At 53.4% G+C, this 69,997-nt stretch overlaps 2 protein-coding genes across 5 annotated transcripts in view; one reads left to right on the forward strand and one right to left on the reverse strand.

The window, feature by feature from the left end:
• LOC111156554 (glycosyltransferase 1 domain containing 1) overlaps positions 1-16,168 on the reverse strand; it is an 82,743-nt gene extending 66,575 nt beyond the window's left edge. The window contains exons 1-2 of one of the 3 annotated variants that reach the window (XM_022517533.1): positions 16,036-16,168; positions 3,387-3,535 (exon numbers count right to left, since the gene is read on the reverse strand). In XM_022517533.1, coding sequence (XP_022373241.1) covers positions 3,387-3,535; positions 16,036-16,103 — 217 coding nt within the window. In that variant the 5' untranslated portion in view covers positions 16,104-16,168. Of the gene's footprint in view, positions 1-3,386; positions 3,536-10,126; positions 10,205-16,035 lie in introns of those variants that run through there. The other 2 variants (XM_022517532.1, XM_022517531.1) reach the window with 2 other exon arrangements.
• Positions 16,169-27,348: 11,180 nt separating this feature from the next.
• LOC111156532 (solute carrier family 15 member 4) lies at positions 27,349-54,358 on the forward strand. 2 transcript variants are annotated; one of them, XM_022517488.1, is made up of 8 exons: positions 27,349-27,896; positions 33,145-33,440; positions 37,479-37,647; positions 38,043-38,120; positions 38,567-38,735; positions 46,652-46,807; positions 47,873-48,031; positions 53,360-54,358. In XM_022517488.1, the coding sequence occupies exons 1-8, from the start codon at positions 27,372-27,374 to the stop codon at positions 53,506-53,508; spliced, it is 1,701 nt and encodes a 566-aa protein (XP_022373196.1). In that variant the 5' UTR covers positions 27,349-27,371; the 3' UTR covers positions 53,509-54,358. The 2 variants fall into 2 exon arrangements, with proteins under 2 accessions (XP_022373196.1, XP_022373197.1); XM_022517489.1 differs by having other exon boundaries at positions 53,416-54,358.
• Positions 54,359-69,997: the final 15,639 nt, after the last annotated feature.

The following is a 69,997-nucleotide window of genomic DNA, read 5'->3' on the forward strand; positions in this document are numbered from 1 at the left end:
GGAAAAGAGCTCTTGGGAGTAATACTTTGAGGAAACCGTCCCCGTGGATGGAAAACATTTCGTGCAGATGGTTCAAGCAGGGATGAAAAAGTACGGAGGCACGGGTAGATCCTCCTGGGTTCCTAAGCAAGGATGTCCGCACAGAGATGTCCGCTGCCATGGTTGTGGGAGAAAAGCATGGAAGACCGCTTCAGTGTTCCAATGGAAGCTTGGTGACACGATGGCGCCCCCAAGCATGGAAGGTTCCGCAAGTCTTGGCAGAATGAGGTAGATTATACTTGCGCTGCTGCAGAAACATCTCCCAGAAGAACCGCCGGGTGGTACAAAGCGAGACCCTGACTACAGCGTGCTCCCACTCATGCTGATTTTCAGGGAGGAGACATGTACAAATATGTACCTGGCCTCACAGGGTGGCCAGCCCCGATGGTCCCACTCGATGAGGTCTCCTCCCACGCCCCCAAGGGCTGATCTGTATAAGCAGCACAAGCTCTGGAACCTAGGGCTACCAAGGATGGATCACGAAGACCCGTCAGCTTCCGATGTGCTCTCTCGGAGAAGCTGGCTGCCATGTCTCGAGGACACTCAGAAGCCTCAGCAGGGGCCCACTGGTGAGAAACCGGAGCCTCCCACCCACAGCAGGCGGCAGGTGAGGGACCAGTCAGGCCTCCAGATGACGCAGCCCCGGCCAGAGCACGTCCGGAGCGCACCGTACGGGGTCTTGACTACAGCCTCGCCGGACAGCCCGAGACCGAATCCCCGGCACGGCTGCTTCTGAAGTCCAGACCCACGGAATCTCCTACATGGAAATGCATTGCTGCAAGCTCCTCGCTCCGGGGGGTAATGTGTTACTAGGACACATACTAGCACAGTACCTGTAATACATTTCCAGGAGAATACACAAGCAAATGATCGCTAGTTGTCCCTGGCGATAAGGTACTAGACTGTTGGAACGAGAAGTGGGAGAAAGGTTTTCTTTTTGTCTTTGATCATTTAGTTACGTTCACTCTGCGCTAGGGGGAGGGTTTTTTTGTTTTTTCTTTTTTTAAAGTGTGCATGCAGCAGCTTAAATTTTAAAACCAGCACCTTGCCCAGTGTACCCAGACAGGAAGTGAGCATCCGGCGAGGACCCAGCTCCTCGTCGGGGGGCAGGAGGCGGGAGGGAGAGCAGGAAGGGAGGCCAAGCCAGACACGGTGTGGAGCGGCAGGAAGTCACCTTTAGCCACGAGACTGCGGAAAACTTCCAAAGTCCGGCCCCGCTGCTGGAGGAAGCTCCACCCTCGTGTGAAGACAGACCTGGGTCCTTCCGGCCCTCAACTGACAGATGCCTCCAGAAATGTGATGCCACTGCCGTGTCAGTCCACTGGCGCCTGGGGAAAGGTCCTCGCTCAGCTGTAACGTCGCGATGCTGTCGGCCGTCGCTCGGGGCCTCTGTGCTTGCCCCCATCACACCGGCCTCGGGAGGGACGAGAAGAAAGAGCCCCCAGTCGCAGCTGAAGTCAGAACGATAGCTGCGCCCATGTCCTTTCAGGGACTGAGGGAGCCGTGTTGTGTTTTAAGGCCCCCGTGGACTGATGAGACAAGTGTTTAAGAGAGGATACTGACGTTCAGCTTTGCTCTTTACCACTAATTAGGAGCTCACACCCTGTGAAGTTGCATCAAATACTTTGCAGTTTGGGGTGCCTGGCTGGCTCGGCCCGAGAGCACTGGACTCAGGGGTTTTGTTTTGCTTTTTAGTTTAAATTCAATTTAGTTAACATATAGTATGTCATTAATTCCGGGAGCAGAACTCGGTGATTCATCACTTGCATACAACATCATTACATCCTGTGTCCTCCTTCATGCCCGTCACCCAGGTACCCCGTCCCCTACCCACCTCCTCTCCAGCAACTGGCAGTTTGTTTCCTATGATTAAGTGCCTCTGTGGTTTGCCTCCCTCTCTGTTTTCATCTCGTTTTATTTCTCCTTTCCTTTCTCTACGTTCATCAGTTTTGTTTCTTAAATCCCACATATGAGTGAAATCGTATGTTTGCCTTCCTGATTGATTTATTTCACTGAGCATAATACCCTCCAGTTCCATCCACATCGTTATAAATGGCAAGATCTCAGGGCTCTGAGTGCAAGCACCATGTTGGACCCGCTTTGGGTCAAGTATCGATGGAAATCACTTCTGTGCGTTGGTGATGGTTAACGCTATGTCTGAGCTCAGGGACCGCCAAGACAGCTGGTAAAGCATTGTTTCGGGGTGTGTCTATGGGGGCGTTTCCAGCTGCGATGAGCACCTGAATCGGCAACTGAAGGAGGAAGATGGCGGCCGTCACTGAGGCTAGTGGGCGGCACCCGGTCGTCTGCTCAAGGCCCCAGAGGAGCAGAAAGGCCAGGGAGAGAAATTCACTCTCTGGGTTGAGCGGAGACATCGCTCTTCCCCTGTGCTCGGACATCCCAGGTCCCCGCTCTCTGGCTTTCCGATGCACAGCGACTGGCTCCAGCAGCCCCCGATGCTCAGACCTTTAGACCCAGATGAAAGGCGGTATCGGTTGCTGGCTCTCCGGCTTGCGGAGGGCAGGTCGGGAGACCTCTGGGCCTCTGTCATCACATCTAAGCCCACCTTCTCCTCTATGTGTCCGCACATGTCCTCCTGGGCTCGTCTCTTTGAGAGCTCTGACTAATGCACCCGGAGGGCAGACAGCCCCAAAGCTTCCCTCATTGCCTGCTGGACGTGAGCCTGCTCCGTAGCTAACCGAGCAACCTAATTTAATATTCTCCACTAAGTCACCTACTCAACTCCCAGCTCCTCATGCTCTCTAAGCCGGCTGCAGGATCTCAGGATTTCCCTCGTTAGTAAATCTGTGGCATCAAGTGTTTCACACGTGCCCATTCTATGTTCCTAAAAGATGTGCATGTTTGACTTCTGGAAATTCTACTAAGTGAGGAACTGCACATCGGAGACATCCAGGATAGCTCCCTGGATGTAGCACAGTAGTTTCAGCACACATCCACTCCCACTCGTTAGAATTACATCCTTCTGGAAACTGAGTCCCTAAGAAGGACCAAGCAAAAAAGACGAGTGTGCTCCCTCCAAGTCTGAACCGGGAAATAGCATGAACTGAGAGCTCAGCCCTGTTTTGTTTTGTTTTCTAATATTTTAATTATTTAAGGGAGAGAGAGCATGAGCAGAAAGAGGGAGAAGCAGACTCCCTTCCGAGCAGGGAGCCCAACGTGGGACTCGATCTTAGGACCCTGAGATCATGACCTTAGCCAAAGGCAGCGGCTTAACCCACTGAGCACCTCCCCCGCTGGCGGCCCTCAGCTCTGTTTTATTTGACCCTGTAAGTGCTTCTAGTTTCCACAATTTCCAGTGTTTCACCTTTGGAGAGAAAGAGGCTTACCTCGCAGGAGTCGGCCTCCTCTGTACAGATGAAGAGCCAGTGCTGCCTCCAAGTTCTCGGCCTTGATGAAGCGGGAGATTTCAGATGAGCTTTCCAGGTCACAGGCATCTTTCAGAAGACATACGTGGCCGGCAGCTTCTAGATGGTCCCTTTACCAAAAAATATAAACAGAGAAAGAAAAAGATGAGGGCGAAGGAAAAATATGGCACAAGTGGCTACGGGGGTTAACTTCTTAAATCGAAAGATTATTTAAATCAAAACGTTAAGAAAATAATATCTTCTAAATTGTCCTGGAGGGGCAAATCCTCCTAAAATACAGGTCAAGGCTCATCATCACTAGCAATAATGATTCACCCACCAGTGTCCATTCCCTGGGACCTTGACAGGGACCAAGGCCAGTGGGATGAAGGGCTAATTCAGTCCTGAGACAAAACACACGTGCATGCGGACACACACACACACACACACGCACACACACAGAGCATTCGGTCACATTTGCTGGAACAGAAAGCTCTTTTTTTTTTAATATTTCCTTAATTTTAAATTTCCTTAAATTCTAGTTTTTCCCTCCTGTCCCTTAGTTATGGATGGAACCTGAAGTTTGCTTTGTGGCATCTGAAATCCAGTTCTTACTAAAGCCCAGCGATGGGTATTAAGGAGGGCGTGGATTACACGGAGCACTGGGTGTTACATGGAAACAATGAATCATGGAACACTACATCAAAAACTAAAGATGTTCTGTATGATGACTAACATAACATTAAAAAAAAAAAAAGACAAAGTCACCCATTATTATAGCTTCCAAAGATGGCCTTTCCATTCTACCTCCAAAATTATGTATGAAACATATCTTTCTTCTCATCCTGGCTCAGTTCCTTATAACATAAATCTAAAATACAAATCTAATAAAAGAAAAATTCTGAATAATGACACAGAATGAGCAAAATCAAAAGGTAAGAAACTGAGAAAAACTACTAACAACTCTTACAAAAGCAAAGAAGCTAATTTACTTAATAAAGAGGTCTCATAAACCAATAAGAAGAAAAAAAAAAACAAGTAACAACTTAATAGTTAGGGATGGACCTAAAATTGTGGGCCATAGAAAAAGAAATTCAACAGGGCTTTTAGATACAGGAAATGGTGCTCAATTTTGTCGTCTTTTTACAGAGAACTTCTGCAAAGCTCAGAAGTCTGCCTGTGGCTCTGTGAAATAAACCGTCCCGTACACTCCTCTGAGCGGGCAAACGGGCACAAGCTCTCCGGTGGACGACAGAGCAGCAGCTAGAACCCTGGAGGTGTGCACACTGTCACCAAGCACCTCCACGTCCAGGAATCGGTTCCCAAACTGCCCTTGGACATGAGTGCAGACGCACACACCCGGCATGAGCCTGGGCAGCTGTGTCTCACTCCCCGAACAGACTGGACCCGACATCCGGGTCCTTCAGCAAGGAGCCCAACACACCACGCACCTGCGATACAGTCCAGCGCTGCCCCCGCCAGAGAAAGGAATGTGGCAGCTCGCAGCGACAGACAGCTGACTGTTGAACAGCTGGGGAGGGGGTTGCGGCACTGTCCCCAGACGAACATCCACGTATCACTCCGACTCCTCCAAAATGTCACCAACTGCCTACTTGTGGGAGCCTTCCCACTAACGCAGTTGATTAATACAGATGTTGTATTTTATACCTGTCATACACTGTATTCGTACAGTAAACTGAAGACAGGGAAAGGTTACCCGGGAAATCATACGGAAGGAAAATACATTTACAGCCCTGTACTGTATTTACAGAAACAAACTCCGCACCTGAGCAGACCCATGCAGTTCAAACGCCGAGTCGTTCAAGGATCAAGTATAACCCGGAATCATTTCCAGGATATGTTGTTAATGAAAGAGAGAGTGAAGACTACTTTGTGTCTATATACACTGTGCGCGCACGGAGTGTCTGTAGGACGCACAAGGAAGAGACAGCTATGACCATGTCTACACAGAACAAACACGGCCACGCCCTTTTGTGCTGCGGGGGTTTAAGCGCGGGCAGATATCACATTTTATCATCGTTGGAGGCCTGTGTGCGCTTGTAAGTATGATGAACCCGCCCGGTCTCCCGGGGTAGCCAGCTCAGCCGTCCACTCTGGGAGAACGGCCCCAAATCTGCCTTGCTTCTTGGGTGAATGGACGGCTGAATGCACCTCCGGGATCAAATCCAATGCCCTCGCCTAGCACGCAGCGGGCGCCCTTCCCAGCCCTCCTGCCGGCCGCCCCACGCCCCACCCACCCGAGCTCCAGACCCGCTCTTCCGGCTGCAGGACGCCCACTGGTGCGCGTTCAGAGTGCCCACGGCCAGGACTATCCATTTCCGAATGCCAGCCCCCCGCAGTGAGATCCGACCGCCCCGCTCCTGCCACACATCTGCCCCCCATCGCCGTCGCGCCGAGTCTCTCTCGCTCAGGACCCTTCACTCCCACTTAGGCTTCTACGACAAAGCCAGCGCAAAGGTGACAACCAAGTACCCTGGCATGGACCCCTGAGCATCTCCTAAATCATCCAGAAGTCACTAGACTACAAACTTCAAATCCAACATAGACCACCTTCTTCTTTTTTTACTCCGGCAATAAAACTGACCATTGTTTCCTCAGCTAAACACCGGGCAAGTTAGCTGGAGGGCTTGCATGTAGGGCCAACAGGGTACAAAACAAATAAGGATAAGAATAAAATAATGAAGGAACTAGAATCTTTAAGCAAAGGGGTCATAAAATGGCCAAGTTGTTTGCAACGTGGGAGCCACTGGCAAGCTCAGGAACGCTGAGGGAGTGTCAGAGCCAGCCAGCACCTCGCTCACACCAGCTCGGGGGAGGAAGGTCAGGGTCCGCACCTGCACGGGTCTGCGAACCAGCACTGGTCTCCGTGCACAATGCGGCCACTGTCCCCGGGCGAATAAGCAATGCTGAGATCTTGCTTAAACTACTGAAGTACAGGGAGTACCCTGATCTTATCCTGTCCACTGTTAATGCTGATCAATCATTATGGGCCTGGAACGCAGCCCCACCCCGCCCAGCCTCACCCCGCCCCACCTCAACTTCTCTGGAAGGGCTGAGCCACGACAAACAGAGCCTGCTCCCGGTGGCCTCAAAGTTAGTGTTTGACAAACGTGAAACTTCAGTGTGCTTCTGAGCACGGGTGAATGTTACTCCGTTTTCTTAAAATTCTAGGGAATGAGAAACCAAAAAACAAATGTCGATAAATGGAAAAGAAGCGGTTTGATTTCTACTTGGAGAACCCATTCCTGAGAGATTTCGGGCTCATGCAGAATGAAAAGATAGCACATATGGACTGGAGGGTTTAAGTACACACAAGGGGCTGTTCTTGATCTATTAAATATATTTTTAAATGGCATTTCAACACTAACATTATGATCTTATAAATATTCCAAAATAATTTTTTTAATCATAGTTCTCCATGACTAAGAGTTTACCCTCGTTTCTGGTTTTAATCAGAACTTAAAAACTTTTGAACTTTTTTAACTTTTAATTTTTAAAAACTTTTAATGTTTTTAAGCTGCTCTGTCTCTCTTCCTTCTATAAGTGATCATTTGATTCAAATAAACTCCATGAGCACCTAATATGTCCAAGGAGTTCTGGTTTACTTGACGGCTTTTTTTTAAATTTAAGATTTTATGTATTTGAGAGAGAAAGAACAAGAGTGGTGGGGAGGAGCGGAGGGGGAAGCAGACACCCCACTGAGCAGGGAGCAGCGGGTGCAGGGCTCAGTCCCAGGACTGAGCTGAAGGCAGACGCTTAACCGACTGAGCCACCCAGGTGCCCCAACCGAAGACTGTTTTGAGAAGGAAGGCCTCTCTGACAAATTTAAGAGATTTTTAAAAGCATTGTTTGGTGGTTCTAGGAGAGAGGAACCTTTTGCACATGCCTGACTCCAGATTCAATAGGACTTAGCTGCTGCTTCTACCTGGCTGAAAACCATCCTCTTTAACTGAGGGAATACAGAACCTTGATCATTTGTGTTTAACTTATGCATATCTGCATAAACGATGCTATCTGAATTACAAAAAAAATGCAGGAAGAACTTAAGAGGGCAGGCAACACCAACTGCATTCCATTCCATCTCCATGGGCCCCTGTGTGACCCTGAGATGGGAACAGGGCCCCTAGGACTCCTCAGGCCTGTCCCACCCGGTGGGCCTCTCACAGCATGAGCCCCTGGCCCACTCCAGTGACGCAGCACCTATGAGGGAGAAGCAGGGATGTGCCGTTTCTGGTTAGGGGAAAGGCGGCGGGGCTGGAATAAAATGGCGCTCTCTGGACAGTACTGCAAGAACTTGTGATGTGTGAAAGAACTGATGCTGGTCTGGGAAAGATGAGGGTGCTCATGAGGACGGAAGACCTCGTGTGGCGGCCTGCTCAAACTTGCAGGCTCTGGCCAGCACGGTGAACTAGACGGACGCTGCCCCGTGCAACCTTCTGTGGACTGAGTGAGACAGCAACACATTTGCAGGACAACATGTGACTTCGAATAATGCTGTCAATGTGTTTTGTAAACTGTAAAGTGTATCTACTTTTAAAATGGGATTTTAATGGGATTCTGCTGCTCAAGAGAATACTGTGGTGAAGCCAGTATTTTTTAAAAGAATAAAAAGGCCCGTAAGAAAACAGGCAAAATGTCCAGATCAGGAAATGTCCCAAGCCCCAGTGCCTGCTGAGATGGGACTAATGAAGTTTTAATGAATGGAGGGAGTGGGAGAGGCTAGTGAAAACCATGAAGCTTTGTGGGCTAGCCTATATAGAGATGTGCTAAAGGCCTGAATAGATATGCTAAGTGCCCGAATAGAGATGTGCTAGGTATAAATATGCACACAGCTAATTAATAATTTCTGTAGTGATGACATGATATTCGGGAATACTGAGTTCAAGAGAATATATTATTACAATTAATTTCATCCATTTCTTTGTGCTCTGTCTAAAGTGACCACCAGAATATGCAAACTGACAAGGACGATCACATTGCTTCCATCAGTGCTGGGCAGATGCTCTCACCATCGCCAGTTCTGCCATTTTTACCAAGAGAGAATTAGCATTTGAAATTCTATGGAAAACTCCCCTATTTTAAGACTCCCAAAGGTATTTCTTGCTCCTTCAGTGCCAACATTTCTTATTCCCTTAAATCTTCAAAGTTCACAGACCTCTGCTTTCCCCTTTCCTTGATGAGAATTAGTGAAGCTCTCACACCTGCCGTATATTGTGGCTTCCGGAGTGTACATTCCCACGTCCCTCTTCCCAAAACGTTGGAAGTCCCTGTTATCCATCTGACTGGGATGTGCTCCAGCCCCAGTCAGGGGTGCTCGGGCTTGCTCATGGCCATCACAGCGCCCCTGCTGGCTGTGCTCCCACCACGAGTGTTCCTGCTGCCTCACATCATCATAATTCCCAGCTGGCCACGCTCCTACCATGGAGTAATCCCGCTGCCTCGCAGTCATCACAGCCCCCAGATGACCGTGCTCCCACCACAGAGTGCTCCTGCAGCCTCGCGGCCATGACAGCCCCCAGCTGGCCGAGCTCCCATGACGGACGTGTGACTCTAGAACTTGGGAGCACGCACTTGCACCTGCAGAGACTCCGACCCTCCTTCCTTCGAGGCTGATGTGGGAGATGCGGGCCAGGACAACCTAGCAAGTATGGCGGGTGGACCCAAGAAGGGGTAAGATGCAGACTCTTGCCTTTAGCATCTCAGCTGCAAAATCAAGCCTGAAGCCTGCCTCACCTGCACACCTTTTACAGGATAAGCTGCTAAATTCCCTCTATTGTCCAGGCAGCTGGGGTTGGGCTTCCGCTTGCTAAAAGCTGAAAATCTCTGATAACGGCTGTAGACAAGCAGCTCAGAGCTTTTACTGGTGTCTGACATACAGCCCGTGTGCTGGAGCCAGCTCTCCGTAAAGTCATCCACGCTCTGACCACAATCTTCTCTCTTCGCCAGGCTCACAATCACTCCAGCCACGAAAGACCTCTCACCTCACCGACCTCCAGACCCTGGCCTCCAAGCCTGCCACCGGCAGCCCATCCCGCATCTCCTCCAATCCCACAAACTTTCCTTTCCCCGTCTTTCTAGTGAGTTTCTCGTCAATGCCCTAACCTCTCCTCCCCGCGGGCCTCTGCTGCGCCCTAAGTGCATGGCACATCTGGCAAGGCAAGCCCAGGACACTGCAGCCACCCACTTCCTGGTGGAAGTGACACAGGAGAGTGCGATAGGGAGGGAGGGCTGCGGCCAAGCCTGGATTGCAGGGACCCCTCCCAGCGCGGGCGTGGCTACCCGCCCTTGGCAGTTGAACGTGCCCCTCCCTCGACTCCCCCAGAGCCAGTGCCACCTGTTTCCCAGCCCCTGTGTCTGCCAGAGCAGCCCTGGCTCTGACACGGAGCTCCCCCACCCGTGGTCACGCTGCCCTGGGCGGGATGGGCACCTGGGCATGCTCACAGCGCACAGCCACCTGCGGGAGTCTGGCCGCACTCCAGGCACACGGGGCTGGGTGCTCACTGGGCCGCAGAACCAGCTCTTCTCTCCCAAGCCCGCGGTCCTCGGAGCGCTCTGTGTCCGGAACCTCACTGCGGCTCCAGCCGCCAGGCCTGCTGCTCTCTCTCGCCACACTCAGGCGCCTCCGCCTCTCCCACCTCTAGGCCTCCACACACGTGACTCCCATGGCCAGGAACGCCATTCCCGGCTCTCTGCGCCCTCACCTTACTCCCTGCAGGGCTCCGGCGTACGGGTTACTCAGCATCCAGCTCATACATCAACGTGTGAGCTACTGGCTCCACTTCCCAGAGGAAGCACCCCCAAGAGTCCTTCACCCCAGGGTCGAGGATAGGACAAACACAACATGGTGTCCACCCCTGGAATGACGCGGCAGTGACGTGTGTGCACAGTCTGTGGAAAGGACGACTCTGCATGTGATTCCATTTACAGGAGCGTGCACACGAGACAGAGTCGTGCAGACGGAGCGCGGACAAGCGGGACAGGGCAGTGGCGGCTGGTGGGGCCGGGGCATCCGCTGAGACAAACATTCTGGAATTAGAGAGAGGTGATAATTGTGCGACTTTACAAAAAGACAACCAACCACTGAACTGTGCACCCTGAAACTGTGAATTTTTTGTGAACTCCATCTCAATAAAGCAAACTGTAGGAGAAAGGAGCGCTATTTCTCAGGGGAGCGCCCCAGACTGTCCAGAACGCCTGCTCCTTTTATCACCCTGCTCTCCTCCCTGCACTGACCACAAGGCAACTGGGTCGTTTCTGCCAATGTGTGTCTGTCTGCCACGCGGGAATGCTAGAACCTTCTGTACAGTCACCTGCCGAGCCCTGAGCCGTTGTGTTAAGAGCTCTGTGGCCGAATGGCCGTGTGCTCGGGAGGCAGAAGGCACCCTCGGGCTCTGTGCCTACTAGAGATGTTCAATAATAAATATTTGCTTAATGAAAATATTAAGTGACTTTTCAAGAACTATTACTTCAAGAGGAACAAGGATAAAGCCTTTTCCTATTGACTTCACGCACGTCCGCAGCTTCCTTGGCATATGCTGAAACAAAGCTGGAAGACTAGAAAACTTTCCTTCAGGCTTTCCTTCTTCCCCTAAGGCTGGGCAATCACGGCTGAATCCCAAGCTACCGAGAGCAGGGAGCGGCAGATGGGAGTCAGCCCTGCCCTGGGTGCGGGCTGTGTCTGCACTCCCTCTTCCCCTGCTCCCTCTCTGACAGCGCCTTTCTGCGCAGTTTCTGTTGGCTTCTGTTATCTAACGCAGCTGCCAGTCTCCTGCACCTGCTCCACAGGAAGAGAAAGATCCTGCACCACCCACGGCTCGAAGGGCAGCTCCCCACATTCATACGGACGCCAACACAAGCATCTGTGGGCCGCACTGACCCCCAGGATGCCCTCCTCTGGACCGGAACAACCCGAACCCTCTGCCCTTCCCCGTGCCCTGAGGAGCTCTGCAGACCAAACCCCAGGGCTGGCTCCTGGGACTCTGGCCAGCATCCGACAGCTTGGTGTAGAACAGGGGTCAGAATCCCTTTCCTGGAGTGGCCAGAGACTGCGTATCTTTGGGTCCCTGTCCGACTGCCCAGCTCTTCCATTGCCGTGGGAAATGGGGAAGCACTGTCCAGTGCCCCAGGGCATCGCCCTGTCCTCCAGATTCTTCTCACGGCATAGGCACTGCCTCTGGCTGGCCCTCGGGCCCAGCTCAGCCCAGCCATGACGGATCACTTCCACGGTTCCGAGGACCAGCCTCGCACTTGGGTTCTGCACCCTTTCAAACTGTGGGTCCACCACTCTTTCACGAAAACAACTGTATAAATATTTGCTTTTCATATCCATTACTTGTGCAATTTACTTCTCCGTCACCCGTGAAATGAACTTTGTTCTCTGGAGAACTTTGTTCCCTACATTCCTGACCCCATTTTTAACTTCCAAGCAGCTTTCCCTTATGACCTTCTTTGTTAGGGACTGACCTGAGCCCATCTGCCTGATGGAGAGACCTTGTCAGGCTCATTGTCAGGTTCTTCTGGAAAATGGTTGCAGCTTCAGGGGGTCAGAGCGGGACAGGGAAGCCCTGGTGCCCTCGCTGGACTGCACTGAGAGCCAGGCCAGCCACCCGGGCCGTGGAGGTTGGCGCCACAATGGGGACACGGTGGGCCCCCTGACTTCGTGTTCACACAGGGACTCCCTTAACCCTGCCAGCAAACCAAAGACCCTCCACACCGGTAATTACTCCTGAATGCTCCATGCTAAAGAACGAATGCTCTAACACTCACAGGGCTTCGGAAACCACTCCAGAAGGAGGTACCCGATGAGGGCATCCAAAAACGCTAACTAATGCCCGCTGAATCGGACACGAAGTGAACGGACCTTCACATGTGGCACACGGGTCTACAGAAGGGTCAGGTGCCACCCAGACACTCAAACAGTCACTCTCTGCTTCCCGATCCCCGCACAGATCAATCTTCCCAGCTATCGTCTACACCAGCTAAAACACCTCATCTGGCAGGACCCACGAAATAAACAGAGGCTGCCCGGTGGCCTGGCCCACGTCCCATAACCTGGCGGTCGGCCAGGAAATGCATCCCTAACACACACTCCTGACACTCCATCCCTAACACACGGGTTAGCCAGCTCACTGGCCCCTCACAGGTGGGACCTGCTAGCTTAGAGGACCCCCGGCCTCCCAGCCAGCCAGGCCTGTCCCCGCCGTGGCACTTCGAAGGTTCCATGAAACTTGCTCTAGCCCCAGACCCCTCGGAAGCGCAAGCTGGCTGTGAGGCAGGGCAGCCCTGACCCATGGGCCAATCTCCCTTGAATAAAGGGCATCAAACTCTTTACTAAGTTGTTGTGGCTCCGTCACTTGGCGCTCTCCATTCAACAGCCAAGCCCTGCCTACCTTACTTCTGCACTATGTCAGACGCAAATGCTCACCCCTCCTCTGTCCCCCCAGTCCACCCTTCAAAACACAGCTCAAAAGACCCTCTTGAAAACTGGATCGCTTTTGGTGGCTTAATTCTGTTTGCGGCACCAAACCGTAGGTCCTGGATGACAGGGCTCCTGCCCACATCTCCAGCCACGTCTACGCACTGCACCCAGAGCGGGGTTTGTCTCAGCAGTACTGACATTTCGGGCTGCATCAGTCTTGTGGGGCCATCCTGGGCACTGTCAGGGGTCTACTGGCACCCCTGACCTCTACCCAAGAGACGCCAGGGGCCCCTCATGCCCAGTGTGACAACCAAAAATGTCTCCTGACACTGCCCAGTGTACCCCGGAGGCAAAATCATTCCTCCTGCCTCCACACATCCTTCCAGCCCCGGGCCCCACAGAGAGTCACTCATCCAGTGCACTGGACACTGCTAACACTGCGCAAGCCGGGCCTGGAAGGACCTGCTCCCCCCTTGACCCTACCTGCTGCCCCTTCGCCCAAGACACCAACCCGCGCCCGCCTGTCCAGTGAAAGGCCGTGGTAGCACGAATCGCTCACGTTTACCGAGTGCACACTAGGCACCCGGCCCTGCTGTAAAACACTGAAAACGTAGGGATGCATGTTTGATTTTCCGAACAAACCTGCGAGGCAGATCCGAGCAGCACCCCTCCTCCTGGATAGGACACTGAGCTGCAGAGTGCTTACGGGGCCCGGCTTCCCCTCAGTGGCTGCGAGCCCGCCTGTGAAGCCGGGAAGCCGTACTCCGGAGCTTGCGCTTTCCTCAGTTTGTGACGCCCAAAGGCCTCTGCCTGCCTCTTGCCTGGGATGGGCCTCCTGCCTACATGCTCCCAGAGCCCCTGGACCTCCCTGTCCGCGTACTCGTCACTATTCTGCAATGCTGCTTCTGGACCGGGTCTGAGTTTGCATCTATAAACAGATACCCAAGGATGGACCTGCTTCATCTATTTTTTTAATTTTATTTTAAAGATTTTATTTATGTATCTACAGGGAGGGCGAGCGAGCCAGAGAGCACAAGCAGGGGGAGTGGGAGAGGGAGAGGCAGATTCCCCGCTGAGCAGGGAGCCCAATTCGGGACTTGATCCCAGGACCCTGAGATCATGACCTGAGCCAATGGCAGACGCTTAACTGAAGGAGCCACCCAGGCGCCCCCATTTCTTCTTTTTGAAAATCCAGTATTATCTAACTCACACCCCCTCCTGTGCTACACGGAAGGGAAGCCCAATCTTCTTCACTTGGGGGGCTCCCTGCCCCACGGCCTGGGGTCACTTGAAGGTCAGAGGGGTCTTGGGCAGGGAGCGTGTGTATAGATGCTCTAGCTCCAGAAGAACGTCTGTCACCAAGGGAATCTCTGTTCCCCTCTCGTTCCAGGACACCTGGCATTCTTTCCTCAAAGCGCCTCGGTTCTCACAGGCCCCAAGACGTCTTTGGCAACCTTGGAGTCTTCCTTTTCTGCATTCCCTCCAGAGTGAAGGGGGGACAAGGCTGGCTCTGAAGCGACCAGAGCACAAAGAGCCCTTGTTGTCACGCTTCGGGCGCAGTCAGGAACACAAAGGACAAGTAGCACAAGGGGCCTGCACAGTCCCCACGGCCATGTTGCCTGCTCCTCCTAATGGCCCTCTGGTGGGGGCCGCCGGGGGACCTTTGGAATATTGGGGTTCGTGTGTACAGTTCACATCCCGAGCAAAACATTAAAGAGCTGCTTTCTCTAGTTCCCTAACAGGACCGAGCGTCTCTCTCTGACCCTCACCCTCCCAGCACTGGCCCCCGGACGCGCTAGACTCCAGCCTGGCCTTCTGGTTCTCAGGCTCGCCAGCCTCGGTCCGGCCTCAGAACCCGCGCTCTGCTCCGGAGCCGTCCTCCCAGACCAGCTTAACGGGCACTGATCACCACCTGAAACTGCCTCCTTTAATTCTGCGGATCCGGCAGGCACTCGCCCTGCTGAAATGTGCTTCCTTGGAGCAGAGGCCACAGGGCACCGCCTCCCTCCGTGAGCCTATGAGAGAAAGCAGGGGCACTGAAATTAAAGGAAGATAACCCTGTATGATGAAAATCCTCATTGTGAAATCCTCATTGTAAACCTCAGAAAACTAATTTATCCTCTAACAGTCATTGCCGCATATGATCTGGAGGAGAACTGTAACACCTTTTAGTGGGAAGGGACATTAAAGGCTTTGCCCCAATCACTCATTTTAATGATGGGGAAGCAGACCAAGAGAGGGGAAGTAAGTTGAGAAATTTCATGAAGCAAGTCAGTTGAAAACAAAACAAAACTCTCCATTAAGCTTCAGGCACTAATCTGCTCCAGGCCTGCCCTGAGGGGCTTCCGTAGCAGAGAGCAGACAAAAAGCACACAACTAAGCATTTGACCGGATTGCTGTGGCCAGGTGCTGAGAAGGTGAGCCGGCAGGAAGAGGAGGATGGAACAGGGAATGCTGGGAGCAGAGGAGGGAGGCCCCGGGGAGAGCAGGGCCCACCTGAAGGATGAGGGAGTGCTGGCGTGTTTGCTGCATGCTGGGCCTGGAAACCCTCCCCAGGCCCCCAGCTTCAAGGGACCCTCCTTTGCACTCAGGATTCCACGCAAATGTCACTTAAGCAGGGAGGCCTCCCCGGCGCTCTGGCCCGAAACAGCCCCTAACCCTGCTAGGTTACATACATCGCCTATGTCATGGCAGACATCCCTGCATTTTTGCTCTCTCCGCCCCACGGCAATATAAGCGTCACACAGACCTGACCGCGGTTCTCCTTGCTGAGTCCCCAAGCCTAGGGTGCTCCTAATACACAGAAAGCACCAGTGACCACAGGCGTGAAAGACCTGCGCACAGAGCAGCCCAGCAGTCCCTGGAGCGCTTTCTTTCCACCGTCCTGCCCCAGTGCCGGTTCCTAAGCAGGGTTCCCCACCCCCCAGACAACCCCAGGGGCTGGTGGGGGCGCATGAGGACAGCCGCATCCAGGCCGGCAGGGGCACCGGCCTGGGGCTGGGTCCTGCGCTCCCGCTGCCCCCACCTCCCCGCGCCCCCGCGGGGCGCGCGCCCTGCCACCGCCTTTCCGCGCCCACACAGGCCCCCTGCGCGCCAGCCCGTCCGTTTGGGCGCGCGGTCCGGGCTGCCGGGTGGCCCCCGGCCGATGCCCCGCGCTCACATCGCGGATGCTAGGCCGGCGCCTGCACCTACCGGACGCGCTCCGCCGTGACGGCATTGCCTGTGTGCCGCCGCAGCACAGCCAGGAACAGGAGCCGCATGCCGCCGCTGTCCCCGCCGCGGCCCAGCCATGGACCGCCCGCGGCCGCCGACCAGGCCCGGGGGCGGGGGCGCGGACCGAGGGGAGGGGGGCGGGGACACGGAGGAGCGTGAGAGGGCGGCGGGCGGTGGCGCTGGGTGGGTCCCGCCCGCCGCTCCCAAGGCCGCGCCCGCACTCGCTGGTTCTGGAACGGGGTTCAGGCGCGCGGGGACCTGGGGGCAGGAGGAGACGCGAGACAGCTCCCACAGGACCAGCACCGGGATTCCCCGGTTCCAGTCCATGGGAGCCAGAAGGGATCACAGGTGGACTCTCAAGGCTCCAAGGGAGAGGGTGGGTCCACTCCCATGGGGACCAGGCCGTAGCTCTGCTCCCGTGGGGACTAGCGCCAAAGGTATTTTGGGTCCCCTCCTACAGGGACCAGCAGCAGGCGTGACTGCAGATGCCCCCCCTCAGGAACCACCGATGGCATTCCATTCACACCACGGTGGTCAGAGTCTGCCCCTCAGGTATCAGGACCAGGGTCTCTAATATGGCTTGAAAAACCAGAGATGTTTCCAACTTAAGTCAGCATTTCCACAGTGCACAAGCCAGATCTGAGGAGGAGCTGTCCACTCTAGATGTGCGAAAAGATAAACGGGGGCACATGAAGATTCCTAAGTTTGTCTGAGCCGAAGTTGACTCCAATGGAGCAGTACTAAACTGGAAACGGTTGGGGGGGTAGAGGAGGGGCCTTCACACAGAAGACGCCAGAGCAAAGAAAGTATGTTATTAGGTGGCTCTCGCTGAAAGCCGGGTCGCTGTTTGTGACTGGTTGTGCTGACGTGTGCTGAGGTCAACTTCCTAACCGTCACCTTGAGGCACTGGCAGAGTTCTCTCTCCGCCTGAGTACAGCAGCACCCAGTGTTAGAGCCCCGTCAGTCCGGGGCCTCCCGTTCAGTCTAACAGCCAGGGCCTGGACTCTTCTGTGCACCACGGCGCTGACGGGTTCACCTCGACGCCTCCACCATCTCCATCTGAATGTGAAGGAGAAACTGACGTTTATGTCTGGCCGCACCGTCACCACGGACGCAGGCTTCTAAGTCCAGCATCCCAGTGTCTGTCCTGTTTTCAACACGGCCATAAGACACAGCATACCTGCTGCAGCCCCAGCCATCAAGTTCACATTCCAGGCAGGAGCGAGGCCCGGCACAAGGGTGCACTGAAGCGCTCTTTCTGGCGTGTCACACAGCCAAGCCTTTCTCTTAAGGTGTACATGGCGACACCTCGCATCCCCGCAGCCAGGCACTACAGTCCGTCAGCCGGGTGCACAGCTGCCCTGAGGCAAATGCCGGGCACTGAGAACACGGTTCTAGGGATTTGGACGTGGACATCTCTTCTTCGAGCCAACCACTCTACTCACTAACCGGCCCATTTCAAAAATGAGTTTGTGTATGAAGGCCCCACCTCCCACACAGGGGACTACTTATTCCCCACCTCTACAGCCAGGACTCTCTGACCCCCAGATGGTCCCATTCTGCGTAATAATCAGCAGCCAGCCCTTCCCTCTGCCTGGGTCTTCATGCGGGCTCCAACTTCCATGTGCTTGGGAAGAGGATGTGGGTAGAGAAGGCACTCAGTAGATGTTTGCTGAATGACATCCCCAAATAAGGCACTGCTGTGAAATTTTATTCCTATGCTAATGGGGTCCTGATGCTTTAATGGAAGTCAGCGTTGCGACAGGATCTGCTGCTGAAATTCACTTTTACTGGATTTTTCTGGAATACACCTGTTCTGTAAGGTAAGAGGTTCTGAAAGATCTTTGAGGGCCCATTACTTTATTCATTCATTGCTTCAGTTTACCCATTTATAAGACAAAAAAGACTGTATATAGTATCATAGCTAATTAGTTCATTTTGGTGAAGTCTTTTATGACTCTCCCAAGTAGGTAATAGAAAAGGGTACAAAGACAAATGTGTTACCGTGGGATAATACAGAAATAATTATGGGGGGGGGTGGCGACTAGAACAGAAAAGGTTTTAAGCATCTCAGTATTTCTCCAGATGCTTCTAACATAAGGGTCTTAAAATATATGTAAAATCTGCTTTTTCTTTCATCACAGTGTTTGCTCAGACTATTTCTCTAGTTCACGGCACCATGGAAAATGAAAGCTTATTATCTCCCCTGCATAAAAGTGATAGCATTTCAGGGGAGAGCACCCTGGGCATATTGACTTTAGAAATGGCTTATGATAAAAATCAGCACCTGACATCTTTTTTCCCTCATTTTTTTTTTTTGCCTTCATGACATTAACAAGTGGTGCACTCTCCTTCTCTTTTTCTAGCAGATTCCAATCTCCGTACCACTCTTCTTCCCCACCATAGTACTGAGAACTACAAATATTGTGGGAGGGGGGGTGTGAAAAGGAGAGAGAGAGAGACGGAGAGAGCGCTTTCTAAATACAGAAGTCAGAGGCAGAACTACTACGCTCTCTCTTCCGTCCTTCGCCGACAGCACGCGGATGTGACCACACACAAGAGCGAGCTGTTGGTCTAAGGTAACTAGTTTCTTCCAGCCTTGCCTAGGGAACATGGTCACTAGTCAACCAGAACTAAACAATTTTCCCTTTGAGCTTTCGGCCAAAAAGCAGGCCTTCCTTCCCACTGCTGGGCTGAACTTGGGGCATACGGGGTTCTTAACTCTACAGCACAAGGACTCACATCCCAGAGCTCTCATCACTGCCAAATGGGCCGGGACGCCTGACAGCTCTGGTGCAGCTCACTTCAATGCCTCCACCATCTCCATCTGAATGTGAAGAAGAAACTGAAGTTTATGTCTGGCCACACCGTCACCACGGACCCAGGCTTCTACGTCCAGCATCCCAGTGTCTGGCCTCTGTTCTCAACATGCCATAAGGCACATCACGGTTCTAATAATGCGGGAGGCAAAGGTCCCATCGTTGCGCATAAGAGGTTGGCTAGAAGGAAGATACAGTAACAACCTGTTGTACGTGCTGACCCATACTTATTCTTTTAAACTTCTCTTTTTTTTTTTTTTAAGATTTAACTCGAGAGAGCGAGCGAGTACATGACCAGGGGAAGGGGCAGAGGGAGGAGGAGGAAATCTCAAGGCAATTCCCCACTGAGCACAGAGCCTGACGCAGGGCTCGATCTCACCACCCTGAGATCATGACCTGAGCCCAAATCAAGAGTCAGACACTCAACCGACTGAGCCCCCCAGGTGCTACTTTTTCATTTATTTTTATTAAACACTCACATATGATTAATACACACAGATAAAACAGAATTTAAACACCACACAGAATCCCACTGCCCTCAATACTTTGGTCTTGAGTTTTTCCAGACTGGATGGATGAATGGAACCGCGGTGCCCATCACGCAGCTACGGTGTCCTGAGCACTCTCCGGCAACCCTCCACCAGTCCCTCCTCCAACCCTGGGGGGGCAGGTACTACTGCTGTCAGCACTTCACAGACAGAGAAACGGAGATTCGAGAAGGTGTACGTCTCCCACAGCGGCGCGGACAGTGCGGCCTCTGCGGTCCTCCAGCTCTGCTATACAGACCGGGGCACAGCACCTTGTCAGTGACAGCTTGCATTGCTTTGTGTCTCTCACTTTGTTACTAAAAGTAAAAATGCTTTCTATGGGTCTTTTGTTATTGTTATTATTTGCTCTTTTTTTCAGACTTCATCACGGTAGGCATTTTTTTCTCCTTTGGTGAGTAAAGCGACAGACGTTTATTTATAAGGACACAGACAAAGCTCTCAGGAGTGAGGGGTCCCGACAGGGCTGCCCGCGGCAGGCAACATTCTAACATGGCCCCAAGAGCGCCAGCCTCCTGGTGGGCGCCTTCTTCCAGGTACTCAATCAAATGCCTGTCCAGATGATGAGGTGAAGAGAATTTTAAATTACATTTCCAAATCAGTCGCTCTTAGAATAGGGAGGTCGTATAGGGTAAGTCTTACCCAGTCACTGAAAGGCGCTGGGCCTTCCTTGATGTCTCCTGGCCTCCGCCGTCAGGGAGCCTCTGCTGCCGGAACTGGGGCCAAAGGCGGCCACGTGCACGGAGCGCCGGGGGGCTTTCGGGGCTGAGAGCAGCCCCAGCTGCCAGCCAGCAGGAAGCGGCCCCTCTACTCCCCACCTCACAGAGCTACATTTGGCCACAATCGCAGGAGCCACAAAGAAGTCCAGATGGGGCCTCAGCCCGGCCCGCACCTTCACTTCTGCTCTGAGACCAGGAGCTGGAAACCACTCGGTCATGCCCGGCCCCGAGGCTCACACAGCTGTGAGCGGACACACTCTGGTCTTGCCTGAGCCCCACAAAGCTGTGGCAATTTGTTTTGTAACAGTAGAAATGAACACGATGTATCTTGAATGTGTTTCTACCTCAGAATCTGGTATCATCTGAGTAACTACATAGTGCCCCAGTGTACCCATGCACTATAATCAATGCCTTGCAGTTTCCTATCTTTTGGCTATTTTAAGTAACACTGCCATGAACATTTTTTTTTTAAGATTTTATTTATTTATTTGACACAGAGAGAGGGATCAGAAGTAGGCAGAGCAGCAGACAGAGAGAATGGGGGAAGCAGGCTCCCTGCTGAGCAGAGAGCCCGATGCGGGACTCGATCCCAGCACCCTGGGATCATGACCTGAGCTGAAGGCAGAGGCTTAACCCACTGAGCCACCCAGGTGCCCCTGCCATGAACTTTTTATACTAAGTCTCTGCACACATTTCTAAATTCCCAGCAGTGGCGCTGCAGAGTGTGGGCAAACGCGGTTTTGACATGAACAGCCAACTGCTAGAACCCTTGTACGGAATTTACCAGTTCATTGACCGCTTACAAGTACGCTCACTTCACTGCCCGACAATTGCCAACAAGGACTATTTTTCAGTTCAAGTGACGTGTCCCCTCTTTTTGCATTTTTAAGTTACTGGCGTAATTTGGCTTTGTTTCCCTCAAAGGGCACTTCCCCCGTGTGCGTGCGTGCACGTACATGACTGCTTGCACTAGCTGGAACTTTTCCACTCGCAAAGGGCTGAAGAGTCACAACTGTTTAACCAGAAAGGGAAGTCATGGGCTCACAACTGAAATGTCCAGGAAATAAAGCTACTTTAGGTGATGGGCAGAACCTGCACCCAGAACACGTCTTTTTCAAACAAGGTCTTTCTCTCTTCATCCCTACCTTTTTCTGAGTTGTTTCATTCCTAAGTTTTACAAGATGGCCCATGGCAACTCTAGGCTTGTATCTTTAGAATTACAACTCGAGCAGAAAGAACAGTTCATCCCTGGTCCTCCAGAGTAAGACAAGAGATTGGCTATGATTAGGCCGAACTGCGTCACGGACCCATCTTTGAGCCAGTCACGGTACTCGACAGACGGTATCTGGCCGTTGGATGGGCTTCGGTCACATGACCATGACCAGAGCCAGCCCAGGGGCCAGCCGGGCCTGCTGCACCACCCCAGGAGCCGAAAAGCACATGTCCCTAGCAGAAGGCATGCTGAGCAGCACCAGAGGACCGCTCTCTTCTGGGACGCCCATCCACTTGGCCAGTTTTACTTACTGGATGTTTACCCAAGAAGTCCCATAAGAGTCCTCAGAACTTCTAAAACAAAGATAATAACTTTGTTGTACGTGTTTCAAATATTTTTTAAGTTTGCTGCCAACTACAGTTATCCTTTTTTTTAGGCAAATAAGTTTTAAGTCTTTATGTAGCCAAATTAATTAATGTTTTCTGTTATGGCTTATGGCTTTGGTGTTAGGCTTAGGAAAGCATTTCCTGCCCTGAGGTTTTCTATTTGCCAACAGTTCCGTGTCACGTTTTCGATATTTTTTATTTTCATGTGGTAATATTTGACCCATCTGGAACTTATGCTGGTCTGAAACACAAAGCCTGTTTGTCCCGTGTGTACAGTCACTCACCCCACCAGAATTCACTGGATAATCCCTCCTTTTCTCCATGAGTCGGACACGCTGTGTCGTTTCACACACATGCTTCAGTGCTCGCTCTCTGAGGTCACCTCCACGGACCTCTTCTGTAAGGCCCAATCTAGAAACGAACACGCTGTAGCTGCTGACTGTTGTATGACTACAACACAGACGGAGATGTTTACCCGGAACTGTAAGAGAGGGAGACGAAAGGGAATGGGCAGGTGCCGTCCCATGTCTTGCACTTTTTCAAACGGAAGGAAGCCAAAGTTCCGTTTCAATCGCCTGCCCTCGCTCGTCCCTCCCCCTTTCTGCCGGTGAAGGCCTGCCTGTCGCAGATGTCTCACTGTCCTCTCAAGCCCAGGAGAAAAGGAACCCAAGAAGCAGAGGGTGCTACGCACAAGGGTCAAAGAAAATGAGTGTTTGAAAACAGCAAACCCAAACCCATCTTCCTGGCCACACTCACCTCCCCCGCAAAAATAAAACACAAGTCATTCTGAGAGCTGAGTTAATTCACACAACAGCAGGTTAATGCGACTCTGTTTTGGGCTCCAGAAAGTAAGGCCTGACTCCATCCTACGGGCCGACTGTTTTTACTTCTCACGTTTTCTGCTTCTATATGCTCTGCAGCCAACAGAACTGTCACAACAGGGGCTCCCAGAGATAAAGAGAACTTACGACAACTCCGCACCGGAAGAGTCAAGAGACCGAGGGGAGGGCCTGCCTCTAATGCAGCTAAGGCCTCACACCGTGGCCTGGGATGTAGAGACGAGCTAGGCCTGCCGCGGTCCTTAGGATGGAACTGCGGGAGCTGAAAAGCAGAAGCATCAGCCACGAGTATGGACACTGAGCAGTCATGATGTGTGGAGAGGGCTGGTGAGTGATGTGCAGATGGCACAGGACGTCCACAACAGGCACTTGTGAACCCGTGTTTTGAGGAAGCAGAAACTATGAGTAAGCAGACACGGCTGCAGGGGTAGCCAGTGATGAGTCCTGCAGATGTGAAATGAGAAGCAGAAATACCATGAAAAAGTCGACAGCCCCTGGAATGTCCTCGGTCCCCACTGGTTTCTGGATTCACTCATTCAGAGAGCATCTCCTCTGGGCTCCGCACTGAGCAGGGACAGGGTGGTGACGGAGAAGGGTCCTGCGTCAGAGCAAACGGTGCATTCCGGTCCACACCACAAGCGACCCTGCAGTAAGGTCCTCTTTCCCAGAGGGCCCCTGAGGTGAAGAGACTACCCACAAAACTGTACTTTGTAAGACAACGTTGCCTGTCCTCCAGACGCCAGCGGCATGAGTTAGGTCATTTACTTATTTGAGTTGCAAGGAGACTCCCATGATTGCTTTTAGGAACAAAGGCGTCTTCCAAGTATACACCTTAAGGTGGTGAGAGTCAACTTCTATCAATTCTTTCAGCGTTATCATGGTTGGGGCTTAGCACAGGGGCTCCAAACACACTGATCGCAAGGGCCAGCAGAAACTCTAAAAGCAAATTGGGGTGTGAGGAAAAAAATCAGGCTGCCCTCTCTTATTTTCCTGCTTTTTGATAAAACCATGACAAGTGGCTTTTGGCTTCAACTAACAGAAAAGCCGACACAGTGCCCTAAACAGCATCAGGTTTCTGATCTTTACTAACTTCTCCCTGATTCCCTACTGTGCCATCCACATCCTGAACCGGTTCATCTCATGACTGAGACCACTGCCAGCAGCAATTAGGCCCCTAGGCTTCCGAACCCATGCCCCGTTTGGATGAGTGTCTCCCTTGCAGTCATGGAACAAGAGTCCTTTCTTTTAGCCTGACTGGGCCAATTCATGTCATCTGTGCTCTGCTGGGCCCTGGGGGGAATGTCATGTCTTTAATGGTTACAGTCTGGGTTTCCAAACCAGACACTGTGAAGAGGCATGAGAGACGAACATTGGTTCTGAATATTCAGATCGAGAAACACAGATGAAGTTAGCTTCTCCTGAGCCGCATGGGTAGCTGGGGGGAGCAAGGCAGGGAGACAAATCGAGAGCAGGCAGACGAATGAAATCAGGATTCGGTTTGGAAGGAGAGGAGGGTGTGCACTCCACGTTAGTGTAAGGCAGCACTGTCGGACGGAACTTCCTGCAACAGTGGGGTGATCTATACTGTGCTGTTCACCGCAGTCGCCTCCGCCAGTCGCAAGAGGCTATTGGGTACTTGAAATGCGGCTGTTGTGATGGAGGCACAGAACTTTTCCTTTTATTAAAATTGTAGTAATTTAAGTTCAAATTGCCACACATGGCTAGTGGCTACCGCACCAGACAGCGTAAAGAGAGAAAATTTCTCTGCAGTAAGAAAGCAAGACAACAGAGAGTGAAAGGGATGTAAGCTGGAAACCGTACGGCCCACATCAGACAGTGGCCGCTACCTGGTGTCAGGTTCTGGCCCCCAGAGAAGACAGGTGTGCTTTCATCTGATGCTGCCTAACAAGCCTGCCCTGAACTTACTGGTTTAAAGTAACAAGTATCTCATTTGTTCACAATTCTGCCATCCGGGCTGAGGCTCAGCTGGGCAGTTTCTGCTGGTCTTGCTGCTGGTGACTCGTGTGGCTTCCTTCAGCGGGGAGGTTGGCTGGGGTCATGGGGAACTCCTCTCCACATAGTTGCAGACTCTTCTTCGACACGTGGTCGCTAAAGCAAGGTGCCCAGACTTTTTATGTGGGGGTTCAGGGCTTCCAAGGCACAAAAGTAGAAGCTACCAGCCCTTGCTAAGGTTCAGGTTCAGACCTGACCCAGGGATACTCCACCACATTCTCTCTACCTAAGCAAGTCGTAAGCCCACAGCTTTTTTTTTTTTTTTTAAGATTTTATTTAATTATTTGTGAGAGAGAGAGAATGAGGAGAGAGGTCAGAGGGAGTAGTAGACACCCCACCAAGCAGGGAGCCCGATGTGGCACTCGATCCCAGGATTTGAGGGTCACAACCCGAGCCGAAGGCAGTCACTTAACCAACTGAGCCACCCAAGTGCCTATCCATAGAGGTTCTTTTTTTTTTTTTTTTTCTTTTTAAAGATTTTATTTATTTGACAGGTCACAAGTAGGCAGAGAGGCAGGGAGAGAGAGAGAGGAAGGGAAGCAGGCTCCCCGCTGAGCAGAGAGCCCGATGCGGGGCTCGATCCCAGGACCCTGGGATCATGACCTGAGCTGAAGGCAGAGGCTTTAACCCACTGAGCCACCCAGCGCCCCTCCACAGCGGTTCTTAATCCCTGCCACATTCTCTTCACCAAAGCAAGTCATAAGCCCAGAGCAGTTTTTAAAAACACTGCAACCAAACCGAAACATTTCTTCCCGCGGGACTGATTTTGCGACTTCATGGTGTCAGAGACAGCAGGGTATACCCGACTTCCTACCCCAGGACCAGGAACTGCTCACAGTGCCTCAGGGTATACCCCTAACTCCGTAACTGCCATACCCACGTCGTTCCATTAGCTCTACACTCCTCAGCTGAGATAACCCGGCTGAGTTAGTGTGGGGTCCTCCAAGATGGCCCATCTGCACTGAACAGAGCTTCATACTAAATCATCATGCGAACCAACAAATCGCTTCACTTTCACGCCGTTTACTCTGCACTTTCCCGGACAGTGTCAGTTTCATCAATCTTTTAACAAATACCTGTGGAGGTTCTGTCTCATGTTCCAGCCAGACCGTGGAAGAAGCACTGCATTGTACCAGGGATTGAGAAAAACCCTTTATTTAAGACTGAGCTCTACTGCCTACCAGGTGTGTGATCTTACGGGGTTTGCCTTTCTTCAGTTAAATTAGGAAACCAATGTATGCTTTAAACATCAGGGGAGTCTCAAAAAAACTACCATTTAAAAGTCAACAAATATTCACTCATTCAAATCCACATGTATTTCCTGTTGGCGGGGGGTGTGCTAGATTATGGGAACACTGTAACGGACAAACAAAATCACACTCTCCCAGGTCTGAAGACATACATTAAATCATTTCACAAAACATAGGATCATAAATGAACGTGGTGCTGTGAAGAAATCGTATAGGCACCCTAATGACACAGGAAAAGCTTCCGCCCTGTTCTGGGAGGATCAACTAAGCTAACAGCGAGGATGATCTGCGCGTTAATGGACTGGGAGGGAAGGTCCCATTCTGCCATTCCGTGAGTCCCTCTTTAAATACCTATTAAGTACCTAATGCGCGCTGTGTTGCCACCACCAGGTGGGGATCGGTCTCCGGGTCACTCATTTAGGAAAATAAACAGGAGAATGCGTGCTACTTCAAGGAAGGACTTCTTACCTACCTGGCAAGCCGACTCCTCAGGTCACGGCTGGCCTCGAGGACGGAGGAGGTTAGAAGCAATGGTTTCGCGGTAGCCCCAGCATTCCGATGCGGGTCCCACCGCTGGAAGCCATGCTCCGGCCATTTCTCAGGGACACACTCACTCCACCACGTGCCGGTCACTGTCGCAGGTGCTGTGGGCGCGATGAAGACGACGACACGTTAGAACCCTGCCACGTGCAGCTAGTACCTGTGCGGACCAGGACAAGCCGGGGAGGGGGCGAAGGGGGACACCCAGGAAAACCGTGGCAGGTGCTACGGAGAGACGGAGAGGGCACCGGGATGGGGGCGGGTGCACTTCAGACGGGACGGCCGCGACAGGCTCACAGGGAGCGACACCTGAGCTGAGGGGCGAAGGGCAGCGGGAAGCCGTCCCTGTGACAAGGACACGGGCTCTGAGCCTGGCTTCTGGGACAGCGGTCCTTCGTAGGGACCCCCGGGAAAGCCTGCAGTGTGGCCGCCAGCCCGGGAGGCGGGCGTGGAGCCGGCAGCCGGCGGACAGCGGAGGCTAGAGGTGCCGCTCACCGTCCCAGCGCGCACGGGGCAGCCGGCCACACGGAACTCAGCCCCGACAGTCAGCGCCGCGCCTGCAGACACCCCGTCCGGGGCGCGGAGGAAGCCGGGGGCAGGCGCCAGCTTCGCAAAGCAGCCTGGAGCGCGGGCACAGTCCGGGGCCACCATAACGGTCTACGTTTCCGTAACCGAGAGTTGACAACTTGGCCGGGCCAGGCCACACTCCACTTTTAAAACTCTGCGGGTGGGGACGCCGGGACTCTGACGCGCCACGCACGCCGGAAGCGGGAGCCCACCGGAACCGGAAGTCACCGGCGGCCGCGGCCAATAAGGGTACCGAGACGGGGGCGGGCCGAGGCGTGGCAGGACGGGTTTCACGAGAAGGGCGGTAGCCAATAGGGACGCCCCGGGGGCGGGCCGAGGCGTGGCCGGGCGGGTCTCGCGAGAAGGGCGGCGGCGTCCAGAGAGGCTGCGGCGCGGAGCGGCGGGCGGAGCGGCCGGCTGGGGCATGGAGGGCGCGGCGGGCGAGCGGGCCCCGCTGCTGGGGGCGCGGCGGGAGGCGTTCGCGGGCCGGCGCGCGGCGTGCGCGGCCGTGCTGCTGACGGAGCTGCTGGAGCGCGCCGCCTTCTACGGCGTCACGGCCAACCTGGTGCTGTTCCTGAACGGCGCGCCGTTCGGCTGGGAGGGCGCGCAGGCCAGCCAGGCGCTGCTGCTCTTCATGGGCCTCGCCTACCTGGTGTCGCCGTTCGGCGGCTGGCTGGCCGACGCGCAGCTCGGCCGCGCGCGCGCCATCCTGCTCAGCCTGGCGCTCTACCTGCTCGGCATGCTGGCCTTCCCGCTGCTGGCCGCGCCCGCCACGCGCGCCGCGCTCTGCGGGGCCCCGCGCCCCACGCGCCTCCGCAACTGCTCGGCGCCGCCCTGCCCCGACGCGCCCGCCCGCTACTGCGCGCCCGCCGCGCTGGGCGCGCTGGCCCTGGTCGGTCTGGGCGTGGGCGCCGTCAAGGCCAACGTCACGCCCTTCGGCGCCGACCAGGTGAGCGCCGCGCGGGAGCGCCAGGTGCGCCCAGGTGCGCGCGCGGGGCGCCGGGGAGGGACGGCCCCGTCGGTGGACGGGCGCTGCCTTCTGGGGAGGGGCCCTCCGGGAATGAGGGCGAGGTGGCGACTGTCAGAAGAGCGGTCCGGGACACGCCAGCAACAGGTGCAAAGGCCCTGGGGCCGGGGAGGGAGCGATGCCCTCGTCGCAGAAGCCGCTTCAGTGACAGTCCTGCAGCGGTCTATAAATGGATCAAGTCAACACGGATGGTACACGCTTCAAGTTCCCCAACGTTCTATATCAAATACCTTTCAGAGGACCTAAAACAGAAGTGGGGAGAGCAGTGGTAGGCTGGGGCCAGGTCCTGTGAAGCCTTTAAAAGACTTTGAGGCGTATTTTGAATAGAGTAGGAAGCCTTTGTGGGTTCGGGCGGGGGGTGGGCGGGAGTAGCATGATCTGGTGTTCGTTTCTAAAAGCGGGGCTTCGAGAGCGCAGGTGTGTGCTTGGCAGCTGAGGCCTGACAGCCAAATCTGGTCCACTTCCTGTTTTCCGGGGGCCCATAGGCTGAGAATGTCGGTGGTTCTTAGGTTCCTGAGTGGTAGAAAAAAAGCAGAAAGAGTCTTTTGTAGCAAGGGAAAGTTTTATGAAATTCAGATTTCGGTCGCCGTAGATAAAGCTTGATTGGAACAGTCCTGCCTGTTGCTTTTCGCACACTGGTCTGGGCGGGGGCCACTTTCACGTGCCGCAGCAGAACGGGGAGTTGTGACCAAGACTGGATGTCTCTCAGAACCTAAAGTCCTTACGCCCTGCTTCGTCACAGAAAACGTTTGTGGCGTGGTGAGGAGATGGGCAAGGGAAGTGATGACCACCGGCGTACCAGGTGGGAGTCCATTACATTGGCCCAGTTAGAGGGACTTGGACTAGGGTGGACTCGGTGGACGTGGATTCAGGAGGGCGCATTTAGGACAAGTCGTGTCGTAGAGTCTGCAGCAGTAGGGAGGACGATGCCTAGGTTTTTGTGCTGAAGAACCGTGTGATTGTACCGACGGTGCTGTGCACCAGGCCCTGTGCGCCATCCGGTCTTAGTCCTCGTGATACCGCTGCTGCTGTTGTGCCCATTTCACAGATGAGGAAACCAAGGCTCGAGAGGATAAAGCATTTGCCGCAAGTCGCACAGCTAGTACAGGACTGAGCCAGCGTGCAGAAGCCTGTGCTTTGAATGTGAGCTTTAGGTAAAGGACCTGTGTCAGGCTCCCCTCGAAACAAGGTGGCACATTCTAATGATGTTGGGAGTGATAGCTGCCTCGTGTCCCAAATTCTTCCTTCTCTGCACCAGGAAATGTGCTTTACCCACGTGAACTCATCGGACCTCATGTGAATCCATACCTGCTTTTCCAGTAAGAAGATTGAGGTACAAAAGATGACTTCTTTTTGTTGTAGGGCGTGGTCAGGCCAGAGTGGTAGTCGGGTCTGATTTCTCGATCTCTGCTTTAACCGTGGCTTCGAGATGGGCATTGTGGGACACAGTGCGGCTGGGGCGGACTTGGGTGTCTGGGCCCAGGCTGGTGGCTTCGGCCCTGCTGCCGTCAGTGAAGGCACAGCATTAGCAGCACAGTGAAGCACCTTTAAAACCGGCCACGTGGGCCACGAGCCACATGAATGTTTGTCGTGCCCCTCATTGTCCTTGTTCTACTGCCTTAGCTACGCCTCAGGACAGCTTACAGACTGCGCTTGTGTCTTTTACCGGAAACACCCGGGGAGAAGGTTCGACCCACCCAGAACCACAGCAGGGAAGTGGGAGCTGGGTTTGGACCCAGGCAGGCCGACTTAAACGTCTGTTCCCTCCAGTCAGTAATGGACCATAACGGTTAACGGTTACGGTTCATAAAGGAATGGTGTTCTTGTAGAGGTTTTCGAGAATGCGTGACGGAACGGGAACTTTTTTCACGTGTAATAACACTTGGACATTAAAAACAAACAAACAAACAAAAAAACGCTTCTATGAGATAACTGGTCTAATCTCTTCAAATATTTAAAAAAAATTTTTTTGTTTTCATTATGTTCGGTTGGCCAACACGGAGGACTTCATAAGTTCTCGTTGTAGCGTTCAACGATTCACGAGTTGCTTACGACACCCAGTGCTCACTCCAACACGTGTCCTCCTTGGCTTTATTTTTAGGTTCCCGTGGGGTGTTGCAACTTTTAAATCATTCAGCTTGATGAGTATTTCATTTATAGCTACAGAAAAAGAGAACCAAGGATCTAGATGCAGGGTCTGTAAAAGCGTATGTTTCACTGTTCCCTTCAGTTTGGGCATAAGATTAAAACGTTGAAGTGCATGGTTGAGATCATACCCTGAAGTGATGTGTGGACAAAGTAGATGGGATAAAGTGATGGGATAATGTAGATGGGGTCCCTAGGCGCACTGGCACCTCCCCCAGCCGTGGGCGTCGGTACGGGCTATGGTGGGAATGAAGGCTGGGGACGCCATGCCATGTGATCCAGACGTGAATGCTGACACGTCCTTCCATTCCTATTGTACGAAAGTGCCTGGAATGGACAAACCCATAAAGACTGGAAGAGCAGTGGCAGCAGGGGGGCCGGTGGAGAGCGAGTGGGAAGTGCCCGTGAAGGAACTGGGTTTCTTGGTGGTGTGATGAAATGTGGAATTAGATAGTGCTTGTGGTTCCTCAAGTGTGGGGAGGCTCAAACCCACGGAGACAATTGTACCTCAAAATGGTGAATTGTTTCATATGTGGACTACGTCAGCAACAAAGCATTTAGGAGGGAAACGTTGGTGCCCTTCTGCCAGGGTGCTAGCTCCGCGGCCAGTGGTGCTGGCTTGGTGGAGGGGGGTGTGACTCCGAGACCCAGGTCTGGGCAGGAAGCCCGCTGGGCGGATGGCTGCACTCGTCCTCAGGATGACTTAGCTGCTCCTCTCCTGGCTCTTCTCATTTTGAGGAACTCTGATTGTGTTTCTAAAGTACTTTATATGCTCTCTCACTCCCCGCACCCCTTATCTCTGAAACAGGGCCTATAGGGATTGTTCTGAACGAGAGGCGGCCGGGATCAGGCTGTGCAGCTCTGGGGGGTGTCTGCTGGCTTGGGACGGCAGGTGGGCTGCTGACGACGCCGAGGTGATCCACGAGGACCCCGGTTGTGCCAGCCCCTTCATTCCCCCCAGTGCCCCACCTGTTGCAGAGATCACAGTGTCCTTTCAAACAGAGAACTGAAAGAAGAAGAGCTTACTACACAGATGTAGAGAGCAAATGATACATTTTTTTTTCTGATGGAAAAGAAGTGGCAGCCTTGCGCATCTGAAGGAGTCTTTCCGAGCCAGCCGACTGTCTGCCTTACTGGGCCGGTCTCTGGTCTTCGAGCTGCGCTTTTATGAGCTGACTGCAGTGGCCTCTGTTGATCAGTCACATGAGAGGCTGTTTGCCCTCGCTGGGGAGGGCGGGAGGCCCCCCACGCTGGTGCTGATGTAATGGGACCAGCGACGGGCTCGCCAGCTCTGGGCACAGAAGCATGTGATGTGTAGTTTGTAGGAGCTGGCTTCCCATTTCTAGAAAAAAAAAATCACTGGTGTGTTGTTACTTCGGGCCTTAGTAAGAGGCTTCGATTTCTCGAGTAACATTGGAGAATTCAACTCAGACGTTCCAAGCAGTTGACTGCCAAGTTCCTGCAGGACGATATGCTTAGTGTCACCGTAGGTGACGAACAGGGCTGATGTGCTTGAGCTGATAATGTATGTTGTCTGCATTAATCGCAGATGTTCTGTTTACTGGCCCTCCTCCTTTTGAGGTTCGCCGAGTCCGCCCCTCCCCCCCATTGCTGGTTCTTATATCTTTAGTTACATTTTCTCTGAAACCATTTCTCAGCTTACGGTTTTTTCTTCCCTCTGGTCTGTCTTTGGGTAGCGTGAATATTTGCGTCCAGTTTAGTAACATTCATATATTTTGTGTCCCCATGAAGAGCCGTCTTAGAAACAAGAGAAATTCCCAGGACGACTCATTGATTCTGTCCTCACACCAGCATTGGGTCTAGGACCTCCGCCCAGATCTGACATAGGTGGGAGACAACTTGAAGTTCTTCCTGAGAATGGGTGGTTTATTTAAAACTCAGATTTTCAGTTTGGGATGCTGGTTAGCATGTCATCAGCTCAGGCATGTCTCTTGCCAACACAGTAGCCGTACTAAATAATTTTGGAATAAAATTTTTTTTTCTTTTGAGGAGCACACAATTTTGGCTGTTTTATACCAGCAACTTTGATTTCAGAAAAATAGCGATTACGATGTTATACCAAGTTACAGGACTGCTGACAGGGTGCTTTTTTGTATCTGGTACTTGGTTGTCCGGGCCCCACTGAAAACCTTTGTGCTTTGCTGATGGGGATTGTTCTGTGGAACATGTCAGATCTGTGACCTGGACAGAAATCAGCCTCTTAATAACTTGTAAGGAGGAGACAATAGAGGTTCCTAGGACAGCAAGCCTAGGACTGTCTTTGTATGCAACCCAGCATTGACCTTTAGGTAATGAGCTTGTTGAGAAATTGTGTGAGATCACTGGCTAGAGTAGAGTGGTGTCTGTGTAAACATGGACGTTACGGTGAGAAAGGAAGGCGTGTGGGATGTCTGCCCCCCACGTGGGGAATGTTACCTGGTGCCTCTGCTGAAGTTCTGGAGATGAACGGTTGTCGAACCCTCCAGGAATCTCTGTCCTTAACCAGCACGTCTCCTGGTTCCCTCCATAGCCTTCTTGGTCTGCAGTGTTGGTTTCAGTGTGGGATTTCCTCCATGCCCCAGATTGATCAAGGCGTGAGCTACACAGCAGTGGTTCTGAAACTTGACTGTGAGTAGAAGTGCCTGGAAAATGTTTAAAAGGCCTATTCCTCGCCCCCAGCCCCAGAGATGGTGACTCGGTAAGTCTGGCCTGAGAGCCTTGTGAATCGGTACTTTCAGGCCGCGTCTGGTGTTTCCAGAGCACGCGGTCCCCAGATGTTGCTTTGAGAAGCTCTCTTGGATTTCTTGGATGTGAGCTCACTTAAGAAAAACACCACGCAGACAGTGTAGTGATTGAAGTTATCAGGTGCTCCTTTGTCAGGGATCCCGAGCGTACGTGTAAGCTGACTGTGCTGCGTTTCCTGCAGGTCTCCATGACGACCGTGATCGTCGTCACCTCGTTCTACAGGCTTTTCATCCTCTAAGGTTATCACATTTCAAAGTCTGTTTCCTCCCTGTTGCTTTAGGTTAAAGACCGAGGTCCAGAAGCCACAAGAAGGTTTTTTAATTGGTTTTATTGGAGCATCAATCTGGGGGCAATCGTCTCGCTGGGAGGCATTGCCTACGTCCAGCAGAACGTGGGTTTTGTGACCGGCTATCTCATCCCAGCGGTCTGCATAGGCGTCGCCTTCCTGGTCTTCCTCTGCGGCCAGAGCGTCTTCATCACCAAACCTCCCGATGGCAGCGCGTTCACCTATGTGTTCAAGATCCTGGCATATTCGTGCCGGCCCCAGAAGCGAATCGGAGAGCAGAGTCACAGTGGGTGAGTGCCCAGTTGTGATCGTAGGCTCAGCCCAACACGACTTCCCCATCGCTGTGAATAAAGTGCTGGCTTCGGTCTGACGCAGGCTGATGTGCAGGGCTCCGGGCTAGTGGTTTAATGTCTCATGTCAGCTCGAGCATGTGCTGTGGCGTTACTGTCTTCCCGCAGCCGGACTCCAGAGCTCATACTTTGTGTGTAACTTCCACATTGAACTTGCTCTCACTGCTGATTTAGATGGACCTCTTGCTTGTAGAAAGATGAGGGAGGTAGGGGCGCCTGGGTGGCTCAGTGGGTTAAGCTTCTGCCTTCAGCTCAGGTTATGATCCTAGAGTCCTGGGATCGAGTCCCTCATTGGGCTCCTTGCACAGCAGGGAGCCTGCTTCTCCGTCTGCCTCCCCTCCCCCTGCTCATGGTGTGTCTGTGTGTGTGTGTGTGTGTGTCTCTGTCTCTCAAATAAATAAAATCGTTCAAAAATAAAAAAGGTGATGGAGGTAGAAACTGGCAGAGAGCATAGGAGAGAACTATACATACTGTCTACATTTCTCTTATATTCTAGAAGCTTGGAATTCATTTGAATGAGCAATAAAGCAGTTGCTTACTTTGTAGGTGCCCTTCTGTGCTCTAAGGTGTTGTTTCTCACTTGTGAGTCAACAGCTTTGTGTGTCAGCCTGGACCCCATCGTCCCATGGTCACTGCAACTGCTCTGTGACAGAAGGACATAATAATACTTTGAGATGCAGGTAGGGGAACTACATCATCCCCTTTGCGTGGGACTTTCCCTGTTTTAGCACCAAAAGCCCCATGGTCCTGAGGGTTTTAGCGCTGAAAGCCCCGTGTCCTGGGGAAGTCCCAGCAAACTGGGATGGATGGTAGGTCACCGTAGATGCACATTAACAAGGGCAAGTCTGGACCTTCGCCCATGAAGAGACCTCAGCAGTCCTGCTGTTTGTTGAAGCGTAATCTATGGGTAGTACAGTGCGTCCATCTTAGCTGTACAGTTCTGGAATTATGACCTGATTTAACCATGGAACCGCAATATGGTCAGGACAGAGAATATTTCCATCACCCCAGAGGAGTCCCAGGGACCCTTTGTGAGCGACTCCCTTGGAACATTGTGATCAAAGTAGGCAACTCTGAGGGGCAGTCCGTCCCGGAGCCAGACGCTGACCCCTCAGGGCAGCACACTCCTGGCTGGGTGGCTCTGACTGCCGGAAGGTTCTGCAGGCCGACTCCCAGACCTGCCTCCTTGTGGCTGGTCTGCTTGTGCCTTACGTGTGCCCTTGGAGTCACATGAATGTGCGATACTGGCGTCCCTGTGGGAGGTTTGAAGCTGTCCCAGAAGAGCTCTCGTGGCCCTGCTGCTGTGCTTCCCGCCAGTCTCCCAGCTGGTTCTGGAATCCGAAGGGCTCGGTGTGGCCTTCGGACTCCTCATTGAGCACTAGCCGTGGTGGCATCGCACTGGAGAAGGGGTAAAGATTCAGGCAGTGCTGCCTTCCTGCTGCAGTGCCAGAGCCTGACTTCAGGCAGAAGCGGGTTCACACCCAGATGCTTGTCCTGCGGGTTGGTTACTCATGAGCAACATGCTCTGCAGCTTCAGTGTGTTGGTGTGGGTGGCCCCTGGCAGACATTTCTGCAGGAGGACAGTCCTGCTTTGTGGACGGTGTTGGGTTCTGAATGCACAAGTGGCCTGACGAAAGAGACTGGGACTTACTGCCACTCGGGAGTCTGATTTCCCATTAGGTTTGGTTTGGGACAGCTGGCACAGTTAAGATAAAACGGGCTGTTTTGAGAGAGGTTGGCGGTCCAGAGCATTCTCAAATTACGCTTTCCTCGCGCTCAGAGTCCGAGCTCTGTGACCTTGGGCAGGTGAGTGACCTTGCCAAGCCTGCATTCCCGTTTTGTACAGTGGACAGGGGCTCACCTTACGCGGTCGTTGTGAGGCCTGAGAAGCTGATGTGTGCACAGCTGTGAGCTGTGGCGCGTGGCGCGTGAGGAGCGCCTGCTGGCGTCAAGGGCTCGGTCAGGATGCTCTTGCAAACGGTCGGGTCCAGAAATCTAGGGAAGTGCAGCATTGCCCAGCGCTTCTTCATCTGGCCCAGGCTGATCTGTGTCTCCAAGAGGTGAACGCTGACCTTACGTGACAAGTCCCCGTGTGTCTGTTCAGTTCATCAAACTGAGTGGGACGAGTTGTAAACCTTCCCTGAGGTACATACCTCGTTGAGTTGAGAGTCTGAGAATTCATAGCCCCTCTTCCTGGGAGAGAGCAGCCGTGTGTGCACACAGACCCGGGGAGTGGGGACACTTCTGGGTCCTGTCTGCGTTTCGTGTCATTTGTGTCTGTGGTTCCACAGTGAACCCTCATGTGTTGCAAAATAATACACTGACACCGTGTGTGAGTTAGGGAAGGCATCAGGTGCACGTCAACTTGGCACTTCTTTTCAGAATGTCTTGATGGTACAAGACGAGTAACGTGACCAGTAACGTTTCTGGGTGGTTCTCTGTGTAAACATGGGTTTCCTACTGGACACTGACATGTTTTTGGAGAAAAACACATAGGATGTAATGAATCACTGATAGCATCTGAAATAGGTACGCGAGAACTTTACATTTGCTTTTGCCCCCCTGCCCAAAATTGGAGAAGCTCTGAATATCTTCAAATAAAGTATGACAGTATCTTTAGAGTTTAGAGTTTCTCTCTAAGTGTAGTTTTCCTGGTTATTTTCCCTGCTAGATAAACCACGTATGATTAGGAGTAGTATCTTTCTGAATTCATTTGTGTATCTCTAGCACCAGGTAGAACAGACCTGGGCATGGGGTATGTGCTCAGTAAATGTTTGTTAAATTTAATTTAGCTGTCCTGTCCAAAATTCGGCTAAAATACTAAGTTACAGTTTTCAGTTTTTTGCTTCCTCCTCCTTTTCAGATGAAAAAATATCAATGTTTTATGAGACAAAAATGATTTAAAATAGTTGTAAATTGGGTAGGAGTTTATAAACTAGAAAGCATGCACTACCATTTTTTTCCTGAGTCCCAGAACGGAAGAAGGGAAGAATTCTTGAAGGTAATTATTCATGTCCTGGTATTTCTGGCTTTAGAGAATATTTGGCAAATACAACAGCTTTTTCTGTTTCATCCTTAAGAGTCTAGGAGCATGCCTCACCGTTAGAGTGTTTTGGAGCTGCCCACTGGGACCTGTTCATTTTATAAGTAGTGAGACTGTCCTAGAGTAAGTGAGCGCCACTGCTCACGCACAAGCTGTGATCGAAATGCCTGTGTTCTGACCCGACACACCTGAGCCTGAGCGTGAGGCCTGTGGCTGGCAGCGGAGGGGTGGGTGGCGTCCCTGGTACCTGGGTGTCGGGCTTTGTGGCCAAGGCCCTCTGGCTCAAATCCCAGACCTGTTCTCCAGCTTTGTTACCTTGGGCACATTCTTGCCCTCTCTGACTGGCTTCCTCCTTGGGGCAGTGGGGCCAGAACACTGTCCTGATGCCTCCTCCCAGGGTCGTGGTCCAGGGTAATGAGCAAGCACCCAGTGGACCCGGCTGCCTGTGACATCGTCACGTTACCATCAACACCGCAGCTCTCCCTCCCAGAACAGAGCCCTTCCTCCCGGGCCCTTTGTGGCTGCACTTTCTGTCAACAGCTTTAGTAGCAACATGGGTGTTGTGGTTGTGAAGTTTTAAAAGCCACCTGCTTCAAAATCCCCACGTCCAGCCTGTTTTTTTCCCCTCAAACGCTTGTCCAGCGATGTCGCTGGCGTAGTGGCCAGCCTTGTTCGGCGCGGGTGACAGGAGCTGGAGAAGAGACCGGTTACGTGGCAGGAGCCACAGGTGCCCTTTGCGGCGAGGCCCTTTACTGGCCATGTCGGCGCATGCGCACTGCTGGCCGCTGTGTTGGGTTTGCACAGCTAGTGAGCAGGAGGGCCGGAAAGCAGAGCAGTGCGGAAAGCCGGTTCCCCGCCTCCCTGCTTAATTTGTTGCCACGTACCTGATTTCTGGGGCTGGAAGAAAACTAACTCCTTCATTTTATCTCCCAAAGTGAAGGCCTTGGAGTCCTTCAGCACTCTTCTAAACACAGTCTGTTTGATTCATGTAAGAGGTCTCGCGGAGGGCCGTTTACGGAGGACACGGTGGAGGACGTGAAGGCCCTTGTGAAGATCATCCCCGTGTTCTTGGCTTTGATCCCCTACTGGACAGTGTATTTCCAAGTGAGTCGCGACTGTCGCGTAGCCATAGCTTTCTGTCCCCGCCTTCGCTTTGGGCGCCGCCAAAGTACAGGGGTGCTGTGCCCTCCTCTGCGGAGTCTCTGGGATCTTGGAATCCTGTTTCCAGTCGTGGAACTCACTCCTGCTGACTTAGGTGTCCCGAAACCCTTTCCATGAGAGACGCTAAGAGCGGGTGTGCTGCTGTTTTTCCAGGCCCCACCTTTGGGTTTAGTCTCCGTGACTTCTGTTCTAAAGTTGCTCTCCAGGGGACTTGTGCGATGACCAAAGAATCGCTCTGTTCTCAGACCCGAGCCCCATGCGCGTCCTCGCGGGGCGGCCTGGGGTGGGCGGCCCGCTGGAGAGCTCCCGCACCTAACGGCACCACTTTTCACACACAGATGCAGACAACGTACGTTCTGCAGAGTCTCCATTTGAAGATCCCGGCGATTTCCAGTATCGCAGCCACTCCTCATACGGTGAGAACTGCTGCGATGGTGCGAAAATGCTCCCCGGAGCTTACGTGAGAGGCGGTGCCTGCGGCCGGTCGCAGGTCCTTCTCAGGGCTCCGCGGCTGCTCCGACGGGCGGCATTGTCCTTGGAGTGGGACTTGCGCTTGCTTTAGGGACTGTTCTCCTGTGGGCCATGTTGTTTCCTGGATGGTTGACAGGTGCCAACCAAACGCTAATCTTCCTACCTGACTTTTTTCTCCGTGGATGCACAGAGGAACAAACCGCAAATGCACTTAGAAGTGAAAATCTTTTTCAGTTCCAGTAACTTGAAACTGAGACTTTTCCCTTAGGAGGTTATACTTTGTGGGAATGGACTTGGCTAGAATAAAGATTTTCTCAGTTAGGCATTAGTTGTGAGGTGAGCGACTCACTCCTCCCAAGAACTAACCTTGTCTCATGCATTTCGATTCCAGTTCCCGGCGGCCTGGCTGACCATGTTCGACGCAGTTCTCATCCTCCTGTTAATTCCCTTAAAGGATAAACTGGTTGATCCCATTCTGAGAAGAAATGGCTTGCTCCCATCATCCCTAAAAAGGATCGCCGTTGGAATGTTCTTTGTGATGTGTTCTGCCTTCGCTGCAGGTGGGGAGGCGTTTTGGTCTCATTTCTGGAGCTCGAAACTGGCCTTAGCCGCTGTGGGTGACTCGGGGCCCCGTGACGGGCCCTTGGTCACTCTGTGTAGGCGCACACTAAGAGGACGGGGGTTGGGTGTTGTGAACAGGTGTTGTTCGTCGCTTTCTGGTTTCCATGATGTGAAGGTTAAGATTTTCTCCATATGGTTCTGCTGTTTTTCTTCTAGAGCCGAAAGCAGTAAAGTGCTCTGGAAAGTGACTTCTGGCTTGGATCAGAGGAGGCTTGTTCTCTCCCTTCTGATTGAGATTGTGGGCGACGGTCGATCACTGAATGGATGAATTTTTATATCGGTCTCAAAGTCGTGGGTTCACCCTTGGCATTCTTAACTTAGGTCTGCAGTTGACTTTGGTCTGTCCCTGAAAAATCACGTGTGTGTTTTGTGAGGAGAAAGGTTTCCTCAAGTCCAGGTTCACGACCAGCACCCACGCCCAGAGAAGGAGGGGATGTGAGCCAGTGCCTGAAGCTCCCCAGGGCCGATGAGGGGAGTTTTCCTTTGGGGCCTCACTGTGTTTTCATGGTTCTTACATTCCAGACTGTTAGGTTGGAATATCTTCGCCGACATTCTCAGCTCGCTCTGGAGTTCTTCCTTCATTAATATTTGAAAATCATTGGACCATAAGACAGCTTAGTTACATAACAAGAACAGAAAAGCTGATCTCCCGAACCAACCATGTATCACCCACTGTTATGAGGAATTTAACGTTAAACACTGCTGAGACAGGATTTAATATTCTGCAGCAGGGTTTCCCAGCAGCCTCCGTGCGCCGTCCCCAGAGTGAACATATTGATATAGTACTTAATAGATATAAAGAAATGAGTCTCTAGGCTTAAGAAATCTATATTCCAGGGACTGGGACATTTTAGAAGACAATTACGTTTTCTCTTGATCAAATAGATAATTAAAGCGAGCTTGTGTCTGGATGAAGTGTTTCCTGTGTGCTCTGTTCATGGTTCTCTTTCTCCTCCAGTCCTGTGGCACAGGGGGATTCAGAGCAAATAAAAACTGAATTGCAGTGGGGCTGTGACTGCGGGTCTCATTAAGCAGGTCCAGAGATCGTCAGGGCTGTCTGGAGTAACTGCTGGCCGGGGATGCTGTCTGTCTGTCCTGCTTCTTTTGAGCAGCTGCTGCAGGCTCAGCTTTGGCCCCACAGCTCCCTTCTGTCCCTGTACCGGTGGGGCCCTCTCTGCACCACAGCCATGCTGGTCACATGCCAAGGAAGGGGGTCCTAGTTCTCTCCCTCTGGGAAGGGACGTATCCTTGGTTTTCAGGCATTTCCTGGGAGATTCTGGGTTGGGGCTCCTTTAATACCATCTTGTCTTTCGATTTGATTGCTGGCCGGGTAGCTTCTGGGGGCCGCTCCGAGAACCGGGGAGGGCATTCCTGTGGCCTCTGCACGTGTTTGTGTAGGAGGCAGCTGACAGCTGAGTGACTGCGGAGAGTGCCCCGTGGGCATGGCAGCCAGCGCTCACCAGTGCCAGTGGAGCGCTCGGTACTTCTCACCCAGCACTGGGCAGGATGGGCCGTGCTCTGCGAGGTCGCCTGTGCCTCGGGGTGGGGGCTTGGGGGAGCTGGTGTGGTCACACGGCCCTGAGGCTTTGGAGTTGGAGAGTCTCCCGTAGGAATAGGAACCACCCACTATACTCGTGTTATTATACTCGTGTTCTTAAACAGTGGAAAGGAGCCCCAGAGTCACTAGTTCAGGGATTTTAAGTCTCTGGTACTTGATTTAGGCACAGTTTATTAAATTAACAGTGGCACGAGCTTCACGCAGTTTTATTTCCAGCTCGAGCGAGCATTTAATTGGAACATTAGTAAGCTTTGAGTAGAGATTGAAATTCTCAGCAAGCCAACATTTTAATAGAAAAGAAACTTTTGCCTTTGAACTTACTCCTCTCCCCCATAATCAATCAATATCTTCCATCTAGAACCACGCCTGCTGGGAATGGTTCGTTCTTTCAGGTGTCTTGGACGAGAATCAGGCAGGTCCCAGGGGTTTCTCACGCATGCAGAAGGGAAAAGGAAGTGTGCTCGTTAGTTAGATTTCCTTTCCCCTTAAAGAACCGTGTGCCCCTGGAAGGACCGTGTGCGTACAGTCCTGGGTTACTGGAGCGGCAGATGCTCGCTGGAGGGAAGGCGAACTCGGAAGCATAAAGAAGGAAATAAAAACCAGCCGTGATTGCCCTAGAGGCGGTCAGCATTACGGCGGTGTGAACCTGCCTGGTCTTGTGTGTCTGCCCACACCCCCTCTGTGTTTTTGCGAGAACGGGATCCCGTTGCGCAAGCCTGATGGAGAAAGTACATGTCAGAAAAACCCGAGGAGCATAGTAAAAGCCGTGTGTGTTACATGTAAGGAGGGAAAATCGTAGATACAGAGGAGCCGTCGCACGCGTGCGCACACACACTCATTCACTGGTCGTTCCACCACCTTCAGAAATCCGTGGTTACCGCTCTGCGGGCGCTGGGAAGATTACAGATATGATACATGGTAGATATGTTGTATTTCCTTTGCCCCCTTTGAAGACCAACCCTGAAGCATCGTGACTGTCCTTCCCCGTCAGCCGTTCCTCTGCAGTCCTCTGTGGTTGGGGCTTGGGGTGCCTGGGAGCATGACTGGGCATTCCTGTGGGGGGTTTCTGCAAGTGTTAGCAGGGCGTCCCTTTAAGGCTTCGGATGAGCTGACAGAGTTCCCTTACAGGAAGCCTGTGACTCTGCCCTCATTCCAGCCATGGGGCCCACCCATCCCCATGCAGGCCCCTCCATACCTTTGGTGGTGTTGTGGGTGCTGGTCAGCACGGGCGTAGGCGGGACTCTGTGCGCGGCCTTCGGGGCCCGAGAGCACCTGAAGTTGGGGTAGAGCCTGCCGAGAGCCTTTCCCTGGCTCATATCTGGCATTAGTTAAGCGCAGGTCCACAGCACGTTTTCAAAAATTAGTATGACATAGTCGATCTGTGGTCATGACAGACGCACGGAGAAGAGCCGGGGAGCCCCCAGAGCATCCTAACCCCCCCCTTCCAGGGTGACCGCGTGATGTCTTCCAAGGACATTTGCTGTTACAGCTAAGTATGTCCTTTTTTAAAGAGAAATGAAACCGACTATTCACAGCTTATGACTTAACTGTTCCTGATTCTGTTTTTCTATGTGAATTACACATTTAAATCACGGTGTTTAACAGCTAAACGGGCTGTGTTAAATACACCATCAGTTCTTCGACCGGTCCTCTCGGTGCGGGTGGTGGCTCACTCCAGTCTGTCCGCGCGCCAGCCCGTCTGCGTGTCTGCCTTGGCTTTCTGTCACCTTGGCTTTCTGTCCCCTCGGTGGAAGGTGTTCAGGCCACGGGCGTGAGTTCCGCTGCCAGCTCTCTTGTCAGTGCTCGTTACTTTCTCTGCGAATCTCTTCCCTGAAGGATTTAAACAAGGAACGGCTTTGTTTGGAGGCATGTCACCGTGATGACGATTCCCCCCGTTATCGGTCCCCACATTCTGTGTGCGGTTAGGCCCTGTGGCATTTTGTGCCGGGGTTTTCTTGTTCGTGGTGACATGCAGTCAGACCTTTCATTGGAGGAATATTCTTTCTAGTAACTTCCTGTTTTCTTGAACTTTATTTACGGTATTTTGCAGTTTTACGCATGTTTTGTTTTAGGTGCTGTGCATTTTGTACTAGGTTTATTCCTAACCCCTTGGTGTATTTTTGCTCACTCCCATAAGGAATTTTTTAAAAAATTCTGAGTTCAAATGAATTCTTTTCGAACGGTCAGTTGTTTTCTTCAGACAGCATGGGTTCCCTTCCTGCCGGCAGGTGACTCTCCCTCCCTGCCTCTCTGGTGGGCGGTGTTGGCGGGACTTTGGGTTAGTGCTGGGAGAGCTGGCGGTTGTGGAGAGCCCGCCGCCCCCTGGGCTCTGACAGGCGCCTTCAGGGCAGCTCCCCGAAGCTTAGAACTGGAGTTTGAGATGCATATTCACGGTGATGCTAAATTTCTAACCTTTATTTCAAGGTTACTGGGTCTGTTTTGGTTTCCAAGAGGATTGCATTCCCCCCCACCCCAGCCCCATCTCCGGATATTGATGGTTTAGTTTTATTAAATTCTTAATGCTCGGGCCTCCTGGGTGGCTCAGTGGGTTAAGCCTCTGCCTTCGGCTCAGGTCATGATCCCAGAGTCCTGGGATTGAGCCCCGCATTGGGCTCTCTGCTCAGCGGGAAGCCTGCTTCCCTCTCTCTCTGCCTGCTGCTCTGCCTACATGAGATCTCTCTTTCTGTCAAATAAATAAATAAAATCTTAAAAAAAAAAATTCTTAATGCTCCTTACTGCATTTCTGAAACAAATGAGTCTGTCCAGAGGGCAGCCTGTGGTGGTCTGCGTTCCTCCACCGCTAGCTGACAGCGGTCTGCGGTCTGCGGTCTGACGTTGGGTCGTATGGCTTCAGAAAGGGAGTTGGTAGACCCCCAGTTTCTGTGGGCAGGAGAGTATCACACCGGGGGAATTTCTGTGCTCCCAGGGGAGTTCAGGTCTTTGCCTTGAAAATCACATGAGCCTGTTACTCTCTCAGGAGAAATGGGATGATATTTTCACCTTTTCCTCAATTTTGTGCAGATTGTGTTTTCTCTTGAAACACTTAAGTGTTTTTTTTTTTTTTTTTAAATGTCCTGAGTAAACTGTTCGCTTTATTGAGTTTTAGAAAAATTATTGGACTGGAGATAAAAATTACCTTTTCCATAAATGTGTTTCCTTCCTCTTTTCCAGTTTCGTGTATTTATGTGCCTTTTTTTTTTTTTTAAATCAGGCTTGCCAGAACTGTGTGTATGTGATGATTTTTCCGTAGAAGTATGTCTTGAATTTATCAATTTGACTTTCTCTGTGTTTTCTAACAACAGAGAATAAGACAGGATTTCTCTCTATTACCTTGGGTTGGTTTTGTGATTTTCTCTCTCATGAGTTACTCCAGCCTTCGTTTACTTTCACTTTTTCTTCCCCATTTAATAGTGAAAACTGTGGAATGGCATGGATTTGCCTATCACTGACACTTTGGCAGGTCTCATGTGCTTGGATTTGTTGTAATTTTGTCGTCTTCTAAGGCACCTGAACCTGCGTTTTACTTCGTGACCCCGTGTGATTCGGAGAGCGGTTTTCCTCGTACTGAGGCTGATCTGTGGGTCAGTGGTGTCTCGTCTTACTGTGGAGTTGGGAGAGGTCATGGCTTCACAACTCCCGCCTTTGGACTGCAGGCCCTCCTTTCTGGCCTGGTGGCACTTTCTGGATGTTCATAGGGAGCTGAGCAGGATAGATCCTCTGTTGGAGCTCCATGGGCTGTTTTATCCGACACGTTCTAGCGGGAGCCCCGACCTGTGCAGTCTGCGAGGGGCGCCGGAGCCCTGGGGATGAGCGCGCGGCCCAGGAGCGAGTGGCGGTCTGCGCATCGTCTGCTGAATGGGCCCGGGTCCTGCCACACCCTCTGTCAAACACCGTGTGGGTCTCCCAGTGCGACCCCACGAGTACACACCTTTGTGTCCCCGACCCGTTCACTGAGTCCTGAGCTGTGGGTCGTGGCCATGGGGGCCAGGGTTTGCCTTTGGGCCTCCGGATGGCAACCCTCGCACCAAGCGAAGCCTCGTGGTTTTTGTCCACTTGTTCGGCTGACAGGGACTTGGAGAGCCGTGTGTCTGTCACGGTGTCACTGTGTTTCTGTCTTCTCTGGGGTTAACTGTGTCCCCTGGGGGAGAAGCGGTCCCGAGCCCGCGCCTGCAGCCAGATTTTTGTGCTGTTCCCCTTTCCAGAGCGTGGCGCGTCCGTCTCTCCGTTCGGGGAGGATCGTGCCAGTGTGTCTGTGACACTGTCGGTGCAGCGAGCACGTGTGAAATGGAGCGCATCTGTGATGTCCTGTGGGCTTCTCTTGAATCTTTTTCTCTGCTCGTGTCATGTGGCGTCACCTCGTCCTCTGCTGGTGACTGCAGGCCATCTGTTGGCCGGTCCTTCCCCTCCCCGCCCCCCGCCGTGCTGGTACGCCTTCCACCCTCGTCCTACCCACACCCACGGGTTTGCTTTCCTCTGACCTCTGCAGAGCCGTGGGTCACTGAGGAGTGTGCTGTGTCGGCCATTACGGCCCCTAACGTCACGCTCGTGTGGGTGCTGCCTTGTTAGTTCCCTGCTGTTACCTCCTGACGTCCTGCGCGGGGCCTAGGTGCTGGTGACTCCCTTCCTCCATGAGCAGCTTCTGCGAACAGCGCTCCATGCCGCTGCCGTCTGCGTGGTCGGCCACGCGCAGCACACCTCCGGATCCTTCCTGACTCACCACAGGAGAGCCCTCCTCCTTCACGAGGCTCTCCCCCTGGCCTCGTCCTCTGTGTCCCCTGGCCAGCACCTCTGTTTCAGCCTCTCCCCTGATCTGCACAGCGTGCGTGTTGCTGGTAAGACCACGGAGCAGGTCTTGTCCCCATTGGCACCCCCAGGCCCCGCACGCAGGCACACATGTCCTCTCACCAGTCCAGCCTTCCGTGTGGAGAAGAGTGTTCTCTCCAGCTTCAGTTTGCAGCCCTCAGGACGGGCTGAGAGAGTCCTTCCTGCAGACCGAGCTGCACTAGAATTGCCCAGAACCTTCCAGCTGCATGCTGGTGGCTGGTGCGGTGACCTTGCAGTGTGAGGGGAACCTCTGCTGACCCAGAGGAAGCCACTCACACTTTGTCCCATGCCCAGAGGACAGCTGTCCCTTGTGGACAAGACCCTTCATGCCACTACTAGATTCCTGGCAGAGAGAGCCACGGGCCCTGACATGCCTCAGAGGCCCCATCCAGAGCAGCCAGGAGCCCCAGGCAGATGGCTCTGCACACCCGGTCTGCTCCCGCACTTTCTGCTAGAAGCCAGGGTGCGGAGGCGGAGGGATCGGGGTCCCCTCCACGCACCTCCAGGGAGGGGATGCAGGTCTTTCTGACGGAGGTGAGCCAGAGGCCTGTCCTTACCGTGCTCCTTTGATAAGTGCTCTCCTGGTTGGACATTCCACGTGACCTGTAGTTTGGGGGCCGATTCCAGAATTCGTCTTCCCCGTCCTGTTACTGGTAGCCTGGACCTTCTCATTCTCAGGTTTCTCTCAGACAGCTGACCTTCCTCGTTCTCACGCTTTTAAATACATGTGCGCTTGCATAAATATTAAGTACTCCGGCCCATTATGCCATTCACAGAGTTCTTTAGGAACAAGACCGGCGACCGCTCTGACCTAAGAACTCGCTGCTGCGCTGTTGCCTCTCCGCTGTACTCTGAGCGGCCTGTGCCTTCCTCACAAGGAGGGGCTGCTTGGGCGCTTGCTCGTTTCCCTGTGCGGTTTTGTTGCCCTCGTTGCCCTTGACAAGTGACCAGTAACGGAGTGAGATTGAGGGCTGCTGAGCGTGCAGGCTGTTCGCCGGGGTTCGGCGGGGAGACAGGCCTCGTCAGCCGTGGCCAGGGCTGTAGGCTAATGCCCGGAAGTCAGCGGGCCAGCCTCAGTCCCTTAGCACAGCGAGAAAGACGTCTCGGAACTCAGTGCCCCCGACGAGTGGGTGCATAATTACGCTCCTCACCGTAGGCGGGTAACAGAAGGCGATCGGGACGGCGGCGATTGGGGGCCGTCCCGACGCTGGGGCAAACCCCGTGTGGGCAGCGTCCGTGGTGTGAGGTGGTGTGAAGACCCGCCGGAAGGGGTCTGGTGGGATCAGTGTTGGAGTAACTGTTGAGGAAGTCGCGAGTGTGCGGTCTTTTAGGTCGGGCGTTTCCGGGGGCGCTGGGCCACACCCTCCACTTTTTCGAGTAGTCAGTAAGCATCTTGCCGCAAGCCTGTAGTGTTTTAGTTTAATTGCAAACGTTAATGAGTAAGTGTTCTATTAACCTCCTTATGAATTCTAGGAATTTTGGAGAGCAAAAGGCTGGACCTTGTCAAAGAGAAAACCATCAATCAGACCATCGGAAAAGTCGTGTATTATGCCGCTGACCTGCCGATATGGTGGCAGGTGCCACAGTACGTGCTGATTGGTGTCAGTGAGATATTCGCCAGCATAGCAGGTGGGCCTTCTCTCGCGCGGGTCTGGGGCTGGCGTGGTGCGGAGGGGACGGGGCAGGATGTCTCCCTGTGCGCTCTGTTAGAACGCACGGAGACACAGGGACCCGTGTTTCACGGCAGCAGCTGTGGTCTTGAATGTGAGTCGGTAAGTACGTGGTACCATGGCTGAGGCTCTTGTTTCAGGGGTAGAAACGGGGCTCCCAGAGACATTTCTATGGCTCATCCACTACCGTGGAGGTGCCACAGAGAGAGAGGGAGGAAGAGGCCGTGGGTGGTTCCTCCCAGGTTGGATACTTCCTAACCATGGCTCTGTGGTTCTGCCGTGGCGGCCCAGGCACTAGCCACAGCCAGAGCTCTGGGTGTGTCTGCTTTATGAAGGAGGCAAACCTGTTCACACAGTCCTCGCTCCTCCCATGAGCCGTGTGCTGTGGGGTGCGGACAGGCACATTGTGTGCAGACCAGTTCCATGCTGCTGGAAGGGAGGGACGGAATTAATGATGACCAGAGCCCGGATCGATTGTGGGGGATTGTGGTTCCCACCGCACCTGTCACCAGACTCCACAGCGTGTGCTCATGACTCTGGAGGGTGAACAGAGTGGTCCTGCATTTGGAATACGCTGTAAATCTCCACGTGGGCTTGTTATAAAAACCTGAATTTATAGGTGTCTCATTGAGATTATCTTAAGATGTGTCGCCTTTAAGATGGAAGTCTTACACAGAATCTGCATTTTAGTCTGTATGTGTTGTTCATACCCTCCTTAGTTGAGAACAGAGAAGTTTGCTTTTTTAACCATAGAGATCAGTGCAGGAGCCAACACGTCAGACGTCACTGTGACGTGGAAGAGCAAGGACTTGACCTTTTGCTCGGTGACTGACTTTCAGGACTCTCGTGGTGAATAGAAAGGGCCCCTGATTTCTTGACCTTGTGTTAAATACAGTCTTCAGAGCAGGGAAGGGAGCTGCCCTGCTCATCCGAGTCCCCACATGGGCCCTGTGCTAACCCTGCTACGTTCAGGCAGGGGCAGTGTCAGCCCCGCTCTCACGGAAACAACCTCTTCTTTCTGCAGGTCTCGAGTTCGCCTACTCGGCCGCCCCCAAGTCCATGCAGAGTGCCATAATGGGCTTGTTCTTCTTCTTCTCCGGTGTCGGCTCATTCGTGGGCTCCGGGCTGTTGGAGCTGGTGTCCGTCAGAGCCATCGGCTGGATGAGCAACCACACAGACTTCGGTAAGGGCCGCGCCGCTGTTTGAACATGGCTACTGGCAGAACCCGCGCTCGGGCTGCGGCGGGTGGTTGTGTTAGCGGAGGACGCGGGCTCGGGCTGCGTGTGGTCGCAGTAGTGGAGCTCGGCCACCCAGGAGCTGCCTGAGACCCCGCCCCGCCTGGTCCCCTGGGTCCTTGTGTGTTGGCCGGGCGCAGCTAAGCCTCTGTCTGGGTCTGCGGGGCTGCTGCTGCTTCCTCGGAATTCCACGGATCAGTCCAGTCCGTGTCACCAAGTTGTCTCCATTCACCTGGGTCTGTGTGTTTGTGTTTGTGTGTGTGTTGTTTCTCTTTCCTGACCGCACTTCTACATTTTCTGCTGTTAAAGACGCGGATAGATAGTAAGTTCCTTTCTTGAGTCACAGCCGTGACTCGTGACTGTCAGGAGGGGATTTTACCGCTGATGCCAGTAGGGGGCATGGTGGGGCGCTGAGCAGAATCACTTACCGAAGAGAGTTTTGGTGTTCCCAGATTTATGGTAGCTTTTTTTTTTTTTTTTAAAGATTTTATTTATTTATTTGTCAGAGAGAGAGAGGGAGAGAGAGCGAGCACAGGCAGACAGAATGGCAGGCAGAGGCAGAGGGAGAAGCAGGCTCCCTGATGAGCAAGGAACCCGATGTGGAACTCGATCCCAGGACGCTGGGATCATGACCTGAGCCGAAGGCAGCTGCTTAACCACCTGAGCCACCCAGGCGTTCCGATTTATGGTAGCTTTTAACTGGGCACAGGAGTTGAAGGCTTTCCTCTTCTGTCCGGCCTGTGAAAACTGCCTTCTTACTTGTTCTTGTTTAGTCTGCGGCTTTTCCGTGGGTCCAGGGCCCTTAGCCACTTTGGGTCCTAAACCCCCTTGGAACTCTGATGAGAGCCTGGGGACCTGCCCTGGGAAAATACACAATTCCAAAGACCCTTCCCTGACTAAGTTAACATTCCCATCGTGAGGGGTGAGTTCCGGCTTGTGGAGTCCCAGGGTGATTTCCAGAAACCACAGCCGCTCCTGTGGCCCCGGGAGCCCCGGCCTCGCTGTGGTCCGGCTGTGGGAGCGTCCCCAGGGCTGGCTCAGAGGTCGGGCTAGGGCTTTGCTGTTGATCCCCGGGCCCCTGGGCGGGTGAGCGGCGGTGGAGCGCGCAGCAGGTGCGCGGTGGCTTCCGGGAATTCTCACAGGTTCTTGGTGTCCCGTGATCTGTTTTTCTGTGCATGGGTGGACCTTCTACAGACAAATCCTTGATGCAGAGAGCAAAACCCTGTTGATTCTTCCGTTTCTTTGTCTTACTTTTCAGCATATTTTGAAGGATTGGTTGTTTTGATGATCTCGATTGATTGCTTTCCAGTGATTTCATCCCCTTGTCACTGATTATCTTCAACTTTACCATCATTCGCCCTTTATTTCTGACCGTAGCTTCCAGCCCCCCACTGTGAAGCTTGTCTCCAGTCCTGGTGCCCAGCTTAGAGCTGGATCCTGTGTGCCCGTGTCCTTTTCAGAGCGGTGTGTCTTGGGACAGCCCCACACCATGTCTAGTGCTGTCCTTATTTTCACACCAGTAAGGAGAGTTTCAGCGAGCTGTGGCCACAGCCCCCAAGACCCCTGCAGCCTGGTTGGCAAGGAGGGGATGTGGATGTGGGAAACGCACAGTGAGCCAGGCAGCTCCCTCCCAGCGCCCTCCCACCTGGGGATTTGGGGAGAGAATGGGACCAGGTAATCCCCAGCATACGCGCGCCAGTAAAATCTGGCAGTAGAGGGAGCGGCAGGTGTTGTCCTGGGCGCCGTCTGTGCTTTTCCTGGCTCCCTGCTGCCCCAGTCCTTCCTTTCTGCACTTGTGTTCAGGCTGGTGGTGAAGCAGCGGCCTTGAGCTCGCGTAGCCTCTCACGATCGACGCACGGAGTGGCTCCCTGTGTAGTTACAGGACTGCAGGATGGAGGTGGAGCCCGGCACTCGCTCCTCTGCTCCCTTCCCAGCCTGTTCTCCCGGTTGGCTGGTGCTTGACGTCCTCGTCATCGTCCTCATCATCGTTGCGTAGATCCGGGATGACTTAGGCTGTGAAGCACACCGATCTTTTTTTTTAAGGGTTTTTTTGTTTTATTTTGTTTTGTTTTTGACAGAGAAAGAGAGAGAAAGAGATGTCACACATAGAGAGGCAGGCAGAGAGAGAGAGGAGGAAGCAGGCTCCCCGCTGAGCAGAGAGCCCAATGCGGGGCTCGATCCCAGGACCCTGGGATCATGACCCGAGCTGAAGGCAGAGGCTTAACCCACTGAGCCACACAGATGCCCCAGGGTTTGTTTCTTTTTTGTTTTGTTTTGTTTTTAGATTTGTTTTAGAGAGAACATGCATGAGCAGGGGGAGGGACAGAGAGAGAGAGAATCCCCAGGCAGACTCCACGCTGAGTGGGGAGCCCGAGACGGGCCCAGTCCCGCCACCCTGAGAGCATGACCTGAGCTGACTGAGGTCAGTAGTAGGATGCTCCGAAGACTGAGCGCGGCTGGTGTGTACGATGTGCAGCGCGCGTCTTGGAAGGTATTGAATCCGGATCAGGATGCGGTCCGTTTCGGGAGGCTGCCCTGGGCCTGCCCGGTCAGTCCACTCACCGGCCCGCTGGCTGCTCGCTGCTGTGACGCTGGGCACCACGGACTCCTCCTCTTGGCTGTGGTCTGTGCTCTCCGGCTCCGTTCCGCACGTGGGTCTGGTGCCATCCCCTGCAGTCTGTTCTCTGACCCTGAAGAGAAGCCGGGTGGCGAGTCACTCACGACTCACTGGTCTGTTCTGCTCTCGCTGGGTGTTGGTGATGTTGCAGGTGTGAGGCTGTCGTGAGTGAAGCAGCTGGCGACCTTCTCGCCCGTATGTCTCGGGGGACCTGTGAGCTCATTTCTCCAGGGCCCAGGAGCCTGTCTTGTCCAGTCCAACCTCCCAGAGTTCACCGTCTTCGGGGGTCATTGTCCTTCGGTTTGCGATGAGGCCCAAGAAGTACAGGGTGATGGTGGGCGGCAGACAGGTCTCTGAATGCCCTTCCTGACCCCACACAGGCTGACCCTAGCCGGGAATACTCGTTCTCTTGGTGTGCCAGCTTTGAGCTTCGGAAGTTTTAATACTTATTTACATCTTCACTTGAGAGGGAGAGTGAGCGCGTGCCTGAGGGAGACACAGGCTCCCCGCCGAGCAGGGAGCCCCAAGTGTGGCTCGATCCTGGGATGGTGACCTGAGCTGCAGACGGACTCTCAGCCGACTGAGCCCCCAGGGCGCCTGCGCTTCGGAAGTTTGGAGTGACTCCTTAATTTGGGGGCTCCTGTTTCAGTTTTAGCACGTGGAATAACATCATTGGGGTCCCACCAGCAAGCCTGCGCAGCACCGAGGAGCTAAGACAGCAAGTGGCGACAGCAAAGCCCGGGCTCCGGGGGGGCTGTGTGGGCCTCCCAGTACCTGGGACGGAGCCCGGCACACTGTAGGGGCTCAGTCACTGTCCTGACTACCGTGTTGACGGTAGGAATGCAGGTGCTACCAGATCCCTTCCCAGGCGACGCATGGGGGCAGCCCTTGTCTTCTGCAGCCCACCCGAGCGCTTCGTTCGGATCTGGCTCTGTCTGTCGTTCTTGTGGGCAGAGTACAAGCGCCGTGAGGCACTGAGTCAGTGAGTGTGTTTCAGGCACAGGGCAAGTTCCAGAACATCCCAACCTCACAACCCAGCGTCAGACGAACAGGAACGCCCAGTTCTGATAAGTGAATCAGAGAGCTGCTTCTGATGTGCATGAGCGAGGGAGGCTCTGGAGACGCCGTGGAGCGAGTACGTCTTTGCTCATTTGTCGAGAAATGTGTCTGCCTTTTCAGTGGGTGACAGATGGTGGACATGGTAGGACACCTGTGGGCCGTGGCGACGGGGTCAGGCTTTTTAGGGAGCCCAGGGTGACGTGTGTGAGCGTCTCTGGATGTTTTGGTGCAAACATTGTGTTCTGCACACACACTTCTCCACACGGAGCGGTGGCGGTCAGTGGTGGCTGGAAACTCCAGCGGAAAGACTCTCGCTACAGACTTGACGGTCCTGGACCCATGAGGACCATGGGGTGGTCCCAGGCGGGCGATGGTGACGCCTTTGTGCATCCCAGGACCTGTGTGGGGTGCCCTGTGTGCACACGCTCTGCTCACTGCTGTTGCCCCCATTTCACGGGGGTCGGGGGGCAGCCCAGCCCAGACATGGCAGGCCACTTGGCTTTGAGCTGCATTGGCTGAGCTTCAGGGTCTGTCTGGAACCTCTTCAGCCTGGGTGGGGTGTGTTGGGAACAGAACGGGGCAGCACGTGCGAAAGGCCATGCTCAGTGATTGGGGCAAAGCTGAACGTCAGCTACGTTAGCTGTTGGGACGGAGGATGCACCCGTGTCACCTTGAGGATGCTAAAACCTGAATCTTTTTGGAGAAAATTTTAAAACCCTGTGTTAAAAGACTGTACGTCGAATGTCTGTCAGCCGTCCGCCCTGGCTTGTGACGGGCACCGCCGCGTGGGAGGGCGCTTGCTGTCCAGGAACTGCTGCCCGGCACAGGACACGCGCAGCTCCTAGGCGGATGCGGTGTCCGGGCGGGCCCGCGGTGTGGCGTGTGGCATTGATGAGTGTCCCGGTTCTAGACCCGAGCTGTGGAGAGCGTCACCTTACCATCGGCCTGCGGGTGGGTCCTCAGGACAGCTGTGTGCACTGGGTCAGCCCGCAGCCCCCCGGGGAAGAGCACCGCGGAGAAAGACCGGGAGGAAACACCACCCCATCCGGTATCGCTTCGGGGGCGGCACAGGGCCATAGTGGGGTTGTTTGTTCCCTTTCCCCAAACTTTCTGTACTGGAAGAATTTAAGGAAAAAAAGACTTTCTCAACATTTTTTTATTTTAGCCAGTGGACACTCCCCTCGTTCACCTCGGACGGTTCCCTCCAGCCCACAGGGTGGATTCTCAGGAGCCCTGGTCTGAAATAGGTCTTGTTGCTGTGCTTCCCGGGCCAGGCGCTGTGGCATCATCCTCCCATCGACCAGTGGGGAGACTTTTGCGGGGGCGGGGGCGTTCACGCCAGAGACCCCGGTCCTGAGCCTGTGGTAGAGACAACGCTGGCTTCAGAGCAGCATTTGTGGCGGTTGAAGAAGCAAAGTACTTACGTATTTTGAATAATAGAGATAAGATTTTCCCCTCGTCCTTCTTGTTGTTGTTCTTCTTTTTTTAATAACCACAGTAAAGATCACCGTGACCTTGCTAGGAACCGAACTTAGTAGCTGAGCTCTTGAACAGTCCCTAAGTGCGGCTGACGAACTTCCTTCTCCCTCTTTCTCCGCAGGCAATATTAACGGTTGCCATCTGAACTATTACTTCTTTCTTCTGGCCGCGATTCAGGGAGCCACCCTCCTGCTTTTCCTGATCGTTTCTGTGCGGTACGACCGGCAGCGCTCGCGAGCCAACGGGGCGGCTGCCAGTAGGAGGACCTGACGTCCCGAGGCCACGGCCCGGACTGCAGGCGGCCACGTGCTGAGCAGAGGAAGCTTCTCCGACTTCCTAACCACGTGCGTGGTCCCTGGATTGCGTCTCCTCTTCTCCCAGATGAGCTGGGTAAGTGCCTTTCCTTGGTCCCCCTCCCGGAGCAGACGCAGGCTCCTCATCTGGACCACTGGGAGCCACAGGGACGGAAGCTCTCGGCCGAGCCAATGGGGCCTCGGGAGACTGCGTGTGTGTCCGTCGGCGTCCTGGTGTGTTTCCTCCCTGTAGACCGAATGAGCTCACTTTGTTTTCCTTTTTGATTAACGCACGTCTGCTTGTCCCGAGGAATGGGAGGGCTTTTTAAGAGGTGAAAGTCCAATGCTGCAAAGATGTTGTGTGAAGGTCATGTTGACGGTTTCTGTCGTGAGATGTGGGTCCCGCCGTTGCCCGGCTCGTCGGTGCGGGCCAGTAGTGAACCTGTTGTGTCTGCTGCTTCAGAAACAACTTCTCTTTTCAGCCATTGACGTCGAATTTTTTTCTTAAGAAAGAACTCGCATCAGGAAATATTTAAGACTGTGTGTCCTATCTCAAGCTACAAAACAACGTACAGGGTATTTGAAACCTCGCCTGGTCTGTGTTTCTGGATCACTTCCTTCTGGACACCACTGAGGTTGAAGACCAGTCGTGGAGGACCGTTAGGGACACGTGACTAGGAGCAGAGTCTGTGGCATTTGAGACCGTTGGCAGTATTCCACGTTACCTGTGGACTTGAGCTGTGCGGCGTCACCGGCTCCGGGATTGTTCTGGTACTGGATGTGGGGTTGCTAATGTTGTGAAATAAACTGTTCTGTTTGTTGCTGTATTTTTGGTGTAACGTTATTACAAAAGCCCCACAAATATGAAGCCCATTGACTGTTCATGGGGTTCGTACACCGCCACAGGGGAGGTGCAGTTTCCCGAGTCAGCAGGTGACAGAATTAGTGAAATCACTTGCTCTGTCACAGCTCTTTGATTTTTCCCAGATAGTGATTCTTGCGCCTGCTCTGTATTAAGGCAGTTTTACTAATGGAGGAAGAAAATGAACACAAAACCCCTGCACTGTCGTTTGTCTGTAATACACAAAATGGAAAGCTACAGGGAGATCCCGTGACGGCTGGAGTTCTGGCAGAGCGAGACAGACGACTGTTCTCAGTGGGGCTGACGCTGTGAGTTTGGGCTCAAGCACCGATCTCACAAATACAGATTCTGCTAGAGGTATAATTTATGTCTTCAGGATGGACTGAAAACTGTTCACCTGTGCTGTGAAAATTACATCCTCTCTGTTGAAGGAAGTAGTGGGGAAAGGGAAAAAGAAGGTCGAATGATGGGGCCAGGCTGTGTCCGCCTCGTGCACCTTGCAGTGTTCACGCCCTGGCACGGGGAGGCGGGGCACGGGGCACCCTCCCGGGGGTGTCCCCAGATCTCTGCAGGCACCGTCCAGGAAAGTCTCCCAAGTTCGTTGGAGGACTGGCAGGTCAGAGTGACAGCTGTGTCCTTTTCCAGCTGAACTTGGGTTTGTGGGTGATGGCGTTCACCCCGTGGCACGAAGCCATCGTCGAATACCACTATCCAGTCGCAGGAGGCCGTCGGGCATGGTGGGCCCGCCCTGAGGGCTTGCTGAGTCCGCGGCTTGCGTCGGCCTTGTGCTCTGCTGGGAGAGCTCCCGCCTGCCTTCTCTGTTGGAGGACGACAGGACGGGGCTCTTTATCTCCCCCCAGTATCACAGGCGGATCCAAAGAGCAGGTTTTAAGAGGACGGAGCTTTCCCACATGAGCTTGTGGGAGCAGGACCTTGGTCTGGTTTCAGGGAGACCTGTGAAGCTTATATGGCGCCGTCCCTATGTCCCGCTGTTTCTCTGGGACCCGGGGAGTGGTGGGGGGTGCCTGCTGGAACGTCCCCCATCTCACCAGGGGGGGATTGAGATGCCCCTTGGTGGCAGGTGGGGACACATTACCCTCTGTGTGTGATGTCACACAGTTTCAAAACTCCACCAGGCTCCGGTGGCTTCCAGATGCTCGGTAACGCGGCACGGATGCTCCCCAGCGCTCCCAAAGTGTTGTGCTTGGTACAGGACGGCCCCGTCACATGGAAATGAGAGCACGTGAAAGAGGAACAAAGTGCTGTCATAACCCGAAGGTGACTCACTGTCGTTGAAACGGGCCAGATACTTTATGGGCACTTCCGAGTTGAACGAAGTCAGTGCAGGAGTCGCTTGAGAACATTTGTCGTAACAACTCAGTCTTACAGAAACGGGGCCTTTTCTAGGAAATGGGATGTAAAAAGTGCCTGATTCAAATCGAGCACGTGAAATAAAGGAGAAACACAAAATAGAAAGCAAAGGGGGAAAAGAGGCCCACGAGGCAATGCTGCGTAACTCTGGAAAATCAGCGTTTACCGATCTCTGTATGGGCCGCAAGCACAGGGCTCCCTGGAAGCAAGACCAGTGTGGTGCTGGGGAGGGCGTCGCTCTCGTCCTACTGACTGGACCCAGCCCCCCAAACCAGCACCGCACGGGGAGCAGCTGAGTCACAGGCTCTGATGGGGGTGGGGGGGACCCGGCAGGACCCCCCTTGTTTCTCCTCTGGCCGTGCTGATTTTCCAGAGTTTTGAATCCAGCAAAATGGGTCTACTAAGGAGCCAAGGAGGTGGCAGACTGCCTGGTGTTTTCAAGAAACACAGGGTCAGGCCCTTGACCTGGAGGACTCCTGTGGTCAGGGCTGAGCTGGATAGACAGGTCTAGGACCGGTCACTGGCTCAGCCTCCACCTCCTCCCCCAGCTTCCCCAGGCGGAGTCCCAGCCGCTCTCCGCACTTCCTCTTAAACATAGCTCAGTGTCTTCGTCGTTAGTAGCATCAATGGACCCCAAGCCTGGAGACCTGCCTAGACATGTCCAAAGGGCTTTCTCCCTGACCGATGACTCCTTGGGGCTGGAGACCCAGGTTTGAGTCATCACGGAGAGGTGATGCTTGACGCCTGAGTGCGCAAGCCCCCCGGAGGAGGGATGGGACCGTGTCCGCTCGTGGGATCTGAGGTCAAGGAGGTGAGGGCGGACCTTGTGTACCGCATGCCCCTGCCCAGTGAGATGACGCCTTCTGGGGAGTGGTGAGCTCAGTTTTGGAGCCCTGGGTGTGCAGGTGCATGAGGTGCCCACTTGTCCTGCAGGGTCGCAGAGCAGAGGGCCTGTAGCAGGGTCTGTGGGGCGGGGACGGTCCTCACTTCTGTCCCTCCATCCTTCCCTCCCTCCGTCCTCCCTTTTCATTTCTGTCTCTCTGTGCCCTTCTCACCTTCTAAGAGTGCCAGGCGCAGGGAGGACTTCGTGTTCTTTCTTCCTGTTGTAGGGATGTCAGCATCTATATAAGGGGAGAGTAGGGGCGCGGAGAGCGCTGGACCCTGAGGTAGCATCCTCGCTGCCTCAGGTGGACCAGGCTGGACTGGGCTTGGGTCCCCCGAGTAGGAAGAAGAGTCATGGTGGGATGGTTTGGAGGCCCCTCCCCTGTGGCAGGGCACAAACCTGCACAGGGGGCCCCAGTTCGTGGAGGATGTCTCCGTGTCCTCACCGTCAGCAAAAGCCTCGGGCAAAAAGGCAAGGGGTGGAGAAGGGTGCGGGAGACACTGGGCGCCCCCGCCACGTGCGCATGCCACGTGAGGACGTGAGAGCCCAGACGCTCCCCGTAGTAGATCCACCTCTCGGTCTGTCCTGGCAGAGGAGGACCTGGCTGCGGTACTGGAGTGCATGGTGTCCCCCAAAAGTCATGTCCACCCAGAGCCTGCGGTTGTGGCCTTCCTGGAAATAGGATCATGGCAGGTGGAACCGAGGTGGGTCCTGAATCCAGTACTGCTGTGTCCTCCCGAGCCAGAGGGACGCTGGACTCGGACACTGGGGAGACAGAGGCTGGAGGGACACGGCCACAAGCCACGGAAGGCCGGGACTGCCCACAGCATGAGGGGCAGGTGGGGTTTTCTCCCGGAGCAGGAGGGATTTCTGATGTTTCAGACCCCCCACTCTGTGGGACTTGGCCACGCAGTCCCAGAAAATGAGTATGCCAGCCCTACCTGGGCAGCTTCCCGCACTGGAGACGGATTCTCCGACAGTTCCGCAGCTGAGGAAGCTGCGTTCCCTTCCAGGGGGTCCCGGGGGAATCTGTTTTCTGGCCTTCTCCATCTGGCTTCACGCGGGCGCCAGCATCCCCCCGTCTGCCCAGTGGGCAACACAGCATCACCCTGGCTACCTTTTTGTCGCCTCCTCCCACTCAGAAGGTTCTCATGGTTTCACCGTCCAACGTGGCCGCTCAGGACCACGTTCCCTCTCAGAACCAGCGAGGCGGTGCCCGTATGCCCACATGCACAGTGTTCAGATGTCTGCACATGGACATAGGTGGCGGCTGCTCCTCTGCGGCCGGCCACCCACATTCCAGAAGGCCGAAGCCACTTCTGTGAGCGAGGCTGTGACACGTCGTCACAGGAGAAGTTCCTGATGCCCCCGAGTGCCTCGCACGCACACTCGGCGGGGTGCTCCCATCACTCCCTCTGCGCCCGGCGGTGCTAATAGCCAACAAAATTAAAGATTTCGTGCAGATCCAGACATGAGTTTTTATGCTTCCTATTACCGCATACATTCGCTCGGTGCAAATGCGGACAAGAACAAACTAGCATTTGCTGCAGAAACGGAATTAGGAAGCGAGCAGGTTTGCCCATAAACCCCACGCTGGCAGGGGCCCCCAGTGCTGAGAACGCAAGCACGGTCACGTCCGCTTCCTTCCTTCCCGTGTTCCGTCCCGGACCTGTTTCGCTCCATCCTGAACACGAAAGCCGTATTCCCGAGGTCAAGAAAGCTACAGCAGCCGTCCATACCAGTTGAGAGTTAAACATTTACCCTGCTTATCAAGGCACGTTGAACAGCGCTTCACTACGCACGCCGCTCCAGCTATGAGCCCGTCTCCGCCGGGCGGGCCACTCACCTGCTCGGCTGCTCTTGCTGTGCCCCCAGCAACCTAAGATCCATCAGGGAACTCGGCAAGAGGAGCCCCGGGGCTGCGCTGAGTGACGTCCGTGAAGCGGAAAGGCTCTGAGATGGTCCCGGCTCTCCTGCTCTCACTGCCTTTCTGGGGGAGGGTTGGCCTTCGCGGGGAACCCAGGCTTGCGGAGAAAGGACAGGAAGTGCGTCAGGAGAGGGAGTTTCCTTACGAAGAGACGGACCCATTTTATTTCTCGGATAGAGCCCTCAGTGTTGCTAAGGCCCCTTTCTCCTGAACACACACACGGCGGAGCTCCTTGGACCTGGCGGATCCCCCGTGCTCAGGCTGCCTGAACCTTCCAGCCCCTACGTGGGCTTCCTTGAGTTACGGAGTCGCCAGGGCCCCACCCGCTGACTGGCATCTTTGACGCCACTCTCCCTGCTCGCAGGCGTGGTTGCTGGTGTGGCCGGGAGCTGAGGTGAAGCAGTCCTGCCCTGGGAGCCACTCTCATCTCCGGTCACACCAGGGCCAGCCTTCTTGGGCCAGCAGGCTTGCCTCATTGCCCTCCTTGTGCGCAGTCACTTGATTCCCTGACGGTGCTGGTGGTGTCTGGCCTCTTAGATGTCTCCCCCGGGGTGCCTGACATTTTAACCAAACAGGTGCACGTGGGACAGCTGGCCTGTGGCTGGCACACGGCAGTCAGGGTTAGAAATGGTGGCATGTGGCCCTCAAGGTGGCCTCTTAAAGCTAGTGAGGCTGCTTGGGTGCCAGCAATACACCATGAGTCTTTCCTCCATTCTCTATCAATCATGGGCTAAAATTCAGATCAGCATCGTCACTGACTAAATAATCCCCACCCACTACCCCCTAAACGTCCCTGTCCTTATGCTCAGAACCTGTGATTATGTTCCCTTACGTGGCCAAAGGGCCTTTGCAGATATGATAAAGTTTAGGATTTTGAGATGGAGAGATTATCCTGGATTGTCTGGGGACACTTGGAATTACAAGGGTCCTCGTAGGGGAAGGAGGGAGGCAGGAGATTCAGCATCAGAAGAAGTGAGGACAGAAGTAGAGGGCAGAGTCCGGCATTCCATGCCAGCTTGGAAGATGGAGGGAGGACGAACCCCTTGCTCTGCAGGACTCAGCCTCGCTGTGCTTACCCTCCTCCTGGCACTGCTGTTCACGTCCACCCGCTTTCTTAGTCCACGGGATAAAACCCGCACAGCAGGCCCCGGGAGCCCAGCAACATCTTCTTGGACTGCTTTGACTAATTGCAAATGGGTGACTTATCTAAAGAAATCTCCGTTCACTAGAATTTACAGCTCCGCTGCTCCGTGAGTCACGTGTCGATGCTGGAGCTGGAAGGGACGGACGCCCTTCAGGCATGATCACCGGAGCCTCCGAGCAGATTTACGCTTGCCGTTTTTTTGTTTTTTTGTTTTTTTTTTTTTTTTAAAGATTTTATTTATTTAACAGAGAGAGAGAGAGATCACAAGTAGGCAGAGAGGCAGGCAGAGAGAGAGGGGGAAGCAAGCTCCCTGCTGAGCAGAGAGCCCGATGCGGGGCTCGATCCCAGGACTCTGAGATCATGACCCTAGTTGAAGGCAGAGGCTTTAACCCACTGAGCCACCCAGGCACCCCACGCTTGCCGTTTTTAACTTTAAACTCGATCCAAGCTGGGTAGACTCAGAGGACTTCCTGCTCACTGCTCCTCGGGGCTTAGATATGTCAAAGACATAAACCAGACCACAGAGTTCAGCAGTTTGCTAACATCCTGGACCCCGTACTAAGTGCATATTGTCATCCACGATGAGTCGTGGTGCCTTTGGAAACAGGGAAGTCAGAGGAGACTTGGCCCATTACTGCGGATCAGATGTCACATTCATCTGTGGCTCCTGTCATTCTTCCATTCAAGGAACACCCCAGAGCTGCCTGGCTCTCTTTTAAATTGGGGGGAGGGGGATGGAGAGCGGTGCAGCCACGAGCAGAACAAAGTCCCAGCTCCTCTGGGGGGAGACGGACAGTAAACACATAAGCGAACAATAACACGGCTCAAGGTGTAAGGACTGTGGCGCAAATGGTAGAGGATGGTGGTGTAGCCTGATGCCCTGTGGTGAGGCAGTTAATGCAGAGCCAGACTCTGGAAGTGGAAGAAGGCCCTTGCCCGTAGGTCCCTGCCCCTTCCTGCCAAGCAACTAAGCCCATCAGCGTCCATTGGTTCTCGTCCATCCTGCCATCTAGTGGCTGAACGTGGAACTACAGGCTACTTTCAAAAACTGCTAGGGAGTTTTTTTCCGAATGCCTCTACTAGAAAAAAAATGTTGTTTAAGGCTACACAGTGGGAGTTAGTAAATAAATCAGTCCTGGAGAGGCGATGCACAGCACTGTGGTTGTAGCCGACCATGCTGTATTATAAACTTCGAAGCTGGTACGAGACCAGATCTACCTCTCTTCCCGTGGCCTCCCCTGTGTGTCTCGGTGTTCTCTGCAGTCTCTGACAAGGACACTTGCACTGGGGTTAAGCCCCACCCCGATACAGCGTGGGCTCCACTCCATCCTTCCCTTAATTACACCTGCAAAGACCCTCTTTCCAAATACACTCAAGGATCTAGGTTGTTGTGAATTTGGAGCAACACCACTCAAACCACTGCAGCCAACAGTGGAAAATCAGGAGATTCTACATTAAAAAAAACGACTACTCAACCCCTGAAGACATCAGAAAATAGGTCAAGATGGTGCTGGGATTCCAGTCCCTAGGGCCTAAGTGGGAGCTGCCTCCCTTGAAAGGTGTCTTTCTGATTTGTCACGATTCCTCCCTCCGAGGAGGCACACATGCGCCTCTGCCGGGCTGGGTAATGCATTTATGTCACCTGCCTGGGCCGAGCAAGGTCTGAGTTTCTGGCCCTTGATGCGAGAGAATCAATAGTCAGCAGAAAGCGCTGAATAAGCAGCCGGTCCATTATGGCCATACAGAGTGAAACAAAAGCACCTTCTCTCGGAAAGTCCCTCAGCATGAAAAATAGACTGTGCGGCTGTCTTCAGGGCCTTCATAACGCTGGGGCATAGGTTAGAGCATAACACCTGGGTGAAATTCTTTCTCTCCAGCAAGGAACTCACGTTACAGCAGTTTTTATCACGTCAATGAAGAGAAGCCTTTCCTTCTCACACTCATTAGCCCAAATTTGCTCTTCCTTTCTGGAGGAAAGCTCCTCCAAGAGACAGACTTTATGCAGTCTTCCTTTCTTGTTCTTTGCTGGAAGAAATCTGACTTATGTTGCCAGATAGGCTACAAAGGCACCATACTGGAGAATTACGTTGCTGTCATTAAGTTGTATGTGACGGAGTTCATTGGTTTAAATAAACAAAAAGCCCAGATGTGGATTTCAGGTACAGCTGGATCCAGCAACTCACATTATGTTGTCAGAACTCATATTCTTTTCACCTCCTTGATACAGTTTTGTCTGTGTTGACTTTACTCTCAGACTGTCTTTCCCCCACAAGATTGCAAGACCTTTTGATCCCCAGGAATCTCGGGCTTTCATTCTACCAGCTTTGAGTCCCGTGAAAAAAATGTTCCACCAGAAGTCTTAGCATTGATCTCACCAGCTAATCAGCAGGATTTAAGACATACGCCCAGGAAGGCTCAAGGCTCTGGTTGCCCAGCACCAAGTCACATACCACCGTGGAGAGGGGTCAGAATCAGTTCTCCCAAACCACACAGATAAAGCCTGGGGGAATATGGCTCCCGAAGGAAGATCAAGAGGACTGTTCAACAATATGTAACATGCATGTTACATAGTTTATACATATTCTGCTTATTCAGTGGTCCATCTTCCTGCACTCTGGAATAGTTCTCCAACTTCATTCACAGATACGCCTCCCTGGATGGCTCTACCTTACTTTCTAAGTAAGATGTCCAGAAACCGAAGCTGCCTCCCCCGCACGAGTTATCGTCAGCAGCAAACAAGATCTTCCTATTAAATCACCAAGCACGGTGCTGCACACCACTCGGGTTCCGCCCCGGGGGTGGTCTTCTGTCAGCCCCATGCACCTCTGTGTGAATCAGAGAGGGCCCTCCTGGGCCAAGGAACCGGCCTGGCAGTGGCCTCTAACCTCGGGCTGCGCCTTGCGCAGATAGTGACAAAGCCCAGACTAACGCTTGCAAGCCGGCCAGTGGGGTCACCGGGGGGACAAGCCCAGGGACCCAGGACACTAGGATGTGTGCCTGCATCCGGGGGCGGACAACTGGACCGGGTCCCTGAAAATGACGAGGTGGTCCTGGAAGGGGGACCCGGAGCCCAGCAGGGACCCACAGTGCTTCCAAGTCCCAGGCACTCGGGCACCACGCGGCTTTGCTGCTCCAGGCTTCCTGGGGCTGCTCTCACGAAGTGTCGTGAGATGGGGGCTGACACAACACACAGCATTGTCTCGGGCTTCCAGAGCCCAGCAGTGCCAGGTAAAGCTCAGTGGGCCGGACCGCACTCCCTCTGAAGCCTCTCGGGGAGGCGCCTGCCTCGCCTCTTCCTGCGCCTGCCGCAGTCCGCGTTGCTCCCTGACGCCAGGACACACCACTGCAGTCTCTGCCCCCATTGTTGCCTGGCTGTCCTCCCTCTGCGTCATCTTCTCTGTCCCTAAGGACCCCAGCCATTGGACTCGGCCCACCCCAAGCCAGCAGGTTGGCCCTCTCCACCTTATTCCACCTGGAAAGACCCTGTTTCCGAGTCAGTTCACAGCACACATCTCTGGGTCTCGGACGTATCTTCTTGGTAGACGCGATTCATCCCACAATGCCAAGTATCATTAATACGTTCTTGAAACTGTCTGTCTTGTCCCACCTCCATGGCAGTGGGCACAGACTCCCCAGGGACACGTTCTAGGCCTTCTACTTTCTAGATGAGGAAGGAGGCACATTGTGGTACTCCACGTGCTTGTGGCCTGGGCTAAGGGGGAGAATGATCGGACCTGCCCCATAAGGGAGCGGGGAGAATTCTATAACTGAGAGTGTGTATGGGGCCAGGAGCAGCGCCTGGCGCACAGGAGAGGGGCCGCGGGTGTCCTTACATGACGTATTTGAAAAGACAGTGGCATCCTGCCCTTCAGTGGAAAGGCACCCACAGTGAAAGACAGTCGTCGCGTCAAACGTCGCAGAAACAGCTACACACGGTCACCTGCCCAGGCACCCAGCTGCTGAACTTGGAGCAGCGTTAATGCCATGCCAGCCCCTGTCTCACACCTTCTCCCTGACCTCCAGGGAGCTTGGAAAGGAATGAGTCTGTCATCTGGATTGTGTGGGTCAGTGCTACTAAATGCCGTCATGGGCAGCCTCAGACTGTGGCCCCACGCGGTGGACTCGGGCTTCCTTCAGGCCCCAGCTTCCCGTGCCTGGGGTCGTGGTGGAGAGGGGGCGCCGTGTGTGCGGCTCCTTTGCGGGGGGGGCGGTGAGCGCACCTGGTGCCAGGGCCCGCTCAGCCATCTCCCCAGAGACCAGAGAGCCCTCGGCTGTGGCAGGAGGAGCGGGTGGCTGCTCTGCCAGCTGTCGGCGTCTGTAACATAAAGCCCCCCGTTGTCTCAGATGCCGCCCCGACAGTGGGACCTGCCGGCGGCAGAGCTTAGCGACTGCCTCTGCGCACGCACACACACGAGTGCATCTCAGGGCACACGCCAGAGTGCAGACACGTGCACAAGTACACATGAATGTGTGCACACTCAGGTGCATGCACGCACACACGAGTGCATCTCAGGGCACACAGCATAATGCAGACTTATGCACAAGTACACAGTAATGTGCGTGTGCACGCACACACACACACACATTCACTCACACCTGAGGCTCAGCTTGACCTCTGGCTCCCCGCAGCCTCTCCAGACGCCAGCCTGGAGCCCGGGCAGGAGAGGAGACGAGGGTCACTGTAATCCGATCGCAGGGATTAAAGGAGAGAGGGGCCAAGCTTGCCCGTTGCAGCGTAATTCTCTCTCAGAGCTTCTAAGCCTTGCATGCACAGGTCATCCTACACAGCAGGCCCCTCCTTTTTAAATTAAACGACACAGAACTCCCTGTTTAGAAAGTAACGCAGAAAGCATGGCTGTGGTGTAAAGGAGCAAGACAAGCCCCCGCGCCCCCGTCCGGGGACGGAGATGCCTTGGAGCCTGCCGCGCGCCCGCCGAGTCCTCCCCTGGGAAGTCTGCGGTTTTCTTTCTTGTCTTCGTTATTTTATGACACGTTTGTGTCCTAAAACACGTTTTTTAGATTTGTGTGCGGCGAGCTGTTGCGCGGAGGAACGTGCGTCGACGTCAGTGCTCTGGACGCGGACGCTGCTCTGCCGAGGCACCCAGCCGCTCGTTCTTGCTCCCACATGGCTCTCTGGCATGTGGCTGTGGCACAGTCACTTTATCCGCCGTCTGGCTTCCGGCATTTGGGGCGACCCAGAGTTTTGCAGGAGCAAACGGACCTGCGTACGGAGCGGCCGGGACGCGTCTGTCACACCTGTGTCTCCCCCAGAGGGACAGGGTAGGCTTCCCTCTCTGTTCTACCCGCGGAGCATCTGCTCAGCCTCTAGGACTCTGTCCGAAGTTCTCTGTTCTGACCGGTGCCCCCCTCGCCCCGCCACGGGCCAGCAGTGAGGACATCAGGGGCTTCAGTTTCCCAGATTGATGTGTGTGATAGCAGGAAGCATGAGCTCTGGAGATCCCCTGCGGAAGTTCAAGGCCCAGGCTGCCCCTGGGTAAACTGTGCCCCAAACAAGTGACTGGGTTAGGATTAGCTTCACCGGTCTCTGCCCTGAGACTCAGAAAAGGACCTGCAGTTCCCTGGGGGAGGTGCCTCCCGGAGTCAGGCAGGAGCACCGAGGCCACATTAAGCCACGAGAGCCCATGGAGGGCCTGTGCCTGGGTCTGGGGTGTGACGGGCAGCCCAGAGCCATCGCATGGCTGAGCCCGGCATTGGGTAGAAAAAATACATCCCACTCGCAGGGACGCCTTAGCGAGGGGACGACAGGGGGAGTGAGAACATGTGAATTCCCACCACCACCTCATTTGTGCTCCCAATGGCCGCAGGCCAGCCCCCTAGAACTATGGGTTAGTCCAGCCCCAGAAGGAGCCCACGGGGACAGCGTGGCCGCAGCAGAGGGCGTGAAGGAGAGAGGTGCCCGGGGAGGGAGGGAGAGGTGTGGTCGCATGGTGCAGGACCTGGAATGTTCCTCGGAGTGAGCCGGACGGTGATGTCGGCAGTGATGTGATCTGAGGTTTCAAAGAACAGCTCCGTTTGCCAGGCAGAGACTCGGGGTGGAGCATGAAGTCAGGGAACACCAGACAGTGCGAGAGGAGGGGAGGGAGCGTTTCCTCCCCAGTAGCTTCGGGCCCCCTCCCTGGGCCACCGGGAACCAGTGAGCGCTCTCGGGGGGGCGCAGGCCGCATTTTGACCTCGAGGACCATAGCATTTCAGTGAGAGGATGTTGGGTGGAGAAGAGAGAGAGTGTGTCACTGGTTGGGGGAACAGCCCTGTAGCGAAAGCTCAGAAGCCGGAAAGAGTCCAGAACACGTATATCTCAGGAGCCAGTGGTGCGTGCCTACCAGGAGGGCAGCTCTCCCGGCCCTCCTGGTTTTGAAAAGGAAACGTCCATCCCTTTGCTCAAGAAGGACGACCGCTCATTTATCATCTAAGCCGAGACATCCTCGAGAGTGACAGTTTCAGAAAGAACTAACACCCCGTACTTTCGGTATTATCTTTATGGACTGACAGATTGGTTTGATGATGTCCGATCCCTGAGATCTACTCAAACTGTTTTCAAAACTATAGTGTTTTCTGAAATGTAAGCTGCATACGTTCCAGAAGAAAACGTTGAATTCCTTATACTAAAAATTTGTTATTACGTTTTACGTGAATACTTTATATTAATTTAAGACTAATGTAAAGTAGGCTGATTATTCTTGGTGGATGTATTAGAGTTCTCCAGAGAAACAGAACCAGTAGTGTATGTCTGTATATGTGTGTGTGGGGGTGTGTATGTCCCTATAGAGAAACACACAATGACATGTATAATATTTCTATACATAAACAATATACACGCTTGTGTAAGTATACACGTACATAAGTATATATATGTATGTGTTTTGTTTATATAAATACATATATAATTATACAGTACGTTTATATATTAACGTATGTATAATATATATGAAACGTGTGTAAAGAAATATGATGATGGGGGTGTCTGGGTGACTCAGTCATCAAGCATCTTTCGGCTCAGGTCATGATCCCAGCGTCCCGGGTTCGAGCCCCACACTGGGCTCCCTGCTCAGTGGGAAGCCTGCTTCTCCCTCTGCCTCTAGCTCTATGTGTGTGCTCACTCTCTCTCTAGCTCTCACTCTCTCTCAAATAAAATCTTAAAAAAAAAAAACAAAAACGAAATATGAGGAATTATCCCATGGGATGACGGATGCCGGAATATCCCAGGATCTGCCGTCCTGTCCCTTACAAGCTGGAGGCTCGGGAAGGCCAGTGGTGTGGTTCTAGTCCACGTCAGAGGGCCCGTGGCGTGTGAACGTGCCGTTCCGGGGTGGGAGAGGACAGACGTTGCAACTCAGCAGTCCGGCAGAGAGAGGGAGAACACTGTTCCCTCCTCTGCCCTTTCCGTCCCTTCCAGGCCCTCGGTGGATTGGGTGAGGCCCACCCGTGTGGGAGAGGGTGGTCTGCTTTTCTCTCAGTCTGCCAATTCCAAGGTCAGTCCCTTCCAGAAACACCGTTGCAGACACACCCAGAAACGGTGTTTAACCAGCTGTGTGGGAAATCAGGCTGACCGTGAGACTAATCACCATGGGGCACATTCATGTCATTTTATCTGTTTCTCTGGCATATCTGTCTCTAATACTATGCCACGGTTATTTTTCTAAAGAACACTTTTTTTTTTTTTTTTGCAGTAAAATCTATCTAACAGAAGTTTGGAACCAGTGCAACCACATAAAGCACATTTTTATTAGGTATTAAAATATTGGAATTAATAGATCATTCAGCCCAAATATTTTCACCGATGGTCCTTTTGGCCTCCATTCAGACGACCTTTCTTTGACAAATATTCTTACAACACAACACCTGTCAAGTCATTGACCTCTACCTGAAGTTTCTTTTAATATTTTATCAAATTTGGGTCCTATAAAATTGTAGCCTTTCTCAGTTTTTCTCCATTCTGACACAGAATATAAATTTATCTAATTAAATAGATGAACTCTATCAGAACATTCTTCTCCCAGGTCAGGATATCTCCCAGCACAAACCCATGATTTCAGAATTAAATCTTGCCTTTTTGCAACATCGCTGTTGAGGTTTTCCTGTTCCTCCCTTCCTTCTGGGGGCACACACTTCGACGTCTTCCTGCTCTCCAGCCTTCCCCCTCCCCGCCTCCATGACCGTAATTTACTAAAAACTTTAACAGCTAAGGTTCGTGGTGCTCTTCCGTTGTAACACTCTGACGGAAGAGCTGGTCTGACCCGGGACAGAATGCAGCCCGAGTCGGCAGTTTTCAGCGAACCGCCGTCGCAGGACGCTTGGGTGAATTTACAAAGCGGTTCTCCAAAGACTCAGACATGCTAAACCCTGATGGAGTCGTGGCACCGAGCGAAAAGTGGGCTCTGTCTCGGTGACCTTTGCGTACCCGGGTCACCTTCATGGAAACATGTTGAGATCCACTTCCTCTGAATGTATACAAAATATCTGAACTTTTACACTGAGAGCTTTACATCTGTAATCTAGTGCCTCATAACAAGTGACCCCCAAACTTAGTGGTTTAAAACAACGAACATTATATCATGGTTTCCATGGGTCAGCGATCCAGGCAGAGCTCGGCTGCGTCCTTCCACAGGGTCGCACCTGAGCTGTTGGCCAGCATTGCCGTCACGTCAAAGTTTGATGGGGGAGGGGAGAAAGATGCTCCCATAAGTCCACCCGTGTGGCTCTGGGCAGCCTCGGATTCTTACTGGCGGCTGACTGGAGGCTCGGGTGGCTTGTCACACGGCTTCTCCCTGGGGTGCTCCCAACACGGCAGCTGGCTTTTCCCACACGGAGAGGCTGGAAAGAGACGGAGCAGAGCAGAAGGCCGAATTCTTGCAAAAGGCTCAGAGGTGACATCCCTTCGCTTATGTGACATTCAGTTTGTCAGAAGCCAGTGCCTCCATCCCGCCCATCGTCCGGGGGAGAGATCTCCCAGGGGTTGAGGACAGGTGGTGAGGACCACCGGGGTCCACCTAAAGGACTACCTGCCTCAGCATTCATTGGTCTGGGAGGGCAGTTTCCTGCGATGGGGCAGAGCGCGCTTGGTTTTACAAGGCAGGTTCGATGCAAGGAAGTCCGCCATATGGTTTGCCGACTTCGGACACCATTGCTTTCCTCTCGTGACTTTGTGCCGCCGCAGAGTTCGTGTTCCTGGGATTCCTGTGAAAACAACTACGTTGTCTCCAGCGTGGAACTTGCCAAATTTACAAGAGCGTTCCCCGTTGTAGCCCCCATTCGTCTTCCGCTGAACGCACTTTCAAAAGCTTTGCTTTGATTTCAGTAATTGGGCGAAAAGAAATTGAGCCCTTACTGTAATAACCGATGTCTTATTGGGAGCGTTCAGTATAAAATCGGCAGCATTTATCTGTTCGAGAAGCTCGGCTTCTGCTAAAGGTGCTGACGCCCCTTACGTCACGGCTGGAACACATGCGGGAGCCCAAGGAATCAACCCCGAGCAAAGGCATTTAGAAGAGCGCCTGCTCGATCTAATAGAAAAGCCGTAGTTCCCAGGGAGGTGTCAGCGTCCCTAATTCAGCTGCATGTGGGAAACCCTCGTCTTGGGAAGAGACCATTCAAATAGCTGCTAATCGTTCTCTTTGTTATGGGAAATGTCAAATACACATACATTTCAAATCAACCCCCCCCTCCGTGTGTTCCAAACCCAGCTGCCCCAATTACTATTTCCTGGTTACTGTTGTGTCCCTTGCACCCCATCTACTTCCTTCCTACCTGTGTTATTTTGTAGCAAACCCTAGACACTGTATCATGTTATTCACACATATTATGTCTCTTTGAAAGATCAGAGCTGTAAAAAAAAAAAAAAAAAATCAACCCAGAATACTGTTTTCACACCTAAAAAAATTTACAGTGGCTCTATCATCAAGGGGCCAGGAGCTGTTCTGAATTTTAGTTGATTTGTGTCTTACGTACGTGCTCATTTTTGCAGTTCGTTTGAATCAAGTTGCAAATATGGTTTACACTGCTGCTTAGTGATGGGCGAGCTCTCATCAGGTCTCCAGATCCCGCCGCCAGGGCTCCTTCACTTCCGGTCCCACACAACCTGGATTCACCCAAGCATCGCTAAGTCAGGGCTTCTGTGGCATTTCATGAGGATGAGGACCCTGATTCTTTCCACCCCTCGGCTCTATCTTTCTTTTGACATCTTCCTCCAGGGGTTGACAGGGTAACTACAGGCTCTCCATATCTTCCCAATTCCATGTGTGGGAGGAAAAGCAGTTGTCTT

This window comes from Enhydra lutris, unplaced genomic scaffold (genome assembly GCF_002288905.1).
Source record: "Enhydra lutris kenyoni isolate GAN:26980312 unplaced genomic scaffold, ASM228890v2 scaffoldscaffold46, whole genome shotgun sequence".
NCBI classification, from domain to species: domain Eukaryota; kingdom Metazoa; phylum Chordata; class Mammalia; order Carnivora; family Mustelidae; genus Enhydra; species Enhydra lutris.

Coding starts and splice junctions, on each gene's coding strand:
- LOC111156532 (XM_022517488.1), top strand. CDS start 27,372: ATGGAGGGCGCGGCGGGCGAGCGGGCCCCGCTGCTGGGGGCGCGGCGG. Junction 38,736..46,651: donor GTGTTCTGCCTTCGCTGCAG/GTGGGGAGGCGT, acceptor TATGAATTCTAG/GAATTTTGGAGAGCAAAAGG. Junction 48,032..53,359: donor GAGCAACCACACAGACTTCG/GTAAGGGCCGCG, acceptor CTTTCTCCGCAG/GCAATATTAACGGTTGCCAT.